The 71,375-nt window shown below is 38.2% G+C and overlaps 4 protein-coding genes and 1 long non-coding RNA gene across 21 annotated transcripts; 2 read left to right on the forward strand and 3 right to left on the reverse strand.

Moving 5' to 3' along the window:
- Positions 1–11,244: 11,244 nt before the first annotated feature.
- Positions 11,245–17,605, forward strand: TMEM126B (transmembrane protein 126B). 3 transcript variants are annotated; one of them, XM_081798969.1, is made up of 5 exons: positions 11,245–11,392; positions 14,306–14,427; positions 15,403–15,596; positions 16,890–17,001; positions 17,269–17,605. In XM_081798969.1, exons 1-5 carry the CDS (start codon positions 11,312–11,314, stop codon positions 17,441–17,443), a joined length of 684 nt encoding a protein of 227 aa, XP_081655095.1. In that variant the 5' UTR covers positions 11,245–11,311; the 3' UTR covers positions 17,444–17,605. The 3 variants fall into 3 exon arrangements, with proteins under 3 accessions (XP_081655095.1, XP_081655096.1, XP_081655097.1); XM_081798970.1 differs by having other exon boundaries at positions 15,481–15,596; XM_081798971.1 differs by lacking the exon at positions 11,245–11,392 and adding an exon at positions 11,410–11,747.
- Positions 17,606–19,095: 1,490 nt separating this feature from the next.
- LOC145716238 (uncharacterized) lies at positions 19,096–26,149 on the reverse strand. Its single transcript, XR_014138788.1, has 2 exons — positions 19,950–26,149; positions 19,096–19,856 (listed from the first exon to the last, which is right to left on the reverse strand). It is a non-coding gene; the product is annotated as an uncharacterized LOC145716238 (long non-coding RNA).
- Positions 26,150–33,021: 6,872 nt separating this feature from the next.
- On the forward strand, positions 33,022–45,343 carry TMEM126A (transmembrane protein 126A). 2 transcript variants are annotated; one of them, XM_081798972.1, is made up of 5 exons: positions 33,022–33,187; positions 35,125–35,250; positions 38,004–38,197; positions 39,941–40,055; positions 42,246–45,343. In XM_081798972.1, the coding sequence occupies exons 2-5, from the start codon at positions 35,159–35,161 to the stop codon at positions 42,373–42,375; spliced, it is 531 nt and encodes a 176-aa protein (XP_081655098.1). In that variant the 5' UTR covers positions 33,022–33,187; positions 35,125–35,158; the 3' UTR covers positions 42,376–45,343. The 2 variants fall into 2 exon arrangements, with proteins under 2 accessions (XP_081655098.1, XP_006733607.1); XM_006733544.3 differs by lacking the exon at positions 42,246–45,343 and adding an exon at positions 41,116–41,356 and having other exon boundaries at positions 33,027–33,187.
- A 166-nt stretch (positions 45,344–45,509) lies between these two features.
- On the reverse strand, positions 45,510–50,635 carry CREBZF (CREB/ATF bZIP transcription factor). 14 transcript variants are annotated; one of them, XM_081798966.1, is made up of 4 exons: positions 49,279–50,635; positions 48,992–49,069; positions 47,857–47,925; positions 45,510–46,087 (listed from the first exon to the last, which is right to left on the reverse strand). In XM_081798966.1, exons 1-2 carry the CDS (start codon positions 50,361–50,363, stop codon positions 49,054–49,056), a joined length of 1,101 nt encoding a protein of 366 aa, XP_081655092.1. In that variant the 5' UTR covers positions 50,364–50,635; the 3' UTR covers positions 45,510–46,087; positions 47,857–47,925; positions 48,992–49,053. The 14 variants fall into 14 exon arrangements, with proteins under 14 accessions (XP_081655092.1, XP_081655090.1, XP_081655087.1 ...); XM_081798964.1 differs by having other exon boundaries at positions 45,510–47,228; XM_081798961.1 differs by adding an exon at positions 48,648–48,762 and having other exon boundaries at positions 45,510–47,925.
- Positions 50,636–63,513: 12,878 nt separating this feature from the next.
- On the reverse strand, positions 63,514–66,839 carry CCDC89 (coiled-coil domain containing 89). The gene has a single exon (XM_006733546.3). It carries the CDS (start codon positions 66,076–66,078, stop codon positions 64,966–64,968), a length of 1,113 nt encoding a protein of 370 aa, XP_006733609.1. The 5' UTR covers positions 66,079–66,839; the 3' UTR covers positions 63,514–64,965.
- Positions 66,840–71,375: the final 4,536 nt, after the last annotated feature.

Raw genomic sequence — 71,375 nt, forward strand, 5'->3', positions numbered from 1 at the left:
GAAACTAAATTTGGATTACCTGAAGGCAGGCACAGGAAGAAATGGGGGGGGAATAATTTTTTAAAATAAATTTTTTTGCAGGAAATATGCAATGCAAAGGATATGGTGACTGTTACATAATTGGAATTGTGGGTAGTCATGTGTCTCTTAATTAAGGTTCAACTCTTTGGTTTAAGAATAGCATTGCCAGAAGTTATAAATAATTTGGAACACGTAATTTAAATTTGAAACAGTGAATGGCAATAGTGCTAACAAATGAATTTTTAAAAAGAAGGAAAAAATGACACAACATTTATTTGCCACACTTAAAAATGGAACAATTACAGAATATATGGTGTTGTTAAGAAAACTAAGATGAAAGTATAGAAGAAAAGGTGAACTTAATACACAAATCTTGGAGAGCAAAGCTGTTAGAATAATGAAATTCTTTTACATAAATTTATGCAACATTTCTTACAGTTTAGAAAGAAATTCTACATGCATTATCTTCTCTGATTCTCACCAGTGAGAACTCATATCATATCTATTATACATGAAACTAAAATCCATAGTAGCTTGTCCAAGAGCACAGAGCTACTAAATAACAGATTTGGAGCTTAATGCTAAAGCATTTGATTTCAAGTATAGCCCTCTCTCCACACTACCACCCTTAATCCTCCAGAAATAGAGTGGAGTAAATTGCTATAGAAAAAAAAGGAACTTGGAATCAGACATAAATTGTATCAGTGATTTTTAGAAACTAGTGTTGAATGTTGAATTACTAATTTTCACAAGTTTATTAACAGAAAAATTGCATTTATAACATATAAATAGCCCTACCTTTAGAAGTCTGTAGATCAAAATAATAAAAATAATAAGTACTTTCTTTCATTAATCAGCTATTTATGAGTATCTAACTATGTTTCAGATATTGGAAACTCAATATAGGCAATATTCTACACTCTCAGAGATTTCTGAATGAAAGTAAAGGTAATTAAACAGGAAATTTCAACAAAGTAAAAGATTAAAATAGAGTGCAATAATGCTTTGACGAGGTACCAGGTACCATGAGAGAAGAGAAGCTTATGTCAATAGAGACCATGTTAAATTTGGCCTTATACCCAAGGAAGAATAATAAGCTCTGTAAGATTTTTTTTTTAAGATTTTATTTATTGGGGCGCCTGGGTGGCTCAGTCGTTAAGCGTCTCCCTTCGGCTCAGGTCATGATCCCAGGGTCCTGGGATCGAGCCCCGCATCAGGCTCTCTGCTCAGCGGGAAGCCTGCTTCTCCCTCTCCCACTCCCCCTGCTTGTGTTCCTGCTCTCGCTATCTCTCTCTCTGTCAAATAAATAAATACAATCTAAAAAAAAAAAAAAAAAGAAAAAAGAAAAGGAAACTGAAGTTCAGAAGAATTACTTGATTTTCACAAGGTCACCTGGTGGCATCATCATAAGGAGGCATGTAAACTCTTGTACATGTGGGACATTGGCACTTTGAGGTATTAATTTTTTTCTCTTCCTAAATTTGCCCATTTTCTTTCTTCTCATCTAAGCAGGTAACTGGTTTTGTATTTTATTATCTGAAGGAAGGCATGTGCCAGGACAAAAACACAGTGATTTTTAAATTATTCCTGTTTTGTTTTCCTACAGCCTAAACTCTCAGAGTAAAAGAGTTTGCCACAGAGATGAAAGAAAGCTTCGCATGTATGTACAGAGAGAGAGAGATCTCCTAGCACCTCCCCAGTTTAGAAAAATATTTTCTCAGCTGAAGAAGAGAGAAAGAAGTCTTTGGATTCCAAGGCAGCAGGGATCTAGGCTCTGCTTCCTTACAGCATTGCCTGGAAGGCAGAAAGAACCCAGTAAGGAATGGCATCGTAATTCTATCTAGGTAAAGAGAAATACAGAAATTCTGGGGGGAAAAGTCCATGTCTGGGAAGTAGCAAATCACTGCCAGACCAAAAAGAACTATCTAGACACAACTCATGTCTTAGGGATAAGCTATTACATAGGAGATGATCAATGACCAGACTATACCACCATTCCAGGTAGAACTCTACCATGATCCCAGAAAAGTAGGGAAAACCTCAAAAGTGATTGGAGTGATTTTGTCCACCACTCAGTGACTAAGAGTCAAAAATAAAATTGACCTACAGAAAATGAATGGATATTTCTTACAAACCTGAATTTATAGACTGAGTCTATCTCAATGGTTAGCTAATCTTGTCCGTTCTAGCAGCCAGGTCTTCTGACTACTGGTCTAGTTTTTTTCTCACAATATCACTGCTATTGATGATAATGATGATGATGATGAAGAAGAAGAAAGAGGTCATGATGGTAAGTTGAAGGCAAAGAAAATAATGATCTGAAACAGCATCTTACCATCTCCCACATTGGTAAACCTCTACTGGTCTTTTGTGTCTCTTCTTAAATGTCACCTCTCCAGAAAGAATTCCCTGATTCCTCTAGATGAGGTTGGGTGCTCCTCATCTATGACATGACAGTGTCTTAAACTCACCACAGTGAAATTGCCTGTTTCCACATTTATCTCCTTAATAAATTTTAAGCATCATAAAGGCAGACACTGAATATCATTTCCTACTGGAAAACACACACTAGCACAGTGCCTGGTACATAGCAGGCACTCAATAAATCTTTGGTGAGTGGATAAATGACAGAATAAATAAATGGAAGCAAAGCTATTGCCTTAAATACATTCACACTTAGCTTTTAAAAGAATTTATGGTTTATTACCTATAAAGGATTTTAAATAGAACAAAACTTAATTATTTATTCCAAGTCTTATCACACTGTCAATGATAAAGATGTCGCAGCTCTCTAAAATGATAGGCCCCCTACAGAAACTTCAAAATCTTATCTAACAGAGTTAAGGCCTCAGTGGCTAGCAAGACGATGTCATCAGAAGAAATAGGATACATAATCTTGCCATACTTACCCATAATCTTTGAAAGTTTTAACTTAATTCATTTTCATAGGACTTCCTACTTTATAATACATCATTCCTCTTGGTCTTAAATTCTAAAACAAATCAGGTCAGGAGAATTGTTTCATAATGTAGGTGATTTGGCCATAATTCTTGAAATAGCTTTGAGAAACTTACTGAAAACCGAACCTATGCAGAAAGCTTACTACTTGGAATTCAGAATGACTGACTGGACAGAAGAGACTGGGTAAAACTCATGATCCTTTGCTGACAAAGCAACCTACATTGAGGATACAGAGCCCTCGTGCCTTGACTGATACAAATTCCTGAGCAGGAATTCTAGCTGGAGAACAGGTCCTCCTCCCCCAGTTTAAAAAAAAAAAGATTTTATACATCTTAGCCTCATAGTAAAAAATATTTTATAATCACTAAAATGATTATATAGTAAATATTAATGAGAGCATATAATGAGAGTATATAATTAAGAAAGAAGGGTATTCTTATAGTTTAGTGAATATATTATTATAAAAGAGCAAGCAATTGATTGGTTGATTAGCAAAGCCATGAGTAAATTGAATGCTTTAATTCCTTGTTTTAAAAATCTAATATTTTGTGTACATCTTCCCACTAACTATACTCTTCTACTCAAAAAGTAACCAATGATAGGCCTAAAGGAAAAAGAAAATATTCTACCATATATGGAACACTTGGGCAGTTTCCCAAAAACCTAACAGTTCAAATATTTCCTGGTATCAAGTCATTAGCATATCATTTTCACACTTTCCCAATACATAAGAATCGTAAAACAAATTCAATTAACAGATAATTTTAATACTATGTCTATTGTTTGCTTCATTACATACTCTTAATCAGTAGTTGAACACAAAAAGTATTCTTATGTTTCTCTCTCCAGATTGCTCTCTTTTTACGCCTCGTGGATTGATGAGTATTTTCCAACATTGAGAGTCTTTGGCATCATGGTTTCTAATAACTCTCACAATCAAGGTCAATATGACCTTTTGAGGGATTTTTAAATCTAACAAAATCTTTAGTAAATTATCTATTTTACTTTAACTTGCAGAAATTGGAAAAGTTTGAAAATTATCTTTTCCTATCCCTCTCTGGAAAGATTCAGTTCTTAACTCTTTTGAGTTTTATTGGCTGGGAAAAAGAAAAAAAACACAAAGTTTTGTGAAATGGAAAAAGTATCTGGATGTAATACTGGTATGGCAAATATGAAAGTTCAAACAAATTTAATAAAATATATGCAAAATGAATAAAATAGCCACTCAGGTACAATCAATTCAGGTACACATTTTCCCCTTTAAAGAAACTGAAAAGGGGTGCCTGTGTGGCTCAGCTGTTAAGGTTCTGCCTTCGGCTCAGATCATGATCCCAGGGCCCTGGGATCGAGTCCCATGTCGGGCTCCCTGCTCCACGGGAAGCCTGCTTCTCCCTCTCCCACTCCCCCTGCTTGTGTTCCCACTCTCGCTGTGTCTCTCTCTGTCAAATAAATAAATAAAATCTTTAAAAAAAAAATTAAAGAAACTGAAAAAAAATTATTCTAGGAATTTAAGAACAGCTAGAGCTGTAAAGAGAACATATCCAGATAATGAAAGGCAAATATAAATTACTAAGATACTAAAAAAAAGAAATTAAGCCACATAGTACAAGAAACAGAAAATGAAAAAGAAAACTTCAAATAAGGAAGGAATGAACAAAAGAGTTTTAAGAGGAAGAAAAGAAGAAAAGCAAAAGTGTCATTTTTAAAAAGTATGGTCAACCAAAAGGAAAGACTGTGAACCCAGGAAACAATAATCTCAATTTCAAGGATGTCCATGAGATACATGGCAATATCAAGTCTTAGAATTCTAATTACACAACACTCTTTGGCTTCCTTTAAAAAGAAAAATGTCAAAACATATGAATTATGAAAATTACAGTATTTAACTTTCAGTACTTGGTAAAAATAAGTTTATACATTATTACATCACTGAGAACAGCTGTAAAAAAAGAATTTAAAGGAAATAAAGTGTTATATAAATGAAAAATGTCAGATAGACTTGTATATGAATTTAAAAGAAGCTAGGAGGACAATTAAAAAGACGGGATTTTTTTTTTTAAGTTTTTTTTTTTTTTTTTTTGACAGAGAGAGACACAGCAAGAGAGGGAACACAAGCAGGAGGAGTGGGAGAGGGAGAAGCAGGCTTCCCTGCTGAGCAGGGAGCCCGATGTGGGACTTGATCCCAGGACCCTGGGACCATGACCTGGGCTGACAGCAGACGCTTAATGACTGAGCCACCCAGGCCCCCAAAAAAAGACAGGTTTTTAAACACAGAAATGAAATGAACATCAACCTCAATGTATTAAAAGCAATGATTTCTTACACATATTTAATATTACAGAGAAAAAAACTGCAATGTACTAAAAAATTCTGTTGAAGTATATTTTATCATTAAAATACCAACATCCCACTGAAAACATAGAGAAGGACACAACTATCATTAACTTTTATTTCTTACATTAATCTAACATGAAATCAGATTAGAGCAATTCAACAAGTCTTGTTGAAATAGCCCCATCCAATGCACCATGATCCTGTATCACATGAGAGAATGCTAATACAATTTATCTTGGATTGGCCCTGAATTCTCACAAATAGGTCAAAGATGTCCTAAAGGTTCAGGTGGGAGCAAATCAAGTTACTACAACAGATAAGAGAATCCTGAATGAAAAGCAACTGTTGGGGAAAAAAATTTCTAATGAAGAATCTTGAAAAAACTGAAATCTATAAAAACATGGAGAGTGGGGTGGGAGAGATAGGAAATAATGTCTTAAAGCAAAAAAAGCAGTGAATATGAGGGTTTCAGCTTATCTAAGACCTAGTTCAAGAACAGAATCTAAAAATGGACTTAGATGTCACACCCATTCCCACTTCCCACCACGGTTGTATGTTGCTAACTACACCAATCTCCGCTCTACTTTTACAATAACATATAAAATAAATACCAAATGAAAATCTCATGAAAATTTCTTGTTTCAATAAGAATATATTCAGCAATGAATAAACACTTGGTTCAAAAGGATAGTTACTGTTAAAATTACATTTAATTTAGTTATTTCATCGTATCTACCACATGTAGCAATGAAGAAAGAAAAATGAGTCAAGATGACAAAAGACACTACTCTCTGCAGAATAAATCTAGGTTATACTTTAAAATATTTGTTTCACTCATATTTTAGAAGTAATACAAATAGTAAGCTTAGTCAATTAAAAATATAATGCATATGTCATAACTTATTTGGCTAGTTTACTGTAAGATTCAAAAACATGTATCTTGACACTAAGTAGTTTTAAAAGATTAAAAAACAACATAAATTGTTTTTCTAAGTAGATCAGTTCACAAATTACATAATGCATAGATTTTAGCATAACCCAAATATATACTTGCCTTGCTAATTAGAACTTGTTGATTCCTTAAAAAAGATGACCCATTGCCATCAATCCATTATTAAAGAAGGAAGGAAGAAATGGAGGGAGAGAGAGGGAAGAAAAAAGACGGAGGAAAGAAGGAAGGAAATAAACATTAAATTATTTCTCATAATGCATAATTTTCAATCATGTCACTGCAATTTGTATAACTTCCTTCAAGGTAGGAACTTTTTAAGAAACTCAGCCTATTGGGTTTAGAAACCTTAAGATCAACCTGCATACCATTGGTGGGAATGCAAACTGGTGCAGTTACTATGGAAAACAGTATGGAGGTTCCTCAAAATATTAAAAATAGAAATACTATATGATCCAGGAATTCCACTACTGGGTATGTACACAAAGAAAACAAAAACACTAATTCAAAAAGATATATGCACCCCTATGTTTATTGCAGCATTATTTACAATACCCAAGATATGGAAGCAACCCAAGTATTCATCAGTACATGAATGGATGGAGAAGATATAGTATATACACAGACACACACACACATACATACACACACACACTCACACACTAGAATAGTATGCAGCCATAAAAAGAATGAAATCTTGTCGTCTGTGACAACATGGATGGATTTAAAGAGTACTATGCTAAATGAATAAGTCAGAGAAAAAGACAAATACCATATGATTTCACTCATATGTGGAATCTAAAAAACAAAACAATTGAATAAACAAAAAACAGAAACAGACCCATAAATACAGAGAACAAATTGATGGTTGCCAGATAGGTGGGGGCTAGGGGCAAAATGAGTGAAGGGGAGTAGGAGGTACAGGCTTCCAGTTATGGAATGAATGAGTCACGAGGATAAAAGGTACAGCACAGGGAACACAGTCAATGGTATTATAGTAGCTTTGTATGGTGACAGATGGTAGCCACACTTGTGAACATGGCATAATGTATAGACTTGTCAAATCACTATGTTGTACACCTGAAACTAATGTAACATCGTGTATCAACTATACTTCAATAATATTTTTTAAAGAACTCCTTTTAAAAAAAAGACACCTGCTTAGTTAAGTTATACCTAGAACATCAACTGCTCATCTTCCACCTCCTTCCCAGATAACTTTTTATCCAATTCTCTCCCCCGCCTCTCTCCTTTCTCTCTCCTCATCTCCTCTCTCTGCTACATACACACATACACAATGTGTTTAAATTCAATTATTAATCTAAAATAAGGCAGTACAGAAGGGACAATGCCCAGAGAACAATAAGGGGTAGAGAGAATAAAAACACATGGTGGGCGCCTGGGTAGCTCAGTCATTTAGCGTCTGCCTTCGGCTCAAGTCATGATCCCAGGGTCCTGGGATCTAGCCCCACATCGGGCTCCTTGCTCAGCAGGGTAGCCTGCTTCTCCCTCTCCCACTCCCCCTGCTTGTGTTCCCTCTCTCGCTGTTTCTCTCTCTGTCAACAAATAAATAAAAATCTTTAAAAAAATTAAAAAATAAAAATAAAAACACATGGTAAGTAAGTCAAAGAGCCATGTCATTTATTGGCTACATTACCAAAACCATTCTTGTTCCAGATAAACCAATTGTGTCAGGTCTAGACAGGTATGGCTTCAAAATCTCATAGAGAGTTTATTTATCTCAGTGATATCACAGGAGAGAGCAAGAGAAGGAAACAATCCCAGTCTCAAATCCAACGCACAAAGGAACGTTTGTAGGTATCTCAGAGGTTTTATATATCACTGTCCATCTCTACAGATACCAGGTGGATAAAGCATCTCACTGATTATAAGTTTCCTCAATGCACCTTCCAAATCCACAGGTAGAAGGATTAAACATCATGCAGAGCCAGGTTGCCCTTAAACCTTCACCCTGAACTTTAGTTTCAGTTTGTATCAACTCACATAACTGGTCAGCACTTGGATCTCTGCTAGTCCCGTATATGGAGTGCAAGGGTGTTTGAATAAATTTTTGTTCAAAACTCTTGAGAAAATTCTTTATAGTTGATCTGATCTTCCACACCATGTCAAAAAAAAAAAAAATTGGTTTCATTAGGATCTTTAAGAACAAAGTTAACCTGGGGTAGATCTAGGTTAAAGTGAATTCCGTGGCCCAACCTATAATAAACTATGCTTTAGAAAGCCACTGGATCTTGATCCATTCTGGGGAGGGAGGAGGGAATTAGGGGTTTACCTCATTTGGGAAACTTGCCAATCGTGTTATTAGATGATACATACATCTAGAAAAGCACAGCAGTTGCCAAAGTTGTGCTTTATCACAAAAGTGAGTATCTACCCTAGAGTAAACCCAAATATGAAATTTATCTTTAATCAAAAGATTAATAAATCTATAATTATGTTCAGTGCAACTTTGTTATCTTTTACAACTATGTAATTCACTTGATAAATATTAAGTCCAGGGTGCCTGGGTGGCTCAGTCAGTTAGGTGTCTGCCTTCAGCTCAGTTCATGATCCCAAGATCCTGGGATCAAGCCCCACGTTGGGCTCCTTGCTCAGCGGGGAGTCTGCTTCTCCCTCTGCCTCTGCCCCAGCTCATGCTCTCTTCTCACTCTCTATCTCAAATAAATAAATAAAACCTTTAAATAAATAAATAAATATTAAGTCCATGAGGAAGAGCTCAAAAGTAATCTTTGACAAGCTAAGAAAACAAGCTAAAGAAAAGATCCAATCTGTGGTATCAAACCTATGCTGATTATAAACGGTAATTTAGACAACCTGAGTTATGAAATCACAAATGTCTATAATTAAATACTATAGTCTTACCTCATTATACTTTAGCAAAATATTACTGAATGAGTACCACAGAAAAGACAGTATTACAATAAATATTTTCCAAAACCCAAGCAAAATTTTACTCTCAAATGGAATACAATTTAAACAGCAAATACCAGAATCAAGAAAAGGGACAAACATATATTATATAGGAAGCCTCATAGCCCACCTTTCTTCTTGACTGGCATTCTTGGGTCTTTCCACTGCCACAGGATCCAAGATCTCTTTTCAGGTTTCAACTTGATCCAGCTGGACTGAGGCCAAGAGCCAGGTAACTGTTGCAAACCACTTCACTGTTCAATTTTGAAATCCAGGCTGTCTTCTCTTCCAGATAGAGAAAAAAATGATGTATTTTTTTCCACAATTAAACTTTTGACACTGCCCACAGAGTTCAGAAAAAAATAACCTTGAGTTTTTCAATTTTTATAAAATATTTATTCTGTTAAAAAAAAACTGAGAAAATTATTGTAAGCATAGAAAATGTTATTAAAACTCCTCTTCAGACATCAACATTTTTGGAGTTCAATGACTAACTCAATTAAGGCACAAACCAAATTTACACAGCTGTCTCATTACTCAGTACATGATCAAATTCAAAGATGAACTGGTTGATGATAAAGATCCTCAATTCTTCAGAGAAAAATTTAATCCCCTCCCCAACAAAAAATACTTTTAAAAACCTTTTTGACTCTGGTCTCTAAAAAGATGGGTGAGTTTGAACAGTTTTCTGGGGCAGAACAGACTGACGGAAAGGCCCCTTTTTATTTACTGGACCAGAAGTTCCAGATCTCACCCCCTCAGTCAGACAGGATCCAGCTTGCTGTCACTTTCATTTTTTTCTTCTGTGCTCTCCAAGCCCCTCGGGCTTAATCCTTAATGCCCCTCTGATTCTGATCCTCCCATGTATTAACCGAGAGGATTGAAAAGAAGGAAAGCAATCCCTTGGCATGGAGACATTAAAGTGACAGTGCTACTCAATGGGCACTTGATGCAGGATGAGTTGGCGAAGCAGATTTCTTCACACTGGAGTCATTCACATCATGCCATCTCTTCGCATCCAAGCAGCTCCCTATCCGGCGAGGAAAAACACTGAGACTGTTCGAGAGAAGTCAAACCTTCCCCCAAAGGTGTTTTCTGAGACGATGTAGTAGTATTAGGCATGTGAGCACAAGCTGTGCAAACGGTCCGCGATTTCCTAAATTAGAGTTCTGCTGCTTGGCTTCCACATCCACCCTTTGAATCTCTCTCCAAACTACCCACCTTCCTTTTGCAGAAATGACAAGAAATCTCTCTGCTACCGCTGGCCACCCCTACCCACACCCCGTTCCTATATAGAAGTGCACAGAAATGTCCTGCACCCTCCACGCGATGAAGTGTTTCCTCAGGCAGGAGAAACAGCAGCACTAGAAATTATATAACTCTCGAATTTGGCTTCTCTAAGACATGGAGACTGGAGGGTCGGGGTTGCTGGTCTGGGAGATACTGCTGGGCACTGAACGTGCACAAAAGGGCGCCAGGCCTCCTTGCAGCGCCCCCCACCCCGAAATATCGGCTGGCAAAGGGGAAGTGGGGTAATTTTTCTCTCTGGTGCCTTTCCAAGCGGGGTGAAAGGATGGAATATGAGGGGACTAAAGACTGGGAGAGGAGTCAGACCGCTGAGCGGGGAGAAGGCTAGTCGGGGCTGCTCTGGCGGCCGGTTGGGGGCTCTGGGGAGGAGGTGCCGGGGAAGCCGAAGCCTTAACACACGAACCAGGCCAGAGGGGAGAACTCCCTCAAAGAGTGCAAGGGGCGGGCAGGTCGGCCCCAGCTAACGGAGGTGCCCAGAAGAGAGGAAAGCGCGCAGCAACATCCCTGCGCTCGGACCGCCCCACGTACCCTCTCAGCAGGAGAGAAGAGGGAGCTAGGTTAACAAATAACTGGGTAAAGGAATATAGGGCTGGCAAGAAGGCGGGCCCACGGGCGTCTGGACCTCCTCGAAGCCAATGAGCGGCCCTCATTTTTGGACGCCACGCCCAATCACAGCCAGGATGGAGGGCGCGGCTTTTGACTGGATCGGGGAGGGCCGGGGCTGCCTGCTAGAGGCGTGAGCCAGCACCACTTCCCGCTTCTGGCGTTCTGGGTCCCCGCCCACCGCTAGTCATGTGATCCGCCAAAATGGCGGCGCTCGGGCGTGAGGCTGGGGCTGACTTGAAGGATGCAGGTGTGGTGCCGGTGAGAGCTGGGGAAGTGCCCAAGGTAGGCGGAAACCCGGGGTCGTATGAGTCGTGATTTCTTCAGCCTCAGTATATTAACGGACTCTTCTGAAATGATGGAATTTCCAAATCTAAAGAGAACAGCCTCCAAGTCCATGCAGGGCGCAATCAATGAAGCTCCCAGTTGTTATGGAAAGAGGCGGAGAGAAAGCAGGAGACCTAAAGTCTAGTCCCGATTGCTCGCAGTTTTTTCTCTTGTCTCTAGGCCTGTGCGCTAGCTTTCAACTTGAAATACTTCCGTGTAACTTCCTCCCCTCCCCACCCCTACCAAGTTGTTCTCTTGCATATACTCGTTTAAACGTCATTTACTTCTGGAAACCTTCCCACACTTCCCCTGGGTAGGTTAAGTTTGGCTTTGCTTATGCTTTTTGTTTGGTTTGGTTTCATTTTTATGGCACACTAATTCTGCCTTTAAATTACCTGCCTTTTTGTCCTGACCTCGGTTGGGTTGTGGATTTCAGAGGACACAACTGCATCTTAATTATCCTGGAGTCTGCCAAATACCAGGTGCTGTGTAAATGATGAGTATTAAATAAAATTCTGAGAAGTCAGGTAAATATTATTTTACACATAAAAGCAGTACAAAACTGTAAAATGCTTTGCAGACTATAAACCTGAATACATACGCTCTTACTGGGATAATCGTGGTGACCAGTTGAGTGGCCTTGGACTAGTCAATTTTTAGATAAAATGCTGGTTATAGCTGATGGAGGGAGGTGGGTGGGAGATGGGCTAAATAGGTAATAAGTATGAAGGAGGGCACTTCTTAGCACTGGGTGTTATATATAAGTGATGAATCACTAAATTCTACTGAAACCAGTATGAGACTATATGTTAACTAACTAGAATTTAAATAAAAATTTGAAAAAATTAAAAATTTAAAAAGTTGGTTATCACAAAGTCTTTACATTTCAGCCCTTGTTAAAAGTCTATCAAAAAATTACTAGTCTATTTCTCTGCTTTAATAACAGTGCCTTCCAAAGACTAGGTGCTAAATAAATATTTGCACTCAGTAAGTATTTGTCCTGTTTCAGTGTTTTAGAATCATAATACTGGGTGTCTGGGTTCCCTGTATAATGACAGTGCAGACAAGGTAGAAGGTTGGTACAAGGCATTGCCTGAGAGTTTTCTTTGTGGGGAGTAAGGGACTTAAATGAATTGGATGACAGCAAAATAAACATTTATTTTAAATAAACATATTATAAATTACCATGTTACTGGTCTCTGCCTTCATAGTACATTAGATAGATTAGATATAGAATCTCCCTTAGATATTATGATATCTTCCATTTTCCATTTAGATGTCCAAAATAGCCAGAAGATTACATCTAGTCTGTAAGAAATTGCTATTTATAATTTTTCCCTGTCCTCTCAGATATTTTAAAGAAAAAAAAATAGTACTGGCTTGAGTCCAGTTCTACAATGATGCAGAGCTAGAAACTTGTCCATTATTACTCATGGTGTAATAATATATGAAAGTTCAAAGGAGCCCATACCTTCAGAATGTTGATGCCATGGATGAATTAGCCTTTCATTAGTTAGGGTTAAGATTGGTACATATCACTTACTCAGTAAATGGGTATTACAGTGATGTTCAACAATTAAAGCATGTGTCCACTGATTACCAGTGTCAGAATCATTTGGTCTATTAAAGTGCAGATTTCTAGACTTCACCCTACTCCTGTTGAATCCAGATATCAGGAGGGAGCTCAAGAGACTGCATTTCAAATAAACCCCGCATGTGATTCTTCTGCAAACTAAAGGTTGAGAATCACTGATTTATTATCTTCTGAGTTCATTATGCTTAATCCACTCTTAATTCTCTTGCCCAGGACTCTTGAAATTTGAGATCTAGTCTATGCCCTTACTATAAATGTCAAAATGGAGGTCAATATAAATTGTGAAGGACCATAATTTTTTTAATCTCTTCATCGGCTAATCTGGAATCCCATAATGCCAGTGTGGCAAAAGATTCAACAAATGTTATTGTTAAGACTTTTCACAGAGACCCAAGAGTCTTACCCAAAGCAAAACATTCAGAAAGGATCCTTTCTTAGGATCCAGTTTTGTTTTTGTTTATCACTGTTTTTTACTTTCTGTTAAGATACTACTGTACAAACCCTCATGGTCCCTTGACATTGGCAACTGTCTGTTCATACATCACACTTGGGTCACAGAAACCTTCCCACCTGGAGCCCAGTGCCATGGGTCCCGGCTCCCTGGTATACTATATATAGTTTCCAGCAAAGGCTGTGCTTCTGCTCCAGGTGCTCCTAGGGAGCTGGATATGTAATTTATATAATCCAAGGTATCCATCCATGAGCATTACTTCTTCCTAGCCTGGAACAGTGTCCCTCTCTCTGATGTTCTCTCTCACTATTCTCCAAGGCAATCCCTGCTCTCCTCCTTCTCCAGGAAACTCAACATAATCTCCAAAATGAGCTTACACTTTCATGAGACAGATGTCAACAGGTAGGTGTTGTTTCCTTCTAGCTCTGAAAAAGCTAGAGCAAGAACTACAAAGGACCTGGCTACCTTTGGGGAAAACTGTAAGAAAAACAAAAACTCAGTATCTCAGTAAGTTATCCTTCTACACTAGGTCCTAAGGCAAGACAACCTTTCTGAACCTCATTTTTCTCATCTATAAAGGTATAAAAATAGAGATGATCATTATTCTACCAATTTCTCAAAAGCTATTGTCTAGCAGATAATAAGAGCTACTAAATATTGATGGAATCATCGACAAAGTATGTGAAAGCAGATGACATTTTACTAGGATCTAAATGGTTTTTAATCTGAATCTAAAATTTATAAGATATATCATTATCATTTATTTATCATTTATCATTATCATTTATCATTAGCTATTATGGTTATGAAATTTTGTGTTTTCCAGGACATCAGAATGGCAACATACACACATGGTCAGCCCAGTCTTTCTCTAGGAGATGCAGAATTCAGAAGACCAATGGTCATCGAAATCATAGAAAAAAAATTTGAATATCTTAGAAAAGAAAAGTAAGAGACATACCCAGACTGAAAGTCAATAACTTTATTTGCACATCTTCTGTATTGCCATTGTTTCTGAGTATCGAAGATCCTATTAACTTTATTGAGTTGGTTATAAGGAAAGTTTATGAAAAAACTGGAGGGAAACATAGATGAAAATAGTGGTTTGTTGGAATATTGGGACTGTGGATAATTTCTTTTGCTTCTTAAAAAAGAAAATGCCCAAAATTATTGTTGAAATGTTATTTGTACAATAAACATTTTTAAATTAAAAGCAATGGAGAACACCATTTCGGGAGCTACTTATATTTAATTGATGTTCAATTGTAATTAAATTCAGTTTAGAATTGATTAACTCAGCACAGTGCTGAATTCAAAAAGGAATTCAGATTCCATGATGTACGTATAGTCTCATATTACCATTTCAACTTAGATTAACAGAGCTCAAGAATAAAATAAAAGGACGTTAATCTTAGACCTTAGATATTTCTGAATTTAGGTATGAGTCAGAATCAGTAAAACTAGATCTGTCAAATCTCTTTGCATATCCTAGACAAATTATTTGAAGTATATCTGCACTAATTAAGAAATAGTTATTTGCTAGAGGGCCTAACCAAATGTAAATAACTTTGTTCATATGACTTAAGCAAATTAATCCTTTTAGTAGCAAAAGCAGTATTCTTAGATATCTCATAAATTTGGCTATATTAGAACATATTCATTTTTATTTGTGGCCAAAATTTTATCTCTTACAAGAGTTTAGAACCAGTCTAGGTGATTTCAGAAAGAGGCTTCTATCCTTTCATTAGAATGCAAGTTCCATGAGAGGTGGGATTTTTTTTTCTTTATTCACTGCCCCATCCTCAACACATAGAAATATTTGATGTTGAGTAAATATGTAATAATAAATGAATACCCAGGAAAGGATATACCCATTAAGAGAATATTACGTTGAATTTAATTTTTCTCTGTTTTTCCTATTAGGACGTTAAATATATATGGCACAGTGTTCTTTGGAACAGCAGCTAGTTTCTCTGGAATAATGGCCAACTTCATTTTCAGACACTGCTTCAAGGTTAAACATGATGCTTTGAAGACATATGCATCACTGACTACACTTCCATTTTTGTCTACTGTAGTCACTTACAAGCTCCTTGTAACGGACGCTTTGTATTTGGGTAAATTTAAATTCATTAATGTATAATGTGTTTAAGTAAAATTACACCTTAACATATCCTGTTACTACTGTTGATAATGATCACTAACACTTGTATATTGCTTTGCCACTTAAAAAGTACCTTCACATATATTGTCCTATTTCATCCCCACAACAGTCCTCCTGATTAGGCAGGGCTAGTAGTATTGTGTCCTCCTTACAGACACACAGCCAAAGCTAAGACATGTTCAAGTATGCTAAGAAACAACATAATATACTGGGGAAAAAGCAGGCTTTGGCATACTACACACGATTTCAGATTCTGCCTCCTACCACTTAAGTTTTGTGACAATGGGCAAGTCATTTAATATCTGAGCTCAGTTGTCTCATCTGTAAATTAGGACTACTAGTACTGTTGTGATGATTAAAATACTATATGTTAAATGCCTAATGAGATATCTGGCTTACTGTGGGCTTCTAATGTTACTTCCTGCCTCCTCCCCTTAGCTTAAGTTTCATAACTAGTAATTGATGGAACCTCTAAATCCTATTTATCAGGTCTTAAATATCTCTTTCCCAGGGAAACCTTCTCTGATTCCCTCAGTGTAGGTTAGGTTTCTAGATACATTCTCTATTCATTTTACCTTCAAAGCATTGTGCACACTTAAAAATTTATTTTTTTTAAGATTTTATTTATTTATTTGACAGAGAGAGACACAGCGAGAGAGGGAACACAAGCAGGGGGAGTGGGAGAGGGAGAAGCAGGCCTCTGGCAGAGCAGGGAGCCCAATGCAGGGCTCGATCCCAGGACCCTGGGATCATGACCCGAGCCGAAGGCAGACGCTTAACGACTGAGCCACACAGGCACCCCAAAAAATTATTTATTTAAATAAATATTTGTCTTATTCTTTCCTGGTGGACTCACCTAAAGGTTAGAGATTGGGTCTCTTCTATGCAACACTATATCACTAATACATGCCTGACACATAGACAATAAAAATGTGTTAACCTAGAATCCAGATGTCTGGGTCTAATAGTTTAATATTTTTCATTATGAAATTGCTTTCTGCAACAATTATAAGATACATATATATATATAAGAGATAACTCTACTTATGTTAAGTATAATAAAAGTATTTTTCAAACATGGTGCATTTAGTTTATCATGTGCCTTAGACTAAATTTCTAACATTCTTTCTATTGTTTCACTATGATTGAGGACAGTACAGATAACTACTCTGTGAGGACACAAGACTGTCTTAATAGTTCTTATCCTGAGTTTTAAAAGGAAACCAAATTTGCTTTTGTTTTCCAGGCAGTATAAGCCAGGAAAATTGTGTTCTGAGAAGTTCACTGATTGGCATAATATGTGGCGTTTTATATCCCTGTGGTTTGGCTTTTTCTAAAAATGGACGCCTGGCAGTCAAGTAAGTCCGTCTGTTTGTTCCTTTTCTTCCTTCCTTCCTCCATTTTTTTGTTTGTTTTTTTAAATGTTCATAAACATTTCTTACTCTTTAGCTGCCAGTGACACATTTTAATTAGAATGTAGTTTGGTACTTCAAATAGCTAGCTTTAAACCTTTTTGCTATCTACATGAAAGACCGTAGAATAGAAATTATCCATTTGGGGGAAATCAATGAACTTTTCATAGAAAATACATCCAGAAGAAGTTCTTAATTATTTTTCCTTTTTAGGTATCATACTGTTCCACTGCCACCAAAAGGAAGGGTTTTACTTTACTGGCTGCTGCTTTGTCAAACAGAGATAAAAGCTATGATGATTCCTCTAGTCCTTCAGACGGTATTTGGAATATTTAATGGTCTACAGCATTATGCAAGATTTGGAAGTACACTTGAGAAAACTACATGAAGATTAATCAAAGTGAATGGATACTAAATCAGCAGAATGGGTTTTTTTTATGATGAGGACTCAGGCATTGCTGAAGCAGTTAAAAGTAACTCTGGACAGTTTGTTTCTGTTCCTTTTGCCTGGTATACAGCAGGTACTCAATAAATATTCAGTAATTCAGTATTTAAATGTAAGTTTCATCTTTCTTCATTGTGTGTGGAAGTGGGTTTGAGACGTCAGGGTTTGCTCTATACATTTATATATTCATTCATGAGACATTTATTAAGCACCTTACATCTCAGGTACCATGTAACATGTAATAAGGAATGGTCCTTAACCCAGAAGGAACTCACAATTAGAAGAGAAATTTAAAGGGCGCCTGGGTGGCTCAGTTGGTTAAGCGACTGCCTTCAGCTCAGGTCATGATCCCAGGGTCCTGGGATCGAGTCCCGCATTGGGCTCCCTGCTCTGCGGGGAGCCTGCTTCTCCCTCTCCCACTCCCCCTGCTTGTGTTCCCTCTCTCACTGTGTCTCTCTCTGTCAAATAAATAAATAAAATCTTTAAAAAAAAAAAAAAAAGAAATTTAAAATGTGAACACATAGCAAGAGAAGGTTTGAGAAGTACACAAATAATTCTGTGAGCACATTGAGGATATGGCTGTTAACTACTCGGGCAGAAGGGAGAACTAAGGGGAAAAAGTGACATTTGACCTATATTTGGAAGGAGCAGTTGAAAGTTTGTAAGAAAGCAACACATAGAAGTTAACATACAGCCCATTCCTCTACCCTACACTCTTAACTCTATATACTTTTCTGGCCTCTTATCATTTACAAATGTGCTGTTAAAGGAACTTTTATTGGGTGCCTATTATGCTGTGCATTAATATAGATATCAGGTGTCCAAAGATTCAGTCCCTGCCCTCAAAAAGCTCAGAATTTAAGGAAAGAGATTACAGCATACTTCTTTAAGTCTTCGAGAGCATTTCTTTATCTCAGTTAAGGAAATGAGCACTGTCTGATGAATAAGGCACAGAGTGGAGCCCCACAGTTCATTCTCCTTGTCTTAACCATGTATATCTTGAGATAAGATTTGGTCACCTGAGGCCCCACGCAACCCAAAGCAAAATGGAAGTCTTACCAAGGTGCTTTATGACATCATAGATAACAAACTGAGATATACCCTAGTGCTAATGAAAAAAATTAAAATAAAACTAGCTAGTTCTCAGAATAATTCATTATACTTGAAACTGAGGAAAAGGCAGGTGACTAGGGGGGAATTAAGTCAAACTGATAACTGGATCAATGGTATTCATATTTTAACTCTTTAAAAAAATTATTATACAAAGATGATACATGAATACCATCTCAATGTAACATATTCAAATGACCCAGAAATACACAGAGCAAGATTTGAAAGTCCCCCTTCACTCCCACATCCTATTTCTTCTCCATTCTCCAGAGGGACCCACTATCAAGTTAGCATGCCTCTTTCCTTGCAGTATTCTTTTGTAACAACATATTTTTTAAAATAATATTATCCATACATACTGAAAATTAATTTTCACTTCACTATGTGTCTTGGAGGTATTTTCAACTCATTACATATAGGTCTAACATGTTTTTATTAGTGACTGAGTAACATTCTTGGTGATTCCAGTATTCACATAGGTGATATTTTTCTTTTTTTTTTTTTTAAAGATTTTATTTATTTATCTGAGAGAGAGAATAGGAGACAGAGAGCATGAGAGGGGGAGGACCAGAGGGAGAAGCAGACTCCCCACTGAGCAGGGAGCCCGGTGTGGGACTCGATCCTGGGACTCCAGGATCATGACCTGAGCCGAAGGCAGTTGCTCAACCAACTGAGCCACCCAGGCACCCCCATATAGGTGATCTTTCTAACACCCTGGTCTCTCTACCCAACCACTCACTCCCATGGTCATACTCTAGAACTGTGCCATCCAATATAACAGTCACTAGGCCACTTGTGGCTACTGAGCATTTGAAATGTGACTAGTTTAAGATGTGTTGTAAGTGTAAAGTTCTGAAGAATTATGTAAAAAATTTAAGTATCTCATTAAAATATCTCATACATGATTCACATATTTTTATTGGACTATGTTGCTATAGCCTTAGTCATTAAGTTCAAATTCTTTACATTCTCAATTTTAAAATCCCATTTTCTGATCACTACCTCCTGTCCTTCCTATTCATTCACTCTCCACAACTCAGAGAAACAAATTAGAGAAACCTTGATCTGGGCTCAAACCCAAAGACGACACTAAGTGAAAGGCAGCAAAGTACCAGAGACAAGATAGGTCAGAGGTGTTAAGTACGGCCTGGGCTCATCTCTCAGGTTGAAATCTCGGCTTTACTGCTACCAACGGGATGACTTTTTTAACAAGCTATTTCACCTCTCTGCACCTCCGTTTCCTCATCTGTAAAATAAAGAAGAAAGATTTTACTGACTTCATAGTGTCATTGGGATTAAATGAGTTAATGTATGTAAACTGAAACAGTGGCCAACTCACAAGAAGTCTACATGTGTTACTGCTGCTACTGTTATTGTTGCTGGGACTCCATACCAATGATCACAGTCCTTTCCCTGGCTGCAGTTAATGATTTTAGCATTTTTCTAGGAAAGATTAGAAAGAAGAAGCACAGCGAAGAAAATTCACAAGGTATCTCTCATATGAATAAATATGTAGTCATTTATTCAGCTAATATTGATTCAAGACCTAGTGTATGAAAGACATTGTATACCACACATTGGGTAAGTTACCTAACCTTTCTGACTCTGTTTCCTCAAAATATACTAATAACCACTTTACAGTGAGATTACAAAGATTAAAGTACATGGAACAATACCATACCATACCTGGCATATAGGTGGTGCTCAATAAATGTGTTTACATTGTCTGTTTTCCCTGCTTGGTATATAACAATGACTAAGATATGGTCCCTACTGTGAGAAGTTACCTTCTCTCTTTCCTTTTCTCCTCCATTTTCCCCAACTGCATTAACTATGTGATTTCTACCCCTCTCCCCGCTTTTGTATTGTATTGTATCACATTGCATTGCTTGCAGTGTATTGTATTGATTTTCTCTCTGCTTTTATCAGTTGCCACCCAAGATATGGGCACCTGGATTGCCTTGCTCAGAGAGCCAATGGGACTTGCATTCAGTAGTCCATAGGATTGTAGTAAACAAAGAAGTTCTTAATGAGCTCAAGAGCACCTCCTGTGGCTGTATACCCCAGCCCAGTGCAGAGGAAATAGGCAAAAACTCAAAACTACCACTTTCTCTGGAAGTAGTCTACATATTTTCCTAGCTCCTGCCTATGGGGTCCAGCCGCCAACCAGCCTGCATTTAGGTGCTGGCTGAGATCTTTTGAGACACTGATGGACTTTGGCACACCTTCAACTGCTGGGAACCACTAAGAACAAAGAAGATGACTTGGACAATCATAGATTTTAGAGACAACCAGGAAAACAGGCCAGGCTAATTGATGATATGATCATGGAAATCCACATGCAAAAGAATAAAACTGGACCCCTATCTCACACCACATAAAAAAATCAATCCAAATGGATTAAAGACTTAAATTTAAGACCTAAAGTCCTAAAACCCTTAGAAGAAAACACAGGGGGTAAACTTCATGACATCAGTCTTGGCAATTTTTTTTTCTTTTATTTGACACCTTAAGCAAAGGCAACAAAAGCAAAAATAAACAAATGGGACCATATAAAACTAAAAAGTTTCTGCACAACAAAGTAAACTATCAACAAAATGAAAAGGCAACCTACTGAATAGGAGAACCATATATCTGATAAGAAGCTAACATCCAAAGTATATAAGGAACTCATACAACTCAAAGCAAAAAGCAAACAATATGATTTTTTAAATGGGCAAAGGAACCTAATAAGCATTTTTCCAGAAAAAACATAAATGGCCAGCAGGTACCCAAAAACGTGCTCAACAACACTAACATCAGGGAAATGCAAACCCAAATCACAATGAGATAGCAACTCATACCTATTAGAATGGCTACCATCAAAAAGACAAGAGATAAAAAATGTTGGTGAGGATGTAGAGAAAAGGGAACCCTTGTGCAGTGTTGGTGGGAATGTAAATTGGTGCAGCCACTATGGAAAACAGTATGGAGTTTTCTCAAAAAATTAAAAATAGAACTACAATATGATCCAGCAATCCCACTCCTGGGAATATATCCAAACAAATGAAAACACGATATTAAAGAGATCTATGTTCCCATGTTTATTGCAGCATTATTCACAAGAGCCAAGATATGGAAACTTTAATGTCCATCAATGGATGAATAAAGATGTGAGAAAGATATATACTCTATTGTATCTATATACATTGTATCTATATGTACAATAATGTATAATATTGTATGGGGGGATGCCTGGGTGGCTCAGTCTGTTAAGCATCCCACTCTTGATTTCAGCTCAGGTCATGATCTAAGGGTCATGAGATTGAACCCTGCATCGGGCTCCATACTCAGTGTGGAGTCTGCTTGAGATTCTCTCTCTCCCTCTCCTTCTGCCCCTCCCCCCTGCTCATGCTCTCTCTCTAAACAAACAAATAAATCTTAAAAAATAATGATATTGTATAGAATAATATATACAATTATAACTGAATAATTATAAATAATACATATAATTTATATTATACAAATAATATATATCTACATACATATATATAGTAATATTCTTCAGCCATGAGAAAGAAGGAAATCCTGTTATATGCAACAACATGGGTGGAACTTAAGGGCATTATGTTAAGTGAAATAAGACATAAAAAGAAAAATACTTTATGGTATCCTGATATCATTTATAAGTGGAATCTTAAAAAAAAAAAGTCAAACTCATAAAAACATAGAGTAGAAAAGCAATTGCTGGGCACCTGGGTGGCTCAGTCAGCTAAGCGTCTGCCTTCAGCTCAGGTCATGATCCCAGAGTCCTGGGATTGAGCCCCATGTGAGGCTCCCTACTCAGGGGAGTCTGCTTCTCCCTCTCCCTCTCCCCCTCCCTCTGCTCATGTGCACTCATGCTCTCGTGCACTCTCTTGCGTGTGCACCCATGCGTGTGCTCTCAAATAAATAAAATCTTAAAAAAAAGAAAAAGAAAAGTGGTAGCCAGGGGCTAGGGTGGGAAAATAGGGAGCAGTTTGTAAAAGGATACAAACTTGCAGCTATAAGATAAATAGATCTGATGATCTAATGTGAAACAGAGACTATAATTGATAATACTGTACTATATAATTGAAATTTGCTAAGTGATTAGAACCTAAATTTTCTCACACACACAAAGGGTAATTATGTGAGATGATGGGTGTGTCAATTAAATAGATGGAAGGAAATCCTCTTACAACATATACATATATCAAGTCACCACAATGTACACTTTAAATAAATTATAATTTAATATGTTAATTATACCACAGAAAAACTGAAATTTTTAAAAACCCCAGATTCAAGAAGCTCAATGAATTCCAACCAAAAGAAATACCAGAAAAAATATCCCCACACTACATCATAATCAAATTGCTTAAAACCAGTAAGAAAAAGAAAGTCTTTGTAGGAGCCTGAGAAACACCCACAGAAATAAGAATGACAACAGACTTCTCACTGGTAACACTGCTAGCCAGAAAACAGTAGAGCAAAACTTTTAAAGTACTAACATTAAGGAGTACCTGGGTGGCTCAGTTAGTTAAGTGTCTGACTTTGGCTCAGGTCATGATCTCAGGGTCCTGGGATCAAGCCCCACATCAGGCTCCCTGCTTACCGGGAAGTCTGCTTGTCCCTTGCCCTCTGCCCCTCCCCCTGCTTGCACTCACGATCTCTCTCTCTCAAATAAATAAATAAAATCTTTAAAAAAAATAAGTACTAACATTAAAAAAAAAGTTAGGGCACCTGGCTGGGTCAATTGGTGGAGCATGAGACTCTTGGTCTCAGGGTTGTATGTTCAAGCCCCATGTTGGGTGTAGAGATTACTTTTTAAAAAGTCAACCTAGAATCCTATACCTAGCAGAAATATTTTTCAAAAACTAAGGCTAAGTAGGGAGGGTGACATCAGCAAAATGGGAAAATAGAAAGGCATGGACCCTGCCCCTCCCATGAAGACAGAGATTTAACAAAATACAGTCCAAGTACCTTTATAAGAAATCCAGAAACTGTTACTCCAACAGAGTGTGGCACAATTAGGAGAAAAACCCCAACTCCCTTCTCCCTGGTGAGAGAAAGGAATGAAACCTATGTCCATCATTCTGACTTTTAGGGGGCTGCCCAAGGAACCATTTTCTCATACCTGAATCCAAATACTGACAGGAATGGTGTGCCAGGATAGGGATGTCTGAGAACAAAGGCCATAAACATGCACTAAAGTTTTCATTACCACAGAAACACTAGGTAAAACTCCAATATTGCAGCCTACCACAGCACCAAAGAGGACACAGTACGCCAGAGCAACACCAGCAAGAGCTCTTGAGAAGAAATTGGCAAAGTTCTTCAAGCATGGAGAAGACGCATCCCCAAAAAAGGCTAAAGCAATCTCCAGAATCTCTAGTTGGCCTGAGTAGAGAAAGTTTTCCCTACAAAAGAGCAAATCGAAAAACCTGGGAGCATGGAGTGATTCTTCAAATGGTGAAATCCCAACAAAAAATAACAACCCATAGTAAGAAACAAGAAAAATGGCACATTTAAAAGAACAAATTATTTTTTTTTAAGATTTTATTTATTTGACAGAGAGAGACACAGCAAGAGAGGGAACACAAGCAGGGGGAGTGTGAAAGGGAGAAGCAGGCTTCCCACAGAGCATGGAGCCTGATGCGGGGCCCGATCCCAGGACCCTGGGATCATGACCTGAGCTGAAGGCAGATGCTTAACAACTGAGCCACTCAACCCTAAAGAAACAGAGATATACCAGAAAAAGAGTTCCAAATTATTGTCATAAGGATACTCAATGAATTAAAAGAGAGCACCAATAGATGAAATGAAATCAAGAAAATAATACAAGAATAAAATGAGAATATCAACAGAGATAGAAACTACAAAGAAGAACCAAACAGAAATTCTGGAACTTAGGAATATAATATCTCGATTGAAAAATTCACTAAAGATACTCAATATCAATCCAAAGAAAGAAATCAATGAACTCAAAGACAAGACTTTTGAAATTATTGTGGCAGAGGAGCAAAAAGAAAAAAGAATGAAGAAAAATGAAGCGAGCCTAAGGCACTTTTGGAATATCATCAAATGGAACCATATATGCATTACGTGGGTCCCAGAATGAAAAGAAACTATTTGAAAAAATAATTGCCAAAATCTTCCCAAATCTGAGAAAAGAATGGACATACAAATTCAAGAAGCTAAAGGAACTCCAATTAGGAAAAATCCAAAGCGATTTACAATGAGAGAAATTGTTGAAGGAAGTAATCAAGAAGATGTGATCACCGTTTGAACTGCAAGCTGGACCTGGGCAATTAGAGGCTCCTTACCCCTTCCCTGTCCCTAGAATATACATTCTGTCCACCATTCTCATAGTGGGAGCTTTCTTCAATGACACAGCCTTGAGAGAGCAATGTGTTATTGAGACCATCTGGACAGTATATATGATCGAACCAATTAAGTTTCTGGTGGTTGAGGGCAGAGATCTACTTGTCTTGTGGCCACCCAAGACAAACCTTGTATGTAAGTTCCTTATTAAAAGTGCAAACAATGCACTTTTTAAATTATTACTCAAATATATCTTATTCCATATATTAAAACTATTACCTAATAGGCATAACTAAAATCCCTCAAATTATAGTTCAAATATATTCAATTTGGTTAGTAAAACCAAATCCCTCTTACTATGTTTAGACTTAATTGACATCAATGTCAGAAAAGTCAGACCACTATTGGCCCTCCTTCATGCCCTTCTACCTACCAGTCTGGAGTGGTTTGCCTCTTGCTTTGGTCTCTCCTTGCCCTTCATGTACAGAAGCCAGTTTGCAAACCAACAGACATCATAATCAAACTGTCAAAAGTCATGAACAGAGAATCTTGAAAGCGAGGGAAAGGCAATCATTATGTACAAAAGAGCTACTACTAGATTGTTAGCAGATTACTCAGTGGAAACCTTGTAAGCTGGAAGGGAATAGGATGACATATTTAAAGTACTGAAAGAAAAAAATGGCAACCAAGGCTATTATATCTGGAAAATCTGTCCTTCAAAAACAAAGGAGTAATTAAGAATTTCTCAGATAAACAAAAGTTGAAGGAATTCATCATTAGACTTGCCCTATTAAGATATGCTGAAGGGAATCCTTCAAGTTGAAGCAAAAGTACTATAAACAGTAACACAGGGGTGCCTAGGTGGTTCAGTCAGTTAAGCAATAGACTCTTGATTCTGGCTCAGATCATGATCTGAGTTTTAAGATCAAGCCCCACAATGGGCTCCATGCTGAGCAGGGAGTCTGCTTCAGGATTCTCTTACTCCCTCTCCCTTTCCCCTCCTCCTGCTCTTGTTCTCTTTCTTTCTCTCTAAAATAAATCTTTAAAAAAAAATAAAAAACAAAAACAAAAAATAATAACACAAAAATGTAAAACTCCCTGGTAAAGGTAAATATTTAGACAAATACAGAACCTTTAAGTATGATCATGTGGATATACAAATCACTTCACAATCTAGTGTAGCATTTAAGAAAACATAAAAAGCTATAAATTTATGTTAATGAATATGAAAAATAAAAAGATGTAACTATATCATCAGTAACATATAGTGGGAAAAGTGGAGATGTAAAGGAGTAGATTCTACACACAATTGAAGTGATTATCATACGTCAAGTGATCAGTTTAAAATAGATTGTTATAACTTTAAAATGTTTCATGTTATTGCAGTGGTAATCACAAAGAAAATATCCACATAATATACACAAAGGGAAATGAAAAGAAAATCAAAGTATGGAACATTCCCCCAAGAGAGACATGTTAGACCACAAAACAAGTCTTAAAAATTTAAGAAGCACCTCTGTGAATGTGGCGTTGCGATCGGTGCGGAGCATGCGGGCTGTGGCTGCGCCTCGTCTGCCCTGGGGCCCTGGAGGCTGAGGCGGGGCACCTTCCGAACACTGCACAGGGGCTCTGCTCTGCTCCCCGTGCGTAAATTCACAGACAAACGTGAATGGATAACAACAGAAAATGGTATTGGAACAATGGGAATCAGCAATTTTGAACAGGAAGCTTTGGGAGATGTTGTTTACTGTAGTGTGCCTGAAGTTGGGACAAAACTGAACAAACAAGATGAGTCTGGTGCTTTGGAAAGTGTGAAAGCTGCTAGTGAACTCTGTTCTCCTCTATCAGGAGAAGTAACTGAAATTAATGAAGCTCTTGCAGATAATCCAGGACTTGTCAACACATCTTGTTATGAAGATGGTTGGCTGATCAAGTTTGCACTCAGTAATCCTTCAGAACTGGATTAGAGAAGAAGCATATGAGAAATACATAAAATCTATTGAGGAGTGAAAATGGAACCCCTAAATAAACTAGTATGAAACAAAAAAAAAATTTAATTAGATTCAAATCATTCAAAGTATCTTCTCTAACCACAATGAAATTAGAAATAGAAGAAAAACAAGACAATCCACAAATATGTGGAAACTAAACAATGCACTCTTTTGAAACAACGAACTTTTTAAATTATTACTCAAATATATCTTATTCCATATATTAAAACTATTACCTCAGTAGGCAAAACTAAAATGCCTCAAATTATAGTTCAAATATATTCAATTTGGTTAGTAAAACCAAATCCCTCTTACTATGTTTAGACTCAACTGACATCAGTGTCAGAAGGGTCAGACCACTATTGGCCCTCCTACAGGCCCTCCTGCATGTCCTTGCTGAGTGTGTCCTGTACTTGTGGATTGGAAGACTCAGTATTGTTAAAATGTCCGTATAACCCAAATTGATCTACAGATTTTATGCAATCACTATCAAAATCCCAATGGCATTTTTTATAGAAATAGAAAAAAACTCTTAAGGTTCATAGGAATCTCAAGGTACCCTGACTAGCCAAAACATTCTTGGAAAAGAAGAACAAAGCTGGAGGCCTCATACTTCTTGATCTCAAAACATAGTACAAAGCAACAGTAATTAAGATGATGCACTGTCATAAAGATAGATATATCAACCAATGGAACATAATAGATAGTTCAGAAATAAATCCTTGCATATATGCACAAATGATTATTGACAAGGGTGCCAAAACTACATAATGGGAAAAGGATGGTCTCTTCAACAAATCATGTTTGGAAAACTGGATATCCACATACGGACATAAATAAATAAATAAAGTTGGATTTTTTTCCATACTCCATATCCACAACTAACTCAAAATGGATTAAAGACCTAATATAAGACCAAAAACTACACAACTCCCAGAAGTAGACATAGAAAAACACTTCAGTACACTGTGTTTGGCAATGATTTCTTGGTTATGACATCAAATTCACAGGCAACAAAATAAAAGTAGATAAATGGAAGCACATCAAACTTAAAATCTTCTACATGTCAATGAAACAATTAACAGAATAAAAAGGCAACCTATGGAATGCGAGAAAATATTTGCAAATCATATATGTGATAGGGGGTTAATCCAGAATATATAAGGAACTTGTACAACTCAATAACAACAACAAATAAATCCAATTAAAATGTGGGCAAATGACTTGAATAGACATTTTTCTACAGGATATACTCAAATGGCCAAGAAGCACACAAAAAGATGCTCAACATCACTAATCATTAGGGACGTGCATTTCAAAATCACTAGGAGACATCCTCTCATACTCATCAGGATGGCAACTATCAAAAGAACAGAAAATAATAAGTGCTAGTGAGGAAAAGGAGAAGTTGGAACCCTTATGTCCTGTTGGTAGGAGGGTAAATGGTACAGCCATCATGGAAAACAGTATGGAGACTCCTCAAAAAAAAAAAAAAAATAGAAATACCACATGATCCAGCAATCTTACTTCTGGTATGTATCCAATAGCATTCAAAGGAGAGACTTGATATGGTATTTGCACACCCATTTTCATTGCAGCATTACTCACAACAGCTGAGTGATGGAAGCAATCCAAATCTTTATGATTGAATAAACGGATAAAGAAAATGTGATATATACATATATTGGGATATTATACATTCTTTAAAAAGCAGGAAATCCTGTAACATGCTACAAAATGGATGGACATTTGCTAAATAAGCCAGTCACAAAAGAACAAATAATGTATGATTTCATTCATATCCAGTGTCTAAAGAAGCCAAGCCCATAGAAGCAGAAAGTAGAAAGGTGGTTGCCAAAGGCTGGGGGGATTGGAGAGGAGTAATTAGTATTTAGTGGATAAAGATTTTCAATGCTACAAGAAGAAAAGTTATAGAGATCTGTTGCATAACACTATGAATATACTTAATATTACTGAACCAGTCATTTAAAAATGGTTAACATGGTAAATTTTTTTTTTTTTTAATTTATTTGAAGAGAGAGACACAGCGAGAGAGGGAACACAAGCAGGGGGAGTGGCAGAGGGAGAAGCAGGCTTCCCGCTGAGCAGGGAGCCCGATGCGGGGCTCGATCCCAGGACCCTGGGATCACGACCTGAGCCAAAGGCAGACGCTTAACAACTGAGCCACCCAGGCGCCCCTAACATGGTAAATTTAATGTGTTTTTTACCAAAATTTTAAAACTAAGGCTTAATACTTTTTAGAGTTGGAAAAGTATGAAAGAATTCACTACCAGATTTGCATTCTAAGAAATGTTAGAGAATACTTAGGTAGAAAAAAAGTGATACCAGATGGAATATCTATCTATAAAAAGAATGAAGCGTACAAGAGGTGAAAAATATGTGGATAAATATAAATTTTCTTAGTTCTAAAAATTCTTTCCCAGACAAATGACTATTGAAATAAAAAATAGTAACTGTATTGTGTGGTTTATAACATACTTAGAAGTAAATGTATGATAATAACATAAAGACCAAGAAGAAAGAAAAGTATACTGTTGTAATACTCTTTTACCATACATAAAATGGTATAATAATACTTGAAGATAGATTATGATGTTAAAGATGATGCTGCATCTTTGGGTCCCTCCAAAATATATTTGCAAGTTCTAATCCTCCATACCTGTGAATGTATCCTTATTTGGAAATAGGGTTTTTGCAGATGTGATCAAGTTAAGATGAGATATATTGGATTAGGACAAGCCCTTAATGAATAACTGGTGTCCTCATAAGACTACAGAAATTTGGGTATATAGACACAGACAGAGGGAAAATGGTCCTGTGAAGGCACAAAGACACAGGGTTAAATGCCATGTTAAGACAGAAGAAGAGCCACCAAGGATTGTCAGCAACTACCAGAAGCTAGGAGAGAAGCATGGAACAAATTGTCTTTCAACACCTCCAGTAGAAACCAATCCTACCAATACATTGATTTCAGGCTTCTTGCCTCCAAAACAGTGAGCAAATAAATTTGTTGTTGTAAGCCACCCAGTTTCTGGTATTTTCTTACAGTAGCCTGAGGAAACTAAAACAGATGTACATTATACATGCTAAAGCAATCATTGCAATTATTAAAAAGAACTGTAGCTAGCAGACCAGCAAAATGGATAAAATGGAATAAAAAAATTCAATTAGTCAAAACAAACCAAAAAAAAAAAAAGTAGAAGGAAAAAGGGAATGTATAACAGATGGGAGAAACAGAAAATAGATTTCAAGATGATAAATTTTAAAGCCTGGGATATAAAAATCATATTAAGTTTAAATGGTCTAAACACCTACCTCATTAAAAGTCAGAACTGTCTATTTAGATTTTAAAAATCCAGTTATATATACCGCCTATAAGAAGCCTGCTTTAAGGCACCTCGGTGGCTCAGTCAGCAGCTGCCTTTGGCTCAAGTCATGATGTCAGGGTCCTGGCACTGAACCCTGCGTCCTTGGGCTCCCTGCTCAGCGGGAAGTCTGCTTCTCCCTCTGCTTCTGCTCTCTCTCTCTCACTCTCTCTCAAATAAATAACATCTTTTTTTAAAAAAGAAGCCTGCATTAAATATAAAGACATAAACAGGTTAAAAGTAAAGGATGGGAAAAGCTATGTTATGTTAACACTAATCAAAAAAAGCTATTGTAGTGGTTATATTAATATTAGAAAAAGTAAATTGCAAAGCAAAAGATATTACCAAGAAATAAGAAGGTTATTTCATAATCATAGAGGGATCAGTTTATCCTAAATGTTTAATCATTTCATGTGGAGCTTCAAAATACATGAAGCAAGAGCTGTTAGAAATGAAAAGAGAAATAGGAAAATTTCCATAATCATTGGAGATTTCAATAACCTCTCAGTAATTGATAGAACATGTTGGTAGCAATTCAGAAAGGACAAAAAAGTCTTAAACAATGCTATCAACCAACTTGTGATAAATGATGTTTTAGAACACTTGGCACAACAGCAGCATATACATTCTTTTCAATCATACATGGAGCATTTATCAACATGGACCAGAATCGGGGCTATAAATATCAATAAATTTTAAAGGATCCAAATATTACAAACTATATTCTGTGACCACAATGGAATTGAATTAGAAATCTGTAGCAGAAAGGTACCCAGAAAACTGGAACTATTAGAAAACTAACACACTTCTAAATAGTTCATGGGTCAAATAAAAAAGCAAAGAGAAATTAGAAAGTGTTTTGAACCCAATCAAAATAATAAACATTTCAAAATCTGTGGGACACAGTTAAAGCAGTAGATCGAGGGAAATTCATACACTAAACACATATGTTGGGGGAAAAAAAGATCCCACATCAAATGACCTCAGCTTCTTCCTTAAGAAATTACAAACAGAGGAGCAACTTAAATCCCAGGTAGGAAAAAGAAAACAATATAGGGACGCCTGGGTGGCTCAGATGGTTAAGCGTCTGCCTTCGGCTCAGGTCATGATCCCAGGGTCCTGGGATGGAGCCCCACATCCCGCTCCAGGCTCAGCGAGGAGCCTGCTTCTCCCTCCCCCTCTGCCTCTCTCCCTGCTCATGCTCTCTCTCTCTCTATCTCTGTGTCTCAGATGAATAAATAAAATCTTAAAAAAAAGAAAAAGAAAAAGAAAACAATATAGATCAGAGCAAAAAACAATCAAGTTGAAGACAGAAAATAACAGAAAAAAAGCAATGAAAAAAAAAAACTGGTTGAGAAAATCAAATAATAAACCATCAGCCAAACTGATCAGACAAAAGAAAAGAGAAGATACAAATGACAGATATCGAGAGATGTGACCTCACTACAGATGCTACAGGTTTTAAAGGCTAATAAGGAAATACTGTGAAAAATTTAAGCTAATAATTTGAGAACTTAGATGAAATGGACATTTGTTCTTGTCTTGTGAAAAACTAATTTTTTAATAAAATCTCAATATACTATATTGCTTTTATTACTCCAGAATGGCATGTTATATATACTGTACAATGAACATTTATAAATTTCAAAATAAGCTTCAAACCATTAAAAATTAAATCGGAATAAGATTATGAAATGGAAACAAAGTATTCCCATGCGCATGGACACGTTATAGTTAGCATCTTAATAAGCTGGTTTTCTCAAGCTGTCCCTGCATTTACCTCGGAAACTTTCCAGTTGGGGCATATGCTGACTTTCTTCCTCGGAATCTGAGAATCTGTTTTAATTTTCTGGTTTACTGACAGGCGACGATTTGACATTGGATAAATTCCTCGCAGCCACAGGAGTTTTGGGTGTCCTTCTGTTCACCTCGCCAATGGAAATTTCCCCCTTTACCCGGAATACCACTTTTTCTTTGATAAAGCTCAGTGATTTCCAAAACAACCTTGATAAGCACTTTTAGGATCCTCACTTTACACAATAATCAAGGAGAGTGTTATCCCCACCCCACCCCACCGCCCTGTTTTACAGATAAGAAGCTGTGGGGATGAGAACTTAGAGGTCTTCAGAAGGTTGTTCCAAAACTTTCTCAATTGTTCTGACTTATGAAGCCAATAGCTCCCTCGCTCTCTAGTTTTTCTTTCACCACATTCACCCAAACCTGTTTTCATAAGCAGTACGTGGCAGGGCACAAGGGATCCTCAGAAAAATCTCTTGCTTACTCTTGAGGAGCTCAGATTGTGATGGGACAATTAGCCAGATCATAAAATAGCACAGAGAGCTTAAGATGCTAGGGAGAATAAAAAACCGATGGAGCATAGAAACCTCAGCTCCTTTTCGACTTCTTTTTAACCGAGCACCCGTCGTATGCCTAGGGCTGTGCAGTTTCCACATACCCCGTATGCCAACACATGAGGTAGGCTCTATTGGCCAGGAACTGAGATAATGCGTCCAAGGTAGGTTTTCAATGAAAGGAGCAGGAAATCAAAATTTCCACAGGCTCCGTCTGGAAGGCAGGGGTAAGATGTGAAGAGTACCCTCCGCGCTCGCGGAAACTGCTCAACCGCAGCCCAGCTCTTCCCTCAGCTGGAAACCCCTCCGCAGGAAGTGGCGGCGGCAGGCAACCTACGTCCTGGGAGCCCAATCAGCGGCCGCGCCCCCGCCCCTGCCTGACTCGAGTCACGTGCCAGCCAAAGATGGCTGCGCTCAGGGTAGGTGAAAAAAGGTTGGAGTGAACCCCGTCGTGGTCGCCGAGACCGGGTGGAGGCACCGACTGCTGTGAGGAGAGCATAAGTTCCTGGCATCCCGGAAAAAAAGGTAAATGCCCGTGTATCTGGAGAAGCACAGAGCGGTGACATGCTGTTCACCGGCAGTGTGGGAATGAGATCCTGGAAATGGGTCGTAAGGGGGGTAGGGGAGACGGCACCTACCGTCTTTTCACTTTGCACACCAGAAAAAAAGATCTTAGATTTACGTTAAGCCAAGAAAAAAAAATAAACGTCTGCGCTTGAATTTAACCCAGGTTTTACTGCCAATATCCAGAGTGACCTTGGCCTAACTTAATTTGAGAGTCCCCACTTGACTCATTGTCTCATAGTTAACGTGAGCTAGCTAATGCAAAAGCCTTTTGAAATGTTTGTAGTATTTAAAGGTGGCATTATCTTGGATTAGGATTTATTATTAATAACAGACACACAACGTCTTACTGCAGGCTGCCGTTATCAAACTTTTACCGAATTAAGGGAGACTTTTAATAGCTACACCTTAGAAATAGCTAGTTCACAAAAACTAATGATGTAATGTATGGTGATTAACATAACAATAAAAAATTTAAAAAAATAGCTAGTTCACAGAACTCGGAACCTCACCAGTATGCACAGCATGGAACAGAAAACTAGTGATAGCATTAGGCAGGACTTTCGGAGGGAATAACATTTCAGACATATACACCGTACACTTTTTATATACTGAATTTGTGTCTCCACACACACACACCCGCCTCCAACATATACACCGTACACTTTCTCTGTGTATACTGAATTTATGTATCTCTATACACACACACCCTCCTCCAACAAAATCATTCACAGCTCCTTTAGGGCAGAGATTGTGTCTGTCATGGCACTGCAACCAAGGCCCTCAAGAAATTTGAGTCCAGGAAACCTACATGTAAATTTCTAAGTCTAAGGATATGAAATCTCACTTAACATGCTCCCAGTGACCTCTTATATCTAACAGGTACCCAGCAGTAAATCAGTGTTGTAAATTAATCTTGTAGCAAATAGATAACCATGAAAATCTAATTTCATAAAACCATGTTGTATTTTGCTGTTATTTCTGAACTTTAGCTTTTCTTAACGTTGCTACCCTGAAATCTTGTTTAATGAGCTAAATCTTTGGGTTAAAACTCACCATTCACCATCCCCCTACTCTGCATTCACTCTAACTAGTGCAGGGATCAAGAAACTACTGGCCTATTTGACAAAGACGTTGTGTTACCTGCAAAGCCTAAAATATTTACTATGTGGCCCTTCAGAGAAATTTTGCTTATTTCTACTTTAGGGTATACTTATAAGTGAAATTGCTAATATGTTTCTTCTACCTACCAAATAATACCAGATTCTTTTCCAAAGTGGTTGTACCCAAAGTGGGTGCCATGTACACTTCTACCAGCAGCACACCAGAGTTTCAGTTACCCCACATTTTTGCCAGGAACTGAAATTGTCAGGTTTTAATTTAGCTAACCTACATATGGATATCTCACTGTTTTTTTTTCCCTGGTTATGAGGTTAAGCATATTTTGTTTATTGGCTGTTTGCTTCCCTCTGTGAAAATACCTGTTCAAACCTTTTGTGAGTTTTTCTTAATGATGTGCACTTCTTTACATTTTCTCAGTACTAACTGCTCCTTTGTCAGTTATATTGCAGACATTTTCTCCCACACTGGCTTCTCTTTATAGTATCTATTGATCAACACAAGTTCTTAATTTTAATTAGTTAATTTTAGTTTTATGTTCAGTGCTATTTGCAAATTAAGAAATACTTTTAAGGGTTATAAAGATATTCTGTATTTCCTAGAAGCTTTATGGGTTGTTTTTCATGTTCTGGTTTCTATTTTACTTAGAAAATATTTTTTGATATGGTATGTATGCACTGATTTTTCAGATTATGAATCAAGCTATAACTAATTTTTTAAATTAAATATTTATGGTATTTAGAAAGCTTTTTATAAGTCTTTTTGTTGTTTTTCTATAGGTAGCTATTATTGAAAAATATTTTAAGGCTCAAGATGGAAAATCATGAACCAAATGATACTGTCAAGGAAAACTTAATTTTCAATATCATAACCAGAAAAATTAATCAACTCCCAGAAGCAGAAAGGTAAGATCCCTTCTTAATTTAAAAATATTTTTTACCAGGTGGATTTTCATCATTGGTTCATTATCTCACATTTATTTGGTTTGAATATAAACATAGACTATCAGAAGGAAACGGAGCTCTTTTTCTTGCCTTATTGAGAAAACCTGAAACCAAGAGAGATTAACCATTTTGCTTGAAGCTGAGGTTAGAATTCATGTCTTTGGATCTAATTATATGATCATTCTCAGTTTTTCCATTTGGCTTAGAGTTTAACATTTATGGATTTATCTAAGTAACAGACCTTTAAGATGGTTTTAAATTGTCTTGTCAGTGCATTTCTATTATGTCTAACAGTCCAAGAGAGTGCTATGTAACACACATAACTAGACAAGGAATGCCAGAGAAATGGGATCATGGCTAAAAGATCTGTATCATTAAATAGAAAAAGGCTATATGGAACCATACTGATCTTTGAGGACAACACTGAGTGAACTATAGTGCACTTCCTTAGCACGAAGATCTGACTAGGTTCCATTTAAATAGAAATTATGAGGCCAGAAAGGATTAAAAAAAAAAAAAGGAGCCAGCCTAGGGAGGGGGTGAAGGAATAATATCTCAGGATCTCAGGCAGAGGGGTTGGCATATGCCTAGGCCACAGGATAGCAGAGTTGATCATATCTCAGGAACCAGTGTTAGTGAAGTACAGGGAAGTAGGCATAAGGCTAAAGGACAGCAAATGATTATGATCCAGCTAACATTTCTAAAGAACATTCCAGTTGCTTTTGGGAAATAGATTTAAGGTAGGAGAGGGAAAAAAAAGAAGATAGTAGGAAAACTGGCATGGTAATCTTGGTGAAGTAGTGATGGTAAGGGTTTGAAGGATTTGAAATAACATTTTGGAATTACAATCTTACTGTCCTGAGTAAATTCCAGTCTTGCTGCCACTTACGCTGTCAACAAGAGAGAACCTATAAACCCAGGGCAGCAGTAAGAACTTGGGAGATTTCATAAGCTGTATATCCTACAGCTCTTCCCCCACCACACACACATTGTACATCCTTTTTGTTATTTTCCTGAGGTGGGTAACAGAAAAACTTTTCAAGCACAAAAAGGCATGTGTCCATGTTTCCAGGTCAGTAAGGCAGAGCGCCAGAAAGACTGACATAAGGAATAGAGTAGATGGTGGCAGCTTTGAAGAGAAAAGAGCAGGCTATATCACTGGTACTTTCACCAAATTAGAATGGAGAAGCAGTGGGCAAGTAAGCTAGAACAGCAAAGTAAGCTTTAGTTTGGAAGTAATAAATTGCTCTCAAACACTGGCACCTGAACAGAGCAGATGACAGTGTCTCCTTACCTTTGCCTTATTCCCTATTTTCCTCTGTTCCTATTTTATCCTTGGTCTCCTAAGCTTGAATCCTCACCCCTTCTTGCATTATTATTTCATATGCATAATAGTTACTTGGAAAGTCCTTAGGTATATGAAACTTTAATATCAAAAACCTCACTTTCTGATCTACAAAATAATTTTATGTACCATGTATTTCAATGCCACTTAAATATGATCTTATAGTTCATGTGTTTCACATTTGTGTGTCTAGTTTTAAACGTGTGTCTTGCCATTCATGAGTTTCCAGTAGTAGAGGCATTTTTTTGGAAAACTGACTTGCAAAGGAGCTATTAGATAATAACAATTTTGTACTTACTGAATTATTAACTAAAAAATGTGACTCTAAGCCATAGGAAATTAAAATTTGGGAGACCATAAACTTTGCTATTCAGATTCTGGTTGCACTCCTTTTTATTTACATAGTTTATAAGTTTTTAAAATCTTTCACATCAGTATATAACTTAATTCATATATTCAAAATAATTATATTAATATAGTAATATGTAAAAATATATATGGGCAAACTATCTACTGAGCATTTGGTTGCTAGAACTAAAATGGAGATAATATATATTTCACAAGATTGTTATGAAGATAAAAGGATTTCAGAAGAAGCGCTCAAGTTTCCCATTCCCTCAGTGCCCACAAAAATACATAGGTCTTTCACATTCATGTATTTTCTGTTGTTACTGTTGGTAGGTTCTCTAGGCTCCCCTCACTTTTTAAATAATATCTTGTGTACCCTAAGTTTTTAAACTGCCTCTCTCATACTTCCATTACCATTTCAGTAGATTTGTTATATCTCATGCTCACGTCTTTCATCCTCCAATAATAAACTATGAAAACACTGAAGATAGAATATAATTTTTTGTGACTTCAGCATCAAGTCTGCTGCATGTAGTAGGTGCTCAGTGATTGAATGACAAGCACCATTATGATTTATTTACTTAAAGACTAGTGGGGAAGCCTGACATATAAATCAGTGATTGTAAGATAGTATCACCTTATCATCTATTGTGCTAGAGAGGTAAATATTGGGTATTGTGGGCACCCAAAGGAGAGGCATTCATATCAGACTCTTCAGAAGCTCTTGCCTGTTATAGTTGGGGGAAATTTTCTATACTAATATCTTTTGCAGAATCACAAAATACATTTAGCAAAATCTGAATGTATCACTCTATCCTTAAGTGTTGACCAAATTCAAAAGCCTTTAGGATAAAAATCTATATGTAAATTATTTTAAAAGGTTGTTTTATGGAGCTATAAGGGAAAATGTTGTATCCTGTTATTCCTAAAGTCCTGTTAAGTCCTATAACATACACCAGAATTGTTGGACAGCTCACACAATACAGTACCTCCCAAAATTTTCTTTTTTGTCACCATTCAGGAATCTGTTTGAACATGGATCAACATATGTTGGACTTAATGCTGGTCTCTGTGGTCTAATAGCAAATAGTCTTTTTCGACGCATCCTAAATGTGACACAGGCTCGTATAGCCGCTGGCTTACCAATGGCAGTGATCCCATTTTTGACTGCGCACATATCTTACAAAGGTTTTGTAAGTTTACCTTTGAATACAGGTAAATTCTATTTCACTATCACCAGAATTTGCTTTAGTATATATTTGCACCTTATGTTAATCCTTAAATATTAACATCAGGTAACTAACTATATGCTGTATCATAGTCAGTGCATGGATAAGACTGAAACTTGCTAGCCTATGTAAAGTGGTAGTTCATATTAGCAGTCTTCTGTACAAGTAAAATACAATATACATGGAAGTTCTAAATACTTTCCTTTATCTAACTTATCTTTCCCACAGTTCTTAAAGAAATATTTGCTAACTTTATTTTTTTAAATGATGACTGCCTTGGGGTGCCTGGGTGGCTCAGTCGTTAAGCGTCTGCCTTCAGCTCAGGTCATGATCCCAGGGTCCTGGGATCGAGTCCCACATCAGGCTCCCTGCTCGGCAAGAAGCCTGCTTCTCCCTCTCCCACTCCCCCTGCTTGTGTTCCTGTTCTCGCTGTGTCTCTCTCTGTCAAATAAATAAATAAAAATCTTTAAAAAAAAAAAAAAAAAAATGATGACTGCCTTAGTTTTTTAAAAAAAATTTATAGAGAAGTCCCTCAAGAGAGAAAACACTTATGGGAAGAAGAGTCTATTTACATAGTAAATCTCTCAAAGCACTAAATGTATATAAAAGAATTATCAAATATATGGAGACTTGATTTCCTTTTGATAGTTTACCGTATGTGCAAGTGCTTTGAGTACAAGCATATGTTGGAGATATGGTTTGCCAGACTACTGCAATAAAATGAATGAATTTTTTGGTTTCCCAGTGCATATAAAAGTTATGTTTACAATATGCTATAGTCTGTTTAAAGGGTGCAGTAGTATTATGTCTAAAAAAACCAATGTACATACCTTAAAAAATTGCTAAAAAGTGCTAACCATCATTTGAGCTTCCAGTGTGTGGTAATCACTGATAACAGATCACGGTAACAAATATAATAATAATGAAAAAGTTTGAAATATTATGAGAATTACCAAAATGTGACAGAGACATCAAGTGGGCAAATGCTGCTGGGAAAATGGTGCCTACAGACCTGACCAAAACAGCGTTGCCACAAACCTTTAATTAAAAAAAAAAAATGTGTTATCTGTGAAGGGCAGTAAAGTACAGCACAATGAAACAGGGCATGCCTATATATCATGAAAAATTTGATTTCACATAAAAATATTATTACCACAGATGATGGTGGGATAAAAGTCCATTTAAATTCTCTTAAGTGCTGTTCCAAATTGGTTTAAACTGGATGAGTATTTTGCTTGAATCCCCATAATCAGTGGAGAAAGAATTTTTATGATCTAGGGAAACCTACCACCCAGTCAGTTGAACAGAGTAAAACATGTTATTAACTTAGCTTTCTATTTTTAATATAGCTTACACTAACTTGGAAATGAATAAAGAATTTTATAAAAATAGTCACACTATATAATGTAAAAACATAAGACGAAGTACAAATTATTTTTTAAAAATTCCCACGGGTTAAAAGTTTTCGACAGAAGAGTATTAGCTCAGGTTTGCCAGTACAAGTGCAGAAAGATAAAAGCAGTACAAACAGATTAAAAATCCTCTAGCAGTTAACTCCTGGCTATTTTAGGTTATCTGTACTATAATTATACCTTCTAACATGCCTTATAGATTTGCATTTGCTGCCTAAAAGTTGAGTATCTCTGACACCTTTAAGACGTTGCGTTCTTTAAAATCATGTTTGCATGACTATCATGACCTTCATTTTCAGAACTGATTTATTTCCTAGGTGATTTGAATTGTGAAACCTGTACCATAACACGGGCTGGACTAGTTGGTCTCGTTTTTGGTGCTCTGTACCCTGTTATCTTGGCTATACCTGTGAATGGTGGCCTAGCAGCCAGGTAAGATTGTTTTCTCATATAATCAATGGAAAACTTCAATATATAAATGATTACCTAGAAAATGCACAAATTAAAATAGATACAGTTTCTGCCTTTAAGGGAATGTTAGTTTTTTAATTTAAAAGTTAGACTTTGGGGCGCCTGGGTGGCTCAGTCGGTTAAGCGTCTGCCTTTGGCTCAGGTCATGATCCCAGAGTCCTGGGATCGAGCCCCACATCGGGCTCCCTGCTCCGCGGGAAGCCTGCTTCTCCCTTCTCCCACTCCCCCTGCTTGTGTTCCCTCTCTCACTGTGTCTCTCTCTGTCAAATAAATAAAATCTTTAAAAAAAATAAAAAAATAAAAGTTAGACTTTTTTTCTTATAAGTAATACTACTTCTCAAGAATTTGAAAACAGTTCTAGAAATTGATCCCATCATATTTCTTGCATGTGTAGTTCAGGTTCTTTACTTAATTTGTGTACTGAATGCCAGCCACAAAGCTACAAACAGTACTATGCCTAACATGATAGCTAATTATATGCTCAGTCTTAAGAGTTGGAGCAATTCCACTAAAGGAAAATTCCATCACAAAATGGTTGGCTATAAACCAGTATAATTCAGTTATTTTCTTTCTTTAAGATTTTATTTATTTATTTGAGATAGAGAGTGAGAGCAAGAGCATGAGCTGGGAGACAGAGGGAGAGGGAGAAGCAGGCTACCCACTGAGCAGGGAACCCGATGTGGGGCTCAATCTCAGGACCCTCGGATCATGACCTGAGCCAAAGGCAGATGCTTAACCAACTGAGCCACTCAGGCACCCCAATTCAGTTATTTTCTGATAGAACTCTTATATCAAGCAATCTAAGCTGTATGGGCCTTCAGAGGTAAAGTGGAGAAAGGGACAAAAGAAAACAAAAGTACAGTTTTAAGGACCAATAGACATCAAAGAGAATAACTGAATTAACTTAATCTTTACCTAAACTACTTTTATCCTAAGACTTCTAGGATTAATATATATTGTACAGAGGTTTGCCATTTGATACAACTATCTTTTCTAAAGAACTCTCAATGTTTTCTTACAGATATGAGTCAGCCCCGCTGCCAGAGAAAGGAAACATCTTAACTTACTGGACTAGAATTTCTAAGCCTGTCTTTAGAAAGATGTTATTTCCCATTTTGCTCCAGACTATGTTTGCAGCATACCTTGGATCTAGACAATATAAGCTAATTATAAAGGCCCTTCAGTTACCTGAACCTGGCCTAGAAATTCAGTGACTGTTAAACAAATGTGTACACAAAAATAAAATTGTAATGTATGAGTAAGTGTCTAGTGTATGAATAAACGTAGACTTTTAATCATATGAGGTACAATTCTGGGACCTATAACATAAGGCTACACAGGGCAGCAAAGGCTGAATACTAATAAGGTAGTATTCTTAACTTAAACAAAATCCTTAAACTTAATCCTTAAACAAAAGCTTAACTTCTCTAGTTTGCCCAATATTCTCTTCTACTTTGCTTGCTCCACTCCTTTATATTAAACCATATTTTAGTCTGTAACCGGAAAAATAACCATACAGCAGTTTTTACTGAAGACCTCATAAAGAATCCAAGCAGGAATGAAAATGGGAGGTGGGGATGAGGATTAGTTCACTACAGCAAATGTTCACTTCATTTTCCCAATTCACTGTTCCCATAGGTATTATTAATCCATAGAAATTTAGGACATATTTAACAACCTTCCTCACAGAGGAATCAATTCCAGCAGTCTAAAAGATGATAGGCTCAGCTAGAGCCCATATATTGACTGATACAGTGATACAATGATACAGTTACCTACTTCTAGAGTCCTCTTACTTATTTGTCTTTGGAAAGCTATATTCTTGGAAGATTGAGGCAAATTCTACCTTTGAAGCTTCCGTTTAGTGTGGGATAGTTCTTTGGGATCACATACCTAGGCCTCTTCTTTTCAGCTTGATGTTAAGCAAGTTAACCTCTTTTCTCTGGTTCTCAGTTTCTTCATCAGTAACCTAACTCAGTAGGGTATTACATAATATATGGAAGTTGACTACCACAGCACCTGACATAAATGGTAGCACTTAAATGGTAGTTATACTCTTCCTATTGTTCCTGGTTTTGTTTTCTAAAACAGCCTAGTTTAATATTCCTCATTTCCTAAAACACATCATTTAAATTTTTATTTATTTGACAGAGAAAGAGCGAGAGAGGGAACACAAGCAGAGGGAGTGGGAGAAGGAGAAGCAGGCTTCCCGCGGAGCATGGAGCCCGATGTGGGGCTGGAGCCTGATGCGGGGCTGGATCCCAGGACTCTGGGATCATGACCTGAGCCGAAGGCAGACGCTTAACGACTGAGCCACCCAGGCGCCCCCAGATCATTTAAATTTTTGAAGTGACCTTTTGTGTTCCCCTTCGTAAAACTTTTCATCTCAGTTCTTCAAACCAGTCTTACGTGACAGCATCTAAATCAGCATTGTCCAACAGAACTTAGTGTGATGATGGAAATGTTTTATACATGATTGACAATGTTAGCTACTAGCCATATGTGGCTACTGCACATCTGAAATGTAACTAGTCCCAACTGGATACATGAATTTAAAATTAATTTAAATTTTTTAGCCACATGTGGCTAATGGCTACAGTATTGGACAATATAGATCTAGACCAATACTTTCTTATGAAATAAGCCAGTCATACCAAATACAGTAAGTACCATCCCAGATCATATTCACAAGCATCTTAATTATCCCTTTCAAATATAGTGACATATTTGTTAAATAATCTTATGCTACTTAATTATATGAAAGGAGAATTTAGCTTGTCACCTAGAAAAGGCAGCCTCGTGAGTGAGACAGGCCTTCAGGGTCTCCAAAGAGAAAGCAGTCCAGCTAAAGATTTTAAAATTCAAATGAAATTAACAAAATACGTTTTAAATTTTTCAGAAAGCAAAACTGATGTTCAACAAATGCCTTGAAATGTATTCCCTAGCAAACTTATATATGAAATGATCCCAATTATGAGGCAAAAGAATCTATATTTTGCCGTGAATATTCTCTGGGTTACAGAATTAGGGGTGATTTTTCTTTTTGTTTTGATTTCTTTCTGAATTTTCTGCTTTCTATAATGAATATACTCTCTGACCCAAAATTACACACTTCTATCTACATTCTATCATTTTTATTTCAAGGAGAGTTCTACTTATCACAGCAGAGAAGAAAATGAATTAAAAGTAGCTCCTGACTTCAAAAATAAACCCAAATTACTCAATTAGACTCCTTAAAAAAAGGAGAATGGTGCTATCAACTTGGGATAATTCAAAAGCCACTGATATAACTAAATTGGTAATTCAGTACAAATTGTTTTCTTATCCTGACACATTCTAGCATAATACCTTCTATAAATAGAAGAGTTTGCAATGGTTTCTGTAACCAAGAAGAATTCCTTTCAAGAATCTGTCCTCTACCACGTATTTTTTAAATTATCTTTTCAATTAGTAAAAATGGGCAACGTAAGCAAATGACCGTATTATTTTACATCTATTGCTACAAGTCTACAAAAATTTTTGGTTGGGGGCAGATAAATACATGTAAACTTGCTGTGATCTGTGTTACAATTTAGGGAACAGTCATTTGTAGCTAAGACCAAAAGAACACTGCCTCAGTCAGGAAGGCAGTTTTTAATAGTTCAGTCATACTAAACTATTTAAATCCGTCTTTTACAATTTACCTGGTGTAGTTATCTGGCTTTAAGAAAGAGGACTCATTATATTATACTTCAGATATTAATTTGTAAACCCCAAACAAAAGAACCTTAAAAGCCAGAGAGGTCTAGGAAATTGACCTCCATGGGTATACAGCAAAGATGCAAAATTCAAAGGCAGTGTAAAGAAAACTTGGGCCACCAATAAAAATCAAACCTATGCATATTAACACAACTACACAATTTTTCAAAACACCATTACAGACTACATTTTTAAATTAGATTAAAAATTAAGCAGAATAATTTTCAACAAAAATTATTTTGGGTCAACAAAACTACAAAAATTATTGAAGTCAACTGTAAACTGGTTTCCTTTTAAAAAGTGGGGAAAATGGCTCTAAGAAATCTTGAATGTACAAATAAGGGAAAGGTAAAAAGGAATAAAAAACCTATCAGTAACCAAAGCAATGAAAAAGGCAAAGGCAGGTTCACAAGCAACTTTCTATTAACCTATATATTTTTTTAAATATCTGTTTTTCCCTAATATTGCATTATCTATATTCCTAATGACAGTTATTTACTTTCTGAATTTAAATTATCTCCGGTTTAATTTTTCTGCATTTCAAAATTGAAAGTAAATGACCATTTGTAGTCTAGGTCAGAGCTGAGAGCAGTCTGGTATTGTAAGGCAGTAACAAGTGACTGCCAGAGAGAGGACTGAGATAGTCAAGTTCAAATATGCGAAAAATACTGTGCTGGCCACACAAAACATTCTACAAGTTTCTAATGGAAGACCTCCCCGTTTTGATCCCTAGCTTAGATGGTAACTACCTGGTTTCTGAAGAAAAAACTGCACAGTAAAACACAGAAATATAAACATTTGGGAGGGTCTCAAAACTTTTATGAGTGAGGGGGAAAAAAACACTTGAAAGTATTTTACTACCTATTCAACTTTCAAGAATCAGATTAGTTAGCTTAAAAGGCTTACTAATTAGTGAGACCTTAAACTAGTACTTCAAAATGCTAAACCAGGTGATCACATATTTTTAAAGGTAATTACTCGTTATCAGTGAATCACTCTGTTCTTAATCATCACCAACTAGAATTCATGCCAAATCTTTGGTTGTGGAATTACAACCAGCTGGAGCGTTTGTACCATGGGAGCATCCATCAGTCAAGTATAAGCCACTGGGCATGCCCTTCGCTGCCTCACATCACAGACACTGGCTAAATTTAGATTACAAGAAACAGAGTGTGTTTAATATCATACAATAACTAAACTGTATAGTTATTATGATAAATCATCCTGGGCCGATCTCCTACCCCTCCCACCTCTCTGGTCTGCACACTTCCCAATGAGTCAGTAAGATAAAATGACTCAGTCTAGACCAGATGAAAGAATGTATTAACATAATCCATCAAAAATGAAATAAAACAATCCAGAGTTGAGTGTTTTTTCACACTTGTAATAAACTGGAAAAATGTTTCAATTAAGTAAAACAACCATATTATGTGGAAAAAAACCACTCCCATCATCCAGAATACTAAAGCCCTTACATAACACTAGAGACATTTAATATATAACATTAGAAACTAGGATACCATTCATAAGAAACCTCAAAATAGTCAAAAAGTGTCAAGTACTCAAAACTCAAGAAGCCAAAACCTCAGAATGCAAACATCCTATTACCCTGAATTGCAATTAACTACTCAACAGATTTAATAATTTTTTCAAAGATACACAAGACAAATCAATGCATCTGTTAAAAAGACTACTCTTTATAGTTAAGGACTTTACATTAACTTTTATATTCTACTCAGCAAGGTCTGCCTATACTTCAGATTGGCTCTCAAGTTCCAGGAAATAAATACAAACTCATGATATGCTCTGTGATCCCTGATGGCCTGTTTATGTAATACTACACCACTAAATGTAATTCCATAGAATGTGTTCTTGATTATGTAAAGAGTCTAATATTCCTTGATGAAATACTATAATTCTCTTCTCAAATGGTTACAATTTTTGAAAGTTATGCAAAGAACTGATCATCACTCCCATGAAAGACAAAAAAAAAAAAGTATAATTTTGTTCCAAAATTAACTTAGTCTCATGTATTTCTATTAAGTCTTTTAAGGATTCCAGAGAATCTTTTCATATCTCCATATCTGGAAAGTGAAATCAGTATAGAAGTAATTTGGGAACTTGAAAATGGCATTCATTTTTTTCAGCAGATGCCAAATTTTTGACCGACATGGCTCCCACAATTACTTTGTTACCATCAGTCCAGTCAGTTAACAGGTTGTAGGAAAAGATTCGTTTTTGCAGACACTGCTAAGCTGTTTAAAGAGAAGAGAGAGAGATTAATTTAGTGATTACAAAATGCACAAATATTTAAAATACTTCGAACACTTTTTGTCGGATTATATCAGAGGTGTGACTACATTTTAACAAACGTGGACTTTTTAGTTAGGACTGGTCAAGAAAGTGCAGAAACAGTAAGTCAATATGATAGAAATAGGCGGTCAATATGATGTGTTAGTTCAATTAATGTATGAATTCCTGTCACCATCAGAAGACAAATATCAAAAAGCTACCTCTTTACACTAATTCTGTATCATTTTGCCATAGAGGCAATTAGGGAAGAAAAAAAAAAGGTTCCTCAAATACTGTTTTCAACCTCTACAATAGAGCCAAACCTTAAAATTTCAAAACAAACCATATTATATTCCAGAAATCTCCTTTATCCAACTACTAATCATTCAGAACACAATTTTCTAAAAATAGTAAGACAACAGTTTCATATTAATCATAACTTTTTTTAATTAACAAATAGTGAATAGGACACTTTAAGATATTGTTTACTACATACTGAAACAGATCTGTTGTAAATTCAGAAACCCAAACATTTACAGTAAAATGTGCTTACACATAAATATGATCAAATTTATTTAAAGCCCCTGACAGGTCCTAAATACATGCAATACCATGTAAAAACAAGACCATGGAGTTGATGCAAAAAATGACAAAATCACTAAGTCACCAAAATTAGAAAAGAAAAAAAAAAGAGAGAATGAAATGGAAACTAAGAAAAGACAGTTAAAACATAAGGAGCCTAACAAAGCAGCTTTAAAAATAGGCGATACTAATCTCCATTTTCATAAGTTCTTAATCAAGTATTTCCAAAAACTGCCATTTATAAAATGGCATCCTAAAAATCTACACTTGGAATTTTCAAAGCATCCCAATTCAGAAAGCTTTGACTACTGTTTCTCCCCAGCCCCGAACTTCAAATAATGCAGGAAAAGCACTGACATTAGAAGAAAATATTCCAAGGGAATGGTATTTTAGAAAAACACACTTACTGCTTCCAGAACCTTTTAAGACCCACAGTCAGCATTAACAACAATCATTTTTCCTATTTTCATCCATTATTTTCCAATGTCATGTTAGAGATGAATAAATTCTTTGAGCCCATAACTGAAAGATCAACAAACCTGGTTTTATTATGACACCATATTTTTGTCATTGGTACTGCACAAAATTATATACAAAGAAATATATACAAAATGTTCAAGTATTAATTTCAATTCAAGGCTTCTGTTTCAAAAAGCTACATTTAACATATTCCATAGAGATAGCACAAATTAGTCATTTCAAATAATTTTTCCAACTACTTTTGGTTTATATATATATATATATATATATATATATATATAAAATTCAGTAGGCACTAAAAATCCATGCAGCTGCATTGTGAGGGGCTTGCTCCTGCACTTAGGTATAAGCAGGTTCATCACTCCAGGTTGTGAATTTGGCTACTACCCATTCATGCTCAAGTGCAGTAGATGATTTTACAAAATATGCTGTAATGCACTGGAAACCAGAGACCAAGTTGGTCTCAAATCGTGTTATCTAGCAACAAAACATTTACAGTTGTGCAAGAACAAGGATTCCATTTTTATAACCAAGTAACAACAAAATAAAACATGTGTAAGATAACTTACATCTTTGGACTGCTGGAAAATACTTTTTAATTATGAACATTTTAAAATAAAAGACAGCAGAAGCCCTGATATTACCTCTTTTTCCTCATTTCTTATACTACCTTTTAAAATAAAGCAGGAAATGTGGCCAGCAGCTGGTCCCGTCTCTTCTGCCCCAACAGCTGTATCCACTTTAGCACAAAGAAAAACAAGGATGCTAAATATGTATATACTTTATTAAACAGTGATGTTTCACAAAGAATTTCTTAATGCCTCTTACACTGAAGGCCACTGTAACTCAATCTATACAATTCGACAATGAATAATACAGTACTTCAAGGGAAGAATATGTCCCATCTTTGGAAAAAGTGTCAATTTTGTCTTTAAGTAGCCAGAAGCACTCAATTTTAAATATTTTTAAATAGGACAAAAACCTTTGAAATAAGGAGAATAAGATTCTTTGTGAAGCCTCACTTTACACGTTTTCATTCACATTTCACAACCTTCAATATCTAATCATACATAAATTTAACCTAAAATTTTAATACAACAAAAGTAAAAGTGTTCAACAATTTTTTATAGTCAGTGATAGGGTAATCACTGTGCTGGTCCTCAAACATTTCATTAACAATTCTTATTCCTCCTTCAATTAACATAGAGATGCATGTTAATTTCCAACTTCTTTAATGGTGAAATATTAAAATCTTTTACTCTAAATAGATTGTATTTCTACATCTCCTACTGAAAACTAAAAGGCATACCCAAATATTTAAGATAGTTCTGTCATCTCCAGCAAAATAACTATCACATTTGTGCAAGCCCCAAATACTTATTGTCAACCTCTAAAAAGTTGCTCTAAAATTGGAATTCCAATTTGCACCTTGTACAACTCGGAACTTCCATTCAACTTCACCTGTTTCACTGTCTCCAAACTGCATCTCTATTAGCAGCTTTCAGTGTACAGTTGGAACCGATGTCATCCAAGGCCATGTCCACACTGGGGACAGAAGAGCTAGGTACACGCAAGTCTGAACAAGGGGACACATTAACAGCTATTTCAACCAGAAGAAGCATCTTAAATACATTATTGACCAGCACAAGTCTGTTTCCAGGGTGGACAGGGCCCAAATTAGATTTCCCCTCCCACGTTCCAAAAAAGAAAAAAAAAAACCCCACACACACACAAATTCAGATGTTGCCCATTAAAGTAGACTAAGCAGCAGAGCATGAGCGTTACGTGAAGAGATGGATCCTTACCAGGTTGTGAGGCGGGAACGACTGTTCTGTAACCCCTACAACGGAGCCTGGCAGGAAGGAAATCACCTAAAAAAGAAACTGTCAGAGAGATTTAATAGTCACATGTTATCATTAGGAGTTGGTTACAGTGTCACATTCATGCTTTTAGCTAAACACTTAAAAGATTCAATATTACTTTTTCCTCCTCTGAAATGTGTCCAGTGAAGATGTCCCACTAAGGTGTTTTACATGGTGTAAGGGAGTTGAAAGGGGTAAACGCGGATAAAGAGCAGATTACTTGACCCTACATTTTAAGAGAAGACGACGCCTTCCGGGCGCACGCCGAGCAGAACTCCACCGACACCTTATCCTTGTCCACATGAAGACATACTCCTCCCGCTGAGTCGTCCTCTTCCAGCAGGTCCTGCTGCTGCTTTCCCACGGGCAGAGCGTAGTCATGGTCACCGGCGGGCGAGTCTCTGAAGAGCGAGGTGGTCAGCCGCAGTCCCACGCCGCTCAGCCGGCTCAGCAAGCGAGCCAGTCCGGTCTCGTTGGCTAAGACGGCCCGTAGGTAGCGACTCTCCTCCTGCAGTGCCTGCACGCGCTTCCCCAGCTCCCGATTCTCGGCCCGCAGCTCCTGGTTCTCGGCTGCCAGACCCCGGACTCGACTTTCCAGCCCCATCACGTACTCCTTCTTCTTCAGCCGATTAAGACGGGCAGCAGCCGCTGCCGCCTTCCGGGGACTCTTTGTCGCCGCCTGGTTGTTGTCGTTGCCGCTGCCACCGCCGCCTCCTCCTGGGGACTTTCTCCGCCTCTTTTCGCCGCTGCCGCTGTCACTGCCGCTGCTGCAGCCTCCGATGCCGTTTAACAGCCTCTGCAGCAGGTCAGAAAAGCGCTGCATCTCGGCAGCCGCGGCCTCGTCGTCGTCGTCCCCTCTCCATAAGCCGCCGCTATCCGAGCCTCCGCCGGACGAGGAGAGAGGCCCGGGCGAGCTGAGCCCGGGCTCCAGGTGCCAGTCCGGTTGCCGGGGGTCCAGCAGATCTGCCAGTTCCAGCCCGGACAGAAAGTCCATGTCCTCCGTCTCCTCCCCGGGGACGCTGGCGATCGCCTCCTCCTCCATCTCCTCGGGCGAGGGCGCGCGCACGGCCACGCCGCCGCGGCCCCCCCTCCCGGCCTCCAACTCGCCCTCGTCGCCGCGCGGCTGTTTGCGGCCGGGAGATCCGGCCGCCGCCGTCTCTTCCTCCTCTGCCGCCGCCGCTGCCGCTGCCGCTGCCGCCGCCGCCCGGGTCAGGTCCGGGGACAGCAAGCAGGTCGCGGCTGGAGCCGGGCTCTCGCTGCGGGTTGGGGAGTCGCTGCCCGAGGCCGCCAGCAGTTTCGTCAGGCTATGCCTCATGGGGCCCAGCAGCGGGCCCACGTAGGCCCCGGCCCCTCAGACCGGGCCTCGCGGGCCCCAAGGACCCCAGATTCCAGCGCGGGGGGCCAGGGAGCTGGCCAGAGCGAAACGGAGGGGAACGTCCGAGTCGCCTCCCGCCCCACTTGGCTGGTCGACCCCCCGCGCCGGGGCGGGGGGAGAGATGGGAAACCCAAGCGGCGAGGCCCAGCGATGACTCGACCGCGCCACCCAGACAACGGCCTGGCCGGAAGTCAGTCGATCTCACCCCAGCCCCTCCCACGGCGTTTCGCGCTCCACTGGGCTCTAGTATCGCGAGAGTTCACTGAGGTCTGGAATGGGAGTAATTTCAGATTTTCAGTGATGTCATAGTCCGCAAGCGGCAAAAATAACAACAAATCCTGAGTTTATTGAGAGACGGTCTACTCTCTCCGCCCTCTCTTCTCACGCCTCCGTATTCAGGCTTCCACTTCAAGTGAAACCACTCTCAGAATTGATCTTTTAAATACCAAATCTATGAATAATCAAATTATCCTGTATTTCCCTGGAATTTTACAACTGGCGACCAGATACCACTTGAAATTGCTCCTTTCCCCTTCCGTTTGTAATGCAAGATCCTTTCACTCAGAGAGTACTAGAAAAAAAAAGAGGTACATAAGTAAGTCATTCATATATAATTTAATTTTTCCAAGTTTTTTATTATAATAATTTTATTAAAATGTCTGAGCGTTTCTATGCATTTTCTAAACAACAACAACAACAAATGGTCTTGCCCTTGTCTGTAATAAGATTGCAAACCCATTTTCTGTGTGTGTTCTGTAGTGGGCGTGACCGTGAGCATGTGTGGGTGCGCACATGCGTGCCAGTCTTTTTGTACTGCCACTACCTCACGGTGTGAGTGATGGTTGTACTGCGGGTTGTGTTAACAGAGGACGTTTTGTTGAGTGAATCGTGTGTGTGACTTTTTTCCTGTTTGTTTTATCTTGGGGGTTCATGAAACTGACATGTTTTTTCTGGAAAGGACTATTGCCAGTTTCCAAATAGAATATTTTCTGTTTTTTCCTGAATGAGCCCGATTTTGTTGCTGTTTTTCATCTATCGGGGTAAAAAGAATACCTTTAAAATCTCTGTGGCCAGGTTAAACAACCCTGTAGTATTCTTTTCTCTGTTGTGTTGGCCGTTCTATGAGCGTGCTTAGTTTTGATAACCACAGGTTTTCTAATTTTTATTTTTTTTACATTTTATATTTTATTTATTCTGGTCAGTGTTTAAGGATATTTTCTTTGACATCGACTTTACTTGAAATCAAAACAAATTCTAATTTAAAAAATAGATATTGACACCTTGGTGGCTCAGTTAGTTAATCGTCTGCCTTCATTCAGCTCAGGTTGAGATCCCAGGGTCCTGGGATCAGGCTCCTTGCTCAGCAGGGAGCCTGCTTCTTCCTCCTGCTTGTGCTCACTCGCCCTCTCTCTCTCTGACAAATAAATAAAATCTTTAAAAAAAGAAAAAAAAAAGAAAGAAAATTGCCATTCGAGAAGAATATGTTAGGAAGTGTGAATGCAAAATATGAAATCTAAGATAATGATTCCCAAAATCAGGTGTATGAAAATATTACTCAGGGAATAACGAATATGTCAATTACCCAAAGATTGGTCTGTAGGTCTGTGTAATGTTGGACGTCAAAATTCTAGCAAACACCTTTAGTGGTTCTAGTGATAGTCAGACCATAATAATAGGGTCTCTAAATTGAATCCCCATAGAAAATTAAAGTATCAGTCTCTTTCTTTAGAAGGTTTACCGCATAGGAAATAGCTTCACTGAAGTATTCTAATGTTTTTAATAACCACAGTTTTATATCTTTTATTTGTGGATAATAAAAAAGATAAATATCAACTTTAAAAATTTCCAAATATTTCACAGAATATGTGAAAGAATAATACAGTATCCACACTGATTTAGCAATACTATCCAATATCCAGACTCAACAATTCAACAATTAACATTTGCCATATATGCTTTATTTGCTCATAAATGTTTATAAAATATAATTTTTTTTTGCTGAATCATCCCAAAGTTGCAGATAAGACACATCACCCCAACATACTTAAGTATGTATCTCTAAGAATAAGAACATTCTCTTTCATAATCATGACACTATTATCAGGTCTTGAGAAAATTAACAATCATTTACTAATATTATCTATTATCCATGCCATATTCAAATTTCCTCAGCTTTCCTCAAAATAATCTTTTATAGTGGATACTCTTTTGAGCCAGGATCCAATCAAGGGTCACTTACTGCATTTGGTTATGTTTTTGTAAAGTTTTTTTTTCCATTTCTCAGTCTAAAAATAGTCCCTCCTATTTTATAGCTTTTCTTAATATTAGCTTTTTGAAGAGACAGGGCAGTTGTCTTAAAAAATGCACCACATTCTGGGTATCTCTGCTTCCTCTTGGTGTTATCTTTGTTCCTCTAATCCCACAAGGTCTTGAAGCAATTCACAAGTACATTAGAATACAATGAAACAAAAAAATTCAAATTTTTGAAAAGCAAGATCAGTGAAAATATAGGTGAAATAGGAAGTAAGGAGTTCCAAAAGGGGGAAAGTTTGTATTGGAATAGGATAGACGCAAAAATCTTAGTTACTCAAGTTGGGCTAACAATAGACTAAGCTTCCCTGGCAAATCAAAAGGAGAAACTTTGTTTGCTCAGGAGTAAACTTTATATGAATTCCTTAGCCACTTTTCCAGTTCTTAGGCCTTAAGAAACTCCTCTTTGGGTTACTGAATAAAGTAGCAAATAGCCTCAATGAATAGCTATGTTTATATGGTGGTTTCTTCGATAGAAAGCAAGTGCCAGGAAAGTTGGACACTGAGAAATCCCAGATATCCAGAACAGTAACTACCACAGCTTAGGCTTCAATAAATATTGCTGAATGAATAAATGAAGAAGGTCTCCAGTTTCAGCGGAAGGCATAACACAAATCTCAACTAAAAGACAACAATTCTGCAAGGGACAAAAATAAATATGACCCATGGTATCTAGAAGAATAAAGAAAGAACCTTCCAGATAACGTCATAAAATTTTCCAAGTTCAAAAAGAGCTGGAATTTTCACGGAAATTGCATTAAATTGATTAGTTTATTTTTCCAAGTTATCTTATGCATTTTTTGCTACTGGACTGGATTATTTCTTCCTTTATATTTTCTAAATGGTTATTGGTGCTGCATAGGAAAGCTTTTGACCTTTTTTGTTAAATTTTTTACTGACTATCCCACTGAACTTTCTTAATAGTTTTTATTTTCAGCTTATTCGTTCAAATTTTCCTGGTAGACAATTATATCACCTTATTATATATAATGACAATTTGCCTCCTACTTTGCAATACGTTTTTTTCATTATCTTGACTGATAATGAAATACTTCCACCTTGATGTTAAATAATACTGTCGATAGCCAACTTCCTTGTCTTATTTCTAACTTTAACAGGAATGTCTCTAGTGTCTCACTGTTAATTTCAGATGGGTATTTTTTATTAGGTTAAGCTCAGCTGCAGGAAAGAGAAACCAATCTGGCTATTTTAAGCAGAAACGTTTATAATACTGAGAATGTGTGCTTACAAAGTTATTGGGAGGACTGGAGGAGTGAGCACTAGGCTGGGTGATCAAAAAATGCCTTTCAGTACAAAGTGGCCAAACAGGCCTGATAGGGACCTACTATCTCTGCCTCAGTTGGGAAAGTGGTAAAATAGAAAACTGGGATTTAGCTCCAAGTGCACGGCTACTGCCCAAACTCTCAAACCCATGTGTTAATTATCTATTGCCGCTTAACAAGTTACCCAAAATCTAAAAACAACAATAGAGATTTGCTTATTCTTGTGGCTTAAACCCACAATAAACATTTATTATCTCTTGAAGTTTCTGTTGGTCAGAAATTTTCAAGTGCTTTGGTTATGCAGTCTGGTTCTGGAATTTTCATGGAATTCAATCAGATCTTGGCTGAGGATGCAGTCATCTGTGGGCTTGACTGGGGCTAGAGACCCACCTCCGAGATGGCTGGAGGAAACTTCAGGTCCCCTTCCATGTGGGGCTCTCCATAAGTTGTGTGAATGTCGACACTACATGATGGCCAGCTGCCCCCAAAGTGTATGATCCAAGACACGGAGGAAGCAGCAGCAATGTTCTTTATGACCTGGCCTCAGAAGTCACATACAATCACTTCTGTAGTATTCTGTTGGTCACACAGTCAGACCTTACTGTGAAAGGGGACTACGCAGGATTGAATACTAGGAGACAAGAACCATTAGGTGCTATCTTGGGGGCTGGCTAGATATAAAACCATATCCCATAAAACTAGTGAATGACTATAGGGATCCTATTGCAGAAGAACCCAGTGTTTCCAAGAATATGCTTGGCAGCAACAACAGCCAAAGCAGGGGGAAAGGGCCCCTGCCTCATTTGCATCTTCCAAATAGAGCTGCAGAGGAGTCTGGCAAATATAGTTTGCTCCTGTGTTTCTTTTGTTACAGCTTTTCCATTTTTGTAATATGGGGGAAAGCACATTAAAAGAGAGATTGAAATAGATGATGAGTACCAATCTATCAAGTCCTCTACGAAGACCATGACTTTGTGGTACTTCAGCACCAATACATGCACTTAGTGGATTTTCTATAGCAGAGGATTGGAGCAGAGATGGTAGGGAATGCAGGTGAATCAGAGTTGGATAATAGCGCAACAGGGGCCAAAATGCTCATTTTAATCTAGTTTGCCTATTCACCCATGAAAGTATAATCTGTAAAGAGCAGGAAGACCATGGGAAGTTCTTACTGAGTGAAAATTGAAGACTCAGGGATTGACAGTGTTTGGGCATTGTAGGATTATGTTTACAAACACTGCATATTTGCATGGATTATGTGCAATTCCCAATGTGCTAGCTATATTTCCATTCCTTTGCCCTCTCAAGAAAACATTTCTGAATGCAAATGAATGAAAGTTACACTATTGTGGACTAATCTGGAATCAGATTTATTTAAAAATGATCAACATTTGTAATCAACTAAAATAGTTACAAAGTACTGGGATGGCTCCCAACTAATCAAGCCCCACAGTTGCTGCCATTGAAGCTGAAAATTACTGCTTTTGGGGGAAGGCACAGCAGGTGTAGAAGTTTCAGGGTTAGGGATTTGGAAGGGCAAACGCCGGGCTTTTCATGTGCTGATAGGAAGAAATCCACTTCTCATCTCTCACCCCAGGCACCCCAGAGCCGGAACTTGGCTGAGCTGCCCTAGTTTCCTATTGCCAATTCCAAATTATTTCTCTTCTTCCTTCCTTCAGAAACCTCAGCCCTTTTTAATTTTTTTTTAAATATTGAAAATTTGCAATCATACCCAAAAGTAAAGAGTATACTGAATCCCTATATACTCCTCATCCAGATTTAAGTGCTATCAAGATTTTGCCACACTTGTTTAATCTCCCTGCCTTTTTTTTGCTAAATTTTTTTAAGGTAAAAATTTTAGACATCACGTCATTTTATCCTTACACGTGTCACTATGCATTTTTAACTCTAAGGTCATTTTTTTCCTATAACCACAAGGCCATGTTAGCAAACCAGTAACATTATTATGGATTTCTTGGTATCATTTGAACCCAGTTAATATTCAGTTCCACAAATTTCTATCTACAGATGGCTTGATTAAATCAGGATCCAAACAATTCTATATATTCCATTTGCTTGGTATGTCTCTTAAAACTCTTTTCATCTAGGGCAGCATCCCCTCCACCCCTTTTCCCAATGCCATTTGATTGAAGAAGCCAGGCCTGTTGTTTTGTTGAATGTCCCATATTCTAGATTTGTTTGTTTGCTTTCTTGTGGTGCCATTTTACTTCTCCCATTAGCCCCATCCGTCCTGTAAGTGGGAAATTAGTTTCAGGCCTAGTTTGCTTCAGGTTCAACATTTATGGCCAGAATACTTCCTAAAAGGTGCCGCTCTTCATGATGCGGCCTACGGCACATGAATGTTTAGCTTTCCTGTTTTTACTGATCCTAAGAATGATGGATGCTTTCAAATGGTGACACTCTAATTCCTCCTCCATTGTAAAATTCTCCATTAACCTTTTTCCTAATAGTTTCGTCTAATGATGATCAGTGCCTGAGTAAGATATTTCACTAGGGGTTACAAAATTATGCCTTTTAAATTCTTTTATTCCTTTAATTATTGGCAATTCTCTGAAAAACAACTTTATCTCATCACATATGGGCCATTTTGTCACCCTAAAATACAGAGAACAGGAAAAGTAAGATAAATGATCAATTAATTCGTTTTAATAGCCACTTTTCAGTTAGTGACCAATGAGCTTTGCGTTTGGTGTTGTTTTCATTATTGCTATTGTTTGTCTTTTTTGGTGTATCATAATGAACTCACAGATTTTAAAATATTCAGTTGCTTCACTCAATTGCAGTTATTTTTGTACTCAAATTACTCATCTTTAGCCATTGGGAACCTCTCCAACTTGGCTCTCATGTCTTGTTAAGAGAACTGTGTTAGTCTTTGACGGTTTATTTGCTTTCTGATACAACTAACTGTATCAGGTTCATTGTGTACCTTTCCAACTCCAGATCTGGAATTAGCCCTTTCTCCAAAGAGTCCTTCTTCGTTTTAATGGAAAATAGTTTTTGGAGGCCACAAAACTATTTTTTGTTTATGGGCCTGAGGGATACTCATACCAGACTGTCACTGAATTTAGGCCTTTCCATTGACAGAGCTGGGACATATGTATTTTTTTTTTTTTAAAGAAAAACTGCCCATAGACTTAGACTGATATTTTTTATTCAAATTTAACATCAAATGCTTTACTTTACTTTTTAATATCTTGATGTATACACTGAAAATTTTGTCTCTAGCAACACGAACATAGTTTTGCTTTAGCCTCTCTCTCATTCTCTCTCATACACATATCATACACATATCTCATATATATAATATAGTTTTAAAATATAATCGTTTTAAAATAATGTCAATATTACAACTAACCATAAAAGTAATAAATAAAATTTACTAAACTTTCGTTGTGATTCTGTTTCTCCTCGGGATATTGTCTATTAAGGATATTCATTTAAAAAGCTGTTTTCTAGGGCACCTGGGTGGCTCAGTCTGTGAAGCATTTGCCTTCGGCTCAGGTCATGATCTCAGGGTCCTGGGATGGAGCCCCGTGTTGGGCTCCCTGCTCAGCGGGGAGCCTGCTTCTCCCTCTCACTCTCCCTCTGTGCACTCTCCCCTCTCTCAAATAAATAAATAAAATCTTTTTTTAAAAAAAGCTGTTTTCTATATTTGGATAATTCTTTTCTCTCTATGGTTACACCAGTGTGAAATTCATGCCAACCTCTGGTCATATCTCTCACTCACTGAAAGTTTAGCTCTCTGGTTTCCTCTTCATCCAGTACGAGGTCCACCAGTAAGTGACAGGATTTGAATCCAGTCAGGCTGATGCCAATGCACTCCTTTCACTCACTGCACTAATACCTTGGTAGTTTGCTGATCACAGATCTAGGTTTTCAAAGGACCTAGGGGCAGGATTTGAGTGGGGATGGGGGCGGCGGGGAGGACTGAGCCAGATTATGAAGGCTCAGACTTCTTTTTTTTTTTTTTAAAGATTTTATTTATTTATTTGAGAGAGAGAATGAGAGACAGAGAGCATGAGAGGGAAGAGGGTCAGAGGGAGAAGCAGACTCCCTGCCGAGCAGGGAGCCCGATGCGGGACTCGATCCCAGGACTCCAGGATCACGACCTGAGCCGAAGGCAGTCGCTTAACCTACTGAGCCACCCAGGCGCCCAAGGCTCAGACTTCTGACAGGGACAGAGGTAAACACGTATAGGTATAATGTGATTAATCTGGCCACAGGGTCTCTGTAAGAGTCTCCTGTGACTTCTTATTCTGCAGCTCTGGATGGTGTGGCTACTGGGAAAGGCAGTTTCTTATCAGGAACGGGAGGTGCTCTGAAGGCTGCCGAGCTACCGTACTCTTGTGTTTTCCTCATCTCTTTTTTGGGGCAATTCTTACACACTTAACCGGCTTTAGCTTAACTGCCACTTCTAGGAAAACTGTCCCTAACCTCTTCTACACTATATTGGCAAACTCTGCTACGCACTCCCTTTGTTCATCCTATCCTTCAGCATTTTCTTCACCCACTAGGAGGCAAAATCAGGGAGGATAGGATAAGTACCTGGCCAATTAGAGGCTCTCTATAAATATTTGTTAAATTAATGAGGTACATTAGATGAACAACTTTAAAATGGAAAGGTCAGAATGGCTTAGCCTGCCCTACGTCTACCACCTTTTGTTTGTCTGTTAGGGCAAAACGAAAACCAGTCTAAAAACTTTAATATATGAGAAAATAGTCTTTCTAGGATCTAAAATTGAGGTCTCACACAGATATATGAAAATCCATGAGAAAAGTTAATACATTCAAATCTTTAAATTCAGGAGAGAAATAGTCATCTTTAGGAGTCATTCAGGGTAGAAAAAGAAATTGTCATTAGCCGTATGTGGCTGAACATTTGTGAAAGCAGCGGCTTTCAGCCGAATGGCCTGACCTAAATCTGTCAGGCCATATTTGGCTCTATATAAAATATGTCTTGTCTACTTAATTCTTGGAGAAAGAAAAATCTGCAGGCTTTCTGAGTCATCTACACAGAAATAGAGCTTACCAGGAAGTTAAACAGTTAAGTGGAAGATTCTTTGTTTTTAATTGTATTGTCTTTTTGAATAGGTTAATAGGTTATTCAGGTGGCTCAAAAGTCAAATGATATAAAATGGTATACACTGAGTTTCCTTCCCAGTCCTATCCCTCACCATCCCAGTCCCCACACCCCTCCGTACCACTAAATTAGTATTTATTATTTTCAATATTTATTTAAGCAGATGGGAGTAAATATATGTTTGCATTCTTATTCCCCTCTTCCCCTTATACAGAAGATAGTATACTACAGGTATTATTCGGCACCCTGTTTGTTTTTTTCCCTACATGTATCCTGGAGATATTTTCATATCCGTACATAAAGAGCTTCGTTTTTCTTTTCTTTTAAAATATATTTGCAATGTATTCCGAAGTACAAAGGGCCCACAATTTACTTAACCACTGCCTTATTGATGGTATTTAAGCTGTTTCCAATCTTTTGCTATTACAAACGACGCTGTAATGAACAATCTCAAACATGAAAGGGAAAATTATTTTAGACTAGTACAAATAAGATTGGATTAGAGCATTCAATAGGCACAGTCTGGCAAATAGCTAAGAGAGTCGCTTTGTAGAACTGAGGAGTGAGGTGGTTGAGGAAGGGGGCACTGTGGTCAGTTGAATGTGTAATGAATGACCAGGGAGATCTGTCTAAGGGAAAAGTTTTCTTGGATTATTTTTTTCCTAGTGAGATAAACAGAAGGTTTAGAGAGAACTGCATCAGGTAGGAAGACTCATCTGTACAGCCTTAGGCCCTTAAATTTAATCAGATGTTTTTAGTCTTTGGAAAATAACATCCAGCTCGTCCTTAGGGAGATGGACAAATGATTAGAAAAGCCCATTCTTGGCCACCTCCCCAAAATTCCAACTTTTTTTAGGAGACCAAGATAAAAAAAGACTCCCTGCCTGATAAGGTTCTGTCAGTCTCAGAAGATGTGGTTCAGCAGGCATTGCTGATGGCCTATCCAACATCCATCCCCCTCCATCCACAGGTATCTGGGGCAACAAGGGCTGGATAGAACAGCAAACGCCCAGGCAGGTACTCCTTCAAACACTGTTCTTTAAATAACTATTTGACTTGGATTGCCTGAGTGACTCAGTTGGTTTGAGCATCCAGCTCTTGGTCTCAGGGTCTTGAGTTCAAGCCCCACGTTGGGCATGGAGCCTACTAAATAAATAAATAAATAAATAAATAAATAAATCATTGTTTAACTTTAATATAGTGGAGTTGGGAAGAAATAGATTTTCTATTAATACCTTACTAGAAACAAATTAACCTGAATGAATTTTCACCAATTGAAGCAGAGTATTTGTGAACACATCCGCCCAGTCAGTTCACTTTTCTGTAGCTCTCTTTCGTGATGTTTTTGTGTTTTTGTTTTTTTGAACTAGACAAGTTCCTTAGAGGCACACTGAGGGGATTACAAAAACATAACACAAAAGATCACACTATCTACACAGCACTATTCACACATTATTTGTTTTTAGAATCTCTGTTCTGCTGACTTTCTTTTTAGGGTTACTGCTTGTGGATGTTGCAGAAAAAAAACTCACTAGGGTTATAGGTGTGCCTTAGAAAGGAGTTTTCAAATTTCCCCTCAAGGGCAGTAGTTTGGAGGTGGCCACTTTATGCTTTTTTAATTTGTTCCAGCGATAAGCATCATTTTATAGATCAGCATACCACAATGACAAAACTGGTTGCTCATCCCCGACTCTGGCTGTGGGTCACAGATTAAAACAAGATAAGCACTGAGACAGTGGAATGCAAAGTGCTGTGGAGCATGGAGGGAAAAAAAAATAATGCTTTTCTGTGGCTGGTTAGAAGACAGTTTGTATAGTGGGAGAAAGCATGGATTTTTGAGCCAGAAAACAGGCCCAGCCACATAATTTGCAGTGCCCAGCACAAAAGAAAAACATGTAACTCCTTGTCACACGATTATTAAGAATCTTGGGGCATCTGGGTGGCTCAGTTGGTTAAACATCTGACTCTTGATTTTGGCTCAGATCATGATCTCAGGGTCAGGAGATTGAGTCCCAAGTCGGGCTCTCACTGGGTGGGGAGCCTGTTTAAGCCTCTCTCTCTCTCTCTCTCCCTCTGCCCCTCCCCCACCTGCATTCAGTGGCTCTCTCTAAAAAAAAAAAAAAGAATCTCAAGACACTGACAGCAGAGCATTAAACCAAATGTGGGCCTCTATGCAGGTGACACACCTATGAAGCTGGCCCTGCCAGAGGAGCTTGGGTTCAAACCTTTCTCCTGCCCCCATCCCCCAACAAAGCCCCCTGGCTTTGGGCAAGTCACTTCCCTGAGTCTCACTTTTTTCATCTGTAAAACAGTGATAAATGAACCCCCCTTGAAGAGTTGGTATGTGGCTGAAATGAAAAGCATTGGATACATGATAGGTTCACATTCCTCTTACTTTCTTATTCTGTATTGTGGGTTCTGATGTGAAATGGGGATCGGAAGTGAACGGTCAAGAAAGGATTCTTGAGATGTCTTTGGTGCAAAATAGGTGGTTTTATTAAAGCATGGGGACATAGGCAAAAAGCTGCACTGGGATCATGAGAAGAGACTGATTATATACTTGTAAGTTGGGAGTGCATTAGAGATAGCTTAAGTCTAAGGAATTTGGAGGTAAGGCTTCCAGGACTTTGAGGGCCTAGCGGCTGTTAGGATAATGTCATTCACTACTGTCTAGTAAAACCTTAATCATGAGACCCTTCAGATATTTATCAGTGGACCATAAGTTTGGAGGATGATTACTAACATATATCTGGGTGGGGGGCGGGGCGGTATAGATATAAAGGAGGTTTCCAAAGGGATTTTTATATGTTAAAGAAGACTTACAGGATCCCGGAGGTAGGGCTAATGTCAAGCTAAGGTTACCTTTTGCCTTTAGCAAAGTATTGAGGCAGTTGAGTTTCTGGAAGAAAGTCATTCTGCCTGTCCCAAGTACTTATCAGTGGGCTGTAAGTTGTAAGGAAGTTTAATTTTTCCTACATTTCTTTTACCTTTGTTCTCCACATCAGTCTCTTCCATCCATTCTGTAGGGATTCATCTTCTCATTACTCACTATCCTATCCTTTTAATATCTTTCAAAGGGGTATTAGAGTGAACATCATGAAATAGTCAATATCTAATCATTTATGACCCACAAAGTGGCAATTTCATATCATACAACCTAATACAAAAGCCTTAGCATGACTGAACAGTACTGTCCTCAGACCCGAGCACCTGAGACCTTCCTTTGTGCCCGTTTTAGGGGACACATGCCCTGTCCCCCTACCTTACCCACCCCCACACTCTTCCAGACGCACCCTTCCCCATCTAAAGAGTACTACCATGGGCTAAGTACTCTACTAGACCACACTTCAGTACGAGGACGCCAAGATTCCCTGCCCAAATTGCCCTCAGCCTGTTTCTAAGACCCACCTTGCCCCTGCCCAGGAGCTGCCTCCTCCACGAAGGTTGGGCATAAAACTTGGGCGAACTACACTACCTCCAGACAGCCTGCTGGGCCCAGTGGGTGGAGCTTGGACAGGCAGAAAGGGCTGGGGGCGACAGTGGGAGAAAGGGAGGGATGCTGGCACGCATGCACACCAGGCCCCATGCAAAGCTGCCCAAACCTGGCTGGGAAAAGGAGGGCTGATTTGTGGCTGCGTATGTACACTTGCCCCTCTTCTCCCTTTTCACCTCCATTATGAGGGGACTGCCTAGCTTTTGAGGCGCCCTGTGCTCTCTGTCCACAACTTAATCTTCAGTCTTATATGTAGATACGCTTCTCCAAACCTTCTCCCAACTACTTATGTCCCCAAATACTCTGTACATTTTTTAAAAACTCCATGACTTTCTACACAATGCTGTCTCAGAACTTTCCCCCTTTTCTACACCGATGAAATTCTAGTTATTTAAAAACCAACTTACATATCAACTCTTGTGTTAGTTATCCCTACCAATCAATCATCTCTACTTTCCTGACCTTTACCCCAGGCAGAGTTAGCTGCTGTGTGTGTGTGTCTGTCTGTATTTTACCCACTGTGATCTCATAACACCCTCAGGAGAACACATCACATTGTATGTAATTGCTTTTTTTGCTCCTAGACTGTGCGGGAGCTCTGCCAGTGTAGAAAAGATGCTTCTTCATGCTTATTCTTAGTGCCTAACCCCTGAGCTTGGTACTTAGTAGATGGTCAAGGAATCTTTCAGTGGGGTGTTGTCATCAAAATCCCAGCACCCCCAGTGATCAAGGGGCCTTGGGCAAATTACTGAATCCCAGTTTCCTCTTCCTTACAATAGAAATAATTACCTTCTCAAATGGCCCTATGGAATAAATAAATAAATAAATAAATAAATATATAAAACAAGCCATCCAAACTGCTTCAGCACAAAGATAAATAGTATGAGCTCAATAAGGGATAACCATAATTAAATTAGCTCCTATATTCTGATTCTTGAATGTGTAAGAGGAAGTAAATAGTCCTTTCAAGCCAACAACATGGTTTCTTGGAATTTGTATTTAATACCACAATCTTAATAGGACTGTGAGAAAATAGGCTTAAAAAACTGCCTGAGGTGAAGTAACACTCAAAAATTGTTTATTAAAAAGATACCAAGTAAAATTAATACATCCGAATTATTAGGTAACTCTTGGGACCCTTGGCACCAAATGGGTAAGAAAAATATTATAATCTATTTTGAGAGATATTTATAATAATTATATCTTGACTAAAACTAGGGAAATAAGGAAGCATAAAGTGTATTTTTTATAACTGCTTCTTTAAGAACTTTCTATAAATAGATGTAATAACTATTACATTTTTATATATCTACATATTTAGGTATTCCTACAAACATGCTGTAAGTATACATATATATTTCGCTTAGATGTTTTTTTAAAATAAGGAAAAGTTTAAAAAAAATAAAAATAAATAAAAAAGGAAAAGGTAATTGCAAGGAAATAATGCTAATAGAAAGAAAACAATCACTATGCATTGCTTTATGTACCCTACTCGGTCTGCTGTGACTTGTTACCCTAAATTGGGGCCTTTTGCTATTAGCATATTATGCAATATTAAATGAAACTGCTGATACTTGAATCCTTGCCCCTTGAAATCCTGTTTTTATAAAGGAAAAAAAGCAAGAAAATGGAATGTGATCTAAGCTTGCAGGAAAAATAAAAACTGGTTGATTTCACTTATTTGAATCTTACTGCTCATATAGAATGACTGTAATAAAGTCTGCCAACTTTGGTAAAGAACTTAATGATTTCAATCTTTGTTTTCCAAGCTAGTGCAAGCAAAATAAAATCAAAAGGATACTGCTGTAAAGCAGGTGAAGCAAGCAATTGTTTGTCAGTTGCAAAATCAGACACTTTCTTCTGCAAGTTCTCTATGCTATTATTATGCTATTAACTGTTACAGTTTATATCTTCAACTAAGGGAGACTACAGGCCTACCTATCTACAAGGGGGAACTATGCAAAACTGTTTTCACAATAGTACGTCTCATTGCACTTTTAAGATTCACTTAAATCCATAGGAGCTGCTAATTTAAAGTCTCAGGATATCTGAAGATATCTGGGGTTGAGAATGAATAAGTTATGAGGAAGATGGAGATAATGATAGTAAACTTGGGAGGATTTTCAAGGCACAGAAAGAAATCTGGTAAATCGTGTGTATTTTAGGTGGTAGGGCTGAAAATTAGTGCTAGCCTTACAACAGTAACAACCACAACATCACAGTAAAGCAGCTTTTCTTTGAGTTGCCTTTTGTGCTTAAAAGTATCATAAATGGGAAACCAACTTTACTGTTGTCATAGTGCTAAGGCACAAATAGTTAAATTCTAAATTAGAGGAAAGAGGAAACGGAAGCTGCCTATGGAAAGAGATGGCGGAGTTTGGCGTTGAGTTCTCTCTCCTTGTTTAAAAGATCCAGGCTGTGCTTTTTGAAGGCTTCAGACTGCAGCCTGAGTTCATCATAGGCCTTCTGGATCCCGTCGACCCTGCGCTGAAGTTCCTGTACTCTCAAGTTACTGTCCACGGCCACTGCCTCTTGTTGGAACCTCTCCAGGGCATGCCTTCTGGCCACGTCTGCTGTCTCCAGCTTCTCCTCCAGCTGCCGGATCTCTTCCTGCTTGTGTTGAAGCACCCGGCCCCTCTCCATGGCCAGCTGCAACAGCTCGTCCTTCTCACGAATGACCGTCTGCAGCCTGGTCTGCAGCTCCTGGTTCAGGCTGCCGTGCGCCCGCTCAGCCTTGGCCATCTGCTCCACCGCCTGCCGGTGCTGCTGCTGGAGGCTCCGCAGCTGGCTGCGCAGCTGCTCCGTCTCGCTGGCGTGGGCGCAGGCCTGCTGGCCCCGCAGCTCCAGCAGCTCCCTCTCTCTGGCCTGCGCCTGGCAGGCCTCCTGAGCGCACCTCTGCTTCAGGGTCTCCAGCTCCTTGGAGAGGGCCTCGCTCCGGGCGGTGAGCTGCAACACTTTGGCCTCCTGGTCCTTCAGAGCCTGGCTGAAGAGGCTGCTGTTCTCCAGCCTCAGCTTCTCATTCTCCTCCCTGAGCTTCACGTTCTGACTCTTGTGTTCGTCCTTGAAGCGGATCATCAACTCGTGGTTGGCTGCCAGGGTCATAAAGCGTTCCTCCAGCTTCTGGGCGTGCGCGCTCTTGGCCTTCAGCTTCTCGGCCTCCAGCACCCTCTTCTCCTCCAGCTCTGTGTTGAGCAGCTCCAGGATCTGGCAGCGCTCCAGGGCCTCGTCTGACCTCCGCTTCAGGATGCAGATGAGCTGGGACTGCTCCTGGATGCGGGAGCAAAGCATCGCCTTCTCGCTCTTCTCCTCCTTGGACAGTCCCCGGAGGTTTGCCAAGGCCTCCCTCAGACCATCCAGTTCCTTAAACTCCATCTCCTCTTCCTGCTTTTCCAGTTTTTTGGTTTGCTTGTCTAAGGGCTCGTCCGTGGGTGGAGGGTCCATCCTGGGAGGCTTCTCTTCCTGAGGCATTAGGCGCTGCTCTCCTCCACCATCAGCTGATCGCACAGTTTTTCCTCCTCGGATTCAGAAGCCTCAGTGTTGCTAGGGACTCCCAGCACTCTCCAGCAGTTGCTTTTTCCAGTAAGGAGCCCTGTGATTGGTGGGCAGGTCTTCGAAGTGCTGTGAAGTAACAGGGAGATCTGGGGGAGTCCAGAACCAATCCGGTCGGGTTATGGTTGCCTTTCCAACAAATCACAGCTCTCAGCTCTCAGCTCCCAGCCCGCTGTCTGGCCCGGATTGTAAAGAGAGGAGATGCAAGTCCCACTGGGTTTCCAGCTAGCATGGGGGCGGGGCGGGGGGGGGGGCGCGGGGAGAAAACCTGACTCTACCTAATTTCTGGGAGGAGTAAACAAATAAAGCTGCCGGTGACATATTCCTCCTCCTTCTCCCCCCTTCAGTTGTCATGAGAATAAATTACTGTCTGTGGAAACAGGTTTGCTCCTTAAAAATTTGCAATCTATAAAAACAAAATAGCAGCGCTACCCTGGGGTGTCAGGATCCTAAGTGGCTGTGAGGTGTACATGTAGTGTTTAACACAGCTCAGTAAAAGAGCAAACCCCAATGAAATTTCTTTCGTTTCCCTTACCATGGCCCTTGGCTGGATTGAATACCTCTTATTAGATATTCAGCATTCCCCGTTTTACCCATTAGCAAAATAAGGTTACAGAAAGAAGCTTAATGAACAATATAGATGTGATAAACATAACAACCGAAAAAAGATCCAAATGAGGCTTACCATAATATACCAAAGTCAATTCCAGATGTACTAAGCAGTTAAATGTCACGAGTAAAATAAAATCAAAATATTAAAAATGGAAACTAGAAGAAAACAAAGGTAAGCATAAAAACTCTGGGTCAGAAAAGACTTTCTTAGCTTAAACATTATGTAAAAGATGAGGAAGGAAACACCTAATTTGACTTTGCTGAACATCCCAAGTTATTTATAATTTTTTAAATTGTGAGCTCTGAGGGTTCTCCAGCCTCTTGTTGCTCAGGACCTGACATTTTATGCCTTAGTCCAACCCAACCACTGAAGTTCTCCTAACAGACCTGCTCTCTGGCCTTGTTTGTAGGTGTTTTCTCTGCCTGGAATGCCTTTTCCCACCTTGTCCCTTGTTGCTCCACTAATTTGCTCAGCATCAATACTCAGTTCAGAATCATCTCCTCTGTGAAGCCTTTCCTGGCCCCTACATGAGAATTGACCACTCACCTCTTTCAGTGCATGCTCTTTCAGTCTATACTGCTCACACTTTTAATGGAAACCCTATTGCACTCATTGCTCACCTGCCTGCCTCCCCCTATTAAACCTTAAGATCATTAAGGGCAGGGACTGTGTCTGTGCCATCCTTGGCACTTTGGGGAGGCTTAGATAAACGTGTTGAAATGGATGTTGAAGGCAAATTTCAAACTGGGGGAAATATCTACCATAAAGATGACAAACAATGGGGCACCTGGGTGGCTCAGTCGTCAAGCGTCTGCCTTCGGCTCAGGTCATGATCCCAGGGTCCTGGGATCGAGCCCTGCATCGGGCTCCCTGCTCAGCAGGAAGCCTGCTTCTCCCTCTCCCCCTGCTTGTGTTCCCTCTCTTGCTGTCTCTCTCCCTGTCAAATAAATAAATAAAATCTTTTTTAAAAAAAGATGACAAACGATAGATTTATATTTTTTGTAGAGAGCCCAAACAAATAAAGCATTAACATCTTAAAAGAGTAAGGAACAATTAAGTTCACAAATGAGGGGATGGAAATGGCCAAGTATTGAACCCTATCAGGGATCCAATAAATATAAGTTAAAAGCAGGTATCGTTTCATCTATCAATTTAGTCAAAATTTTCCCATTTTAAGACAACCCAGGACTGGCCGGGGTACAGTGAAATAGGTACTCTCTCATACTCTTGGTGTAAGTGAGTTGACAGTAGGTATTGAGGACTTGAAATGTTTTTATGCCTTTTGAACTAATGATCACCCTTCTGGGGAGAGTTTTACTTAGGAAATAATACAAAAGAAAAAGTTTTGCTCAAAATTTTTCATGGCAGTGTGGTTTATAACAACTAAAAGCTGGAAACCTAAGTGTCCGAAAAAGAGAAAATGTTAAGAAATTGTATTTTCTTAGAATATTATGCAGCCATTAAACATTATCGTGTTTATAAGTAACTTAATGGCATGGACATTTTTATGCTAGAAAGAGAACTGAAAAAAGAAAGATAAAAAATTTAAAATTCAGAATGATCTTAAAACCTGGGAAAACTTAAGCACAGAGTGAAGAGTTGAGTATTCCTACAATCACTGTTTCTGATGTTCAGACTTAGTCTCTCAAGTCATGATGAGAAAGAAAAAGCCTGGGTGTCATTACAGATGTTGGATGGATTTTCAAATGCTTCAGATTTAACCAGAACAAGACAGATCAGAAAGAAGTTTCAGATTTTTGCTTTGGTCTCAAAGATCATGGTCTCATGTCTATAAAAGGAAAGCAATGTTGGAAGACTGGGGAAATGACCTGAACTGAAATTTTAATAACTACTGAAATTATAGGATACTGAGGTTTTATGAAAGTGGATTCCAAAGACTTCAAAAACGTGAATTAAGCTTACTTGTATTTTCCCCTCCTTTCTCTTCTTTTCCTTAAATTTCAAGCTCTTATACTGAAATGGAACTTGCAAAGTTGAGACAAGTGACTGGAAAATTGGAATAGTCCTCTTCATTTAAATAAAAGGGTCACACATATATTGAATGTATTATTTGCTGATTACCACATATGGTTGTCTGATGTAGTAAAGTGAATTCACAGAATATATTTCCTAAGAAAAGAAACAGATGAGAGGAAAAATACTGAAAGTGTTAATAGTAGTTGTTTCTTGAGGGATGAGCTTCTGGATGCTTTCCCCTCTCTCTCCACCTTTCTATGTCCCTTGCACATAGTGGATGCTCGATGTTATTTGTTGATTAAACACATTTTCCACATTAAAAATATTTTACATATGTTAAAATTATTTTAAATAACTAAGTCCATAGTTTACTTGTCAATTCTAGGAATCTCACAAGACCCTAATCTCACAAGACCCTAATCAATATTCATTCACTGATTTACTCAACAGTTACTACATACAGTGCAATGCAAGATGCTAAGTAAACATTAAATTAGATACCATCTGTCTTCTCAAAGAATTTGCAGTTTAGTAATAATGACTTTGGGCTCCTCTCTGCATGGTTGTTTTCCTTGTTCTACCATTTTCCCCCCACCTACTTTTGAACCTGAAAGCGTCCAGTATATTTCCTCCCCAGAAGTCCAAGGCATAAAACTGGGCCGATGCCTCCCTAGTAACAACCAGAGTCCCCTCCACTTGCCTTTGTTGAGTCTTTTAATGTCTCTTTTTTTGAAGCTACTATTTACAGAGTTCTTCTATACAACAGTACTAGGCATTTCTACATCTTCTCTCATTTAACTCTAACAATATTCTTTTTTTTTAGAATTTTATATATTTTAATTTGCATAAGTGATATCTCACTATATGAAAATTTCTCTAATATTGGTTTTTATTTAAATAAAACTTTGTAGGTTTAAGATCAATACTATGATGAGACTTGTTCATCATTTTAATTATTATACAACCTTCCATTGTATGACTACACCATATTCTAATATTTATTCATCTGTTCCTCTATTGATCAACACTCATTTTTTTCATTTTTAATCATTACAAAGTGTGTTCCTATGAATATTATTTACATGTAATTACTTAAGTCACTTTAAATTTCATATCATATAAGTTGAGTTTCTTATACAAGAGTTGGAATGATTGGGTATTTTCTCAAAATTTTGTAGACATAAGGAATAAAGTTTTAAGAATCATAGTCATAACTTCTATATGATGTCTTCATTTTTTTAGACTTTTTGTGTATGAGTCATCTTTATTGCATGCAGTAATGGCCAAGGACCATTCCTTCTTCACCTAGAGCAGTTTATTACTTGTTTTATTTCAAGATGTTGTATGTGATCTGTGTAATCTTGATACTAAAACCTTCTGGTAGCAGTCACATGATGGAGATGATGCTTATTTCTGCAAGTGTCTAAAATTGAAGGGAAAATCCACCTTCCTTCCTGTAGGAATCTGCTGGGTTTGGAGACTCCAAATGGGGTCGTGTTCCAGAGATAAAAATGCTCAGTCATAGGCTGGGTGAGCACAGAGTGTGGCCAGAGACCGGGGAGACAGGAGTGATTGACTGCTTTTCTCTGGGGGTGCACTGAGGAGTGGGGCCCCGAGTTCTCAGCTCCTCTGGGCAGAGATTGGGAGGCCGCTATTTTCACTCTCATCCTCCTAACTCTAACAATATTCTTGAAAGCTAGGCATTATTATCTACTTTTTCTACTTTACAGGGAACAAAGAAACAAAGGCACAGAGAGGTTAAGCAAGTTACTCCATGTCACCCAGAGAATGGTAGAGCCAGAACTCAAACCCAAATCATTTTGATACCAAAGGTGGTTCTATTGTTCACTCTGGTGTTTTGAACGTCGGGGATCTAAGAATAGGAGGAGGTAGGCAGTCCCAGGGGGAGACACTAGAACCAATCTCATTGTTTCAGAGCTGGCTGGATGTTGGAAGGTAGCTGAGCAGGTAACTGAAAGAAGGGCTGAGAAAGGAGCTGGCACCTTGAAGTGCAGGAGCTAGAACAAGATTTGCACTTCTGCTACTATTCCTGGCCGACTGGGGAGGTGTGCTTCCACTCAGCTCATCTTGCCCCTCCCATGCAGTCAGAACAGAATTGGGGCACAGAGCTGGACTACACATCTCCCTAAAAGACTTTGAGAGACAATGGGAAGGGTATTTTTCTAGGTTAGTCGCTCTTACTGGCAAATGGGTAGAAGTTTCTAACATCTTTAGAGGCTGTGAGCACTCTAGTTATCTTCAATGACATTTGCTAGACACCGATAGTAAGGTCTCACACTCCTGACCATCCAGGCTCCCCCTAACCTACATTAAAATCAGTGCTTGTTTTGAGAAAGGCAAGCAAGTTGAGTCCTAAGGAGGAGTAATGCTTTATATATTAAAATGACCCCAAAAATGTCTCCATGGGAAGCTTTTCAAAAATAAATGTTGGCTTACCTTCAATGCTTTTCAACTACTTTTTTTAAATAAAAATTCCAGTTTCAATAACACAGTCAGAGCTTCTCACTTAGAGGAAACGATGTCGAGTTGCAGTGAAGACTTGAGAAATATTAGCTCAGCAGTTCTTTAGCCTTGCTAGGGAATTTAAATTTTAGGACTCCTAACA

The sequence above is a fragment of the Leptonychotes weddellii genome, chromosome 11 (genome assembly GCF_054177405.1).
Source record: "Leptonychotes weddellii isolate Sample4059 chromosome 11, ASM5417740v2, whole genome shotgun sequence".
Taxonomy (NCBI): domain Eukaryota; kingdom Metazoa; phylum Chordata; class Mammalia; order Carnivora; family Phocidae; genus Leptonychotes; species Leptonychotes weddellii.

Excerpts from the sequence above, each read along its gene's own strand:
- TMEM126B (XM_081798969.1), top strand. The coding sequence starts at position 11,312 with ATGGCGGCGCTCGGGCGTGAGGCTGGGGCTGACTTGAAGGATGCAGGT. Across the intron at positions 14,428-15,402 it reads GAATATCTTAGAAAAGAAAA|GACGTTAAATATATATGGCA; the intron begins GTAAGAGACATA and ends TTTTCCTATTAG. Across the intron at positions 15,597-16,889 it reads AACGGACGCTTTGTATTTGG|GCAGTATAAGCCAGGAAAAT; the intron begins GTAAATTTAAAT and ends TTTGTTTTCCAG.
- TMEM126A (XM_006733544.3), top strand. The coding sequence starts at position 35,159 with ATGGAAAATCATGAACCAAATGATACTGTCAAGGAAAACTTAATTTTC. Across the intron at positions 38,198-39,940 it reads AAGTTTACCTTTGAATACAG|GTGATTTGAATTGTGAAACC; the intron begins GTAAATTCTATT and ends TTTATTTCCTAG. Across the intron at positions 40,056-41,115 it reads AATGGTGGCCTAGCAGCCAG|ATATGAGTCAGCCCCGCTGC; the intron begins GTAAGATTGTTT and ends GTTTTCTTACAG.
- CREBZF (XM_081798966.1), bottom strand. The coding sequence starts at position 50,363 with ATGAGGCATAGCCTGACGAAACTGCTGGCGGCCTCGGGCAGCGACTCC.
- CCDC89 (XM_006733546.3), bottom strand. The coding sequence starts at position 66,078 with ATGCCTCAGGAAGAGAAGCCTCCCAGGATGGACCCTCCACCCACGGAC.